The 72,089-nt window shown below is 39.6% G+C and overlaps 1 protein-coding gene across 1 annotated transcript; it reads right to left on the reverse strand.

Annotated features, from left to right (window-relative positions):
• Positions 1 to 13,116: 13,116 nt before the first annotated feature.
• LOC131254718 (pre-mRNA-processing-splicing factor 8A) lies at positions 13,117 to 47,731 on the reverse strand. Its single transcript, XM_058255429.1, has 26 exons — positions 47,089 to 47,731; positions 44,031 to 44,154; positions 43,785 to 43,877; positions 43,253 to 43,643; positions 42,294 to 42,783; positions 41,409 to 42,199; positions 41,064 to 41,149; positions 40,785 to 40,967; positions 40,305 to 40,619; positions 39,905 to 40,209; positions 39,317 to 39,771; positions 39,110 to 39,236; positions 26,317 to 26,558; positions 26,089 to 26,212; positions 25,755 to 25,944; positions 25,353 to 25,460; positions 24,460 to 24,713; positions 23,008 to 23,624; positions 22,815 to 22,921; positions 22,454 to 22,708; positions 21,851 to 22,324; positions 21,616 to 21,777; positions 21,329 to 21,526; positions 20,960 to 21,238; positions 13,949 to 14,191; positions 13,117 to 13,624 (listed from the first exon to the last, which is right to left on the reverse strand). Exons 1-26 carry the CDS (start codon positions 47,337 to 47,339, stop codon positions 13,433 to 13,435), a joined length of 7,056 nt encoding a protein of 2,351 aa, XP_058111412.1. The 5' UTR covers positions 47,340 to 47,731; the 3' UTR covers positions 13,117 to 13,432.
• Positions 47,732 to 72,089: the final 24,358 nt, after the last annotated feature.

Genomic DNA, 72,089 nt, shown 5'->3' on the forward strand with positions numbered 1-72,089 from the left:
GGCCCACAGTAATGTTTATTTTCCAAGCAACCTAGGGCCCAACGTAATGTTTATTTCCCAACCAACTGTTCATATGGTCATGTGGACCCGGGTAGGGCCCACTACAATTTTTATTTATCACCCAATCTATTCATAAGGTCACGTGGGCCTGGATAGGGCCCACTGTGCTATTCATTTGACATCCAAACTATTCATGAGGTGATATGGGCCTGGATAGGGCCCACTGAAATATTTATTTTCCATACAACCTGTTGAGGGGTTGTGTGGGCCAAGGGCCCACTGAAATGCCTAGGTGCACCCAACCCTTTCACAGGGCCATGCAGCCAGGGAGGGGCCCACCGAAATATTTATTTCCATACAACCTGTTGAGCGGTTCACGTGGGCAGCGAGCCCACTGCAATATTTACTTCACGTCCAACCTGTTGAAGAGGTCATTGGACCTTGGGGCAGATGTGGGGCCCACCGAAATGTGGTTCACAAATCCAGCCCATCCATTATGTGGGTCCCATCTAAATGACGGTACAGACCAAGTTTCAGCAATATCCAAAGCTCAGGTAGGCCCCAACAACGATTTTATATGTTTTAGGCAGGTCTTCACATGGTTTTAGATGGTATGGCCCGCCTGAGGTCCGTTTATGGCTGATTTTTGGAGTGGACGTGTGGGCTGAGGGGACCCATCAAATGGACGGTGTTGATGGTTGAAAGCACCAAGGTGGGGCCCACAGCTGGGGCCGTGAGCCCCAGCACTTCCGTCCGTCAGCGGCCACCACGGTAGTGGCAGCAGCAGCGTCAGCGCTGCTGCCTCCCTTTGTCCTTTTTTTTTTTTTTGAAAAAAAATAATTTTTTTGTGGATTTTCTATTGTAGGGCCCACATCAGTCCGATCTGACCCAGCCATAGGATTCTACGACTCATGATCGACGAAATGAGACCAATATGCAATGTGTTGTTGGCGAATGGAAGGGTCAAAGTGGGTTTCAATGGTGATACGTCTATTCCTTACGGTATGGCCCGCTTGAGAACTGGATTGGTTCCAAAATTTAGCTCAACGTCTAAAATAATCCAAGGAAGAGGATAGACGGATTGGATCAAATATCTGAATCAAGGTGGGGCCTATGTGAATGGTCCACCCTAAAAGTAGCTTTTTCCCTTCCCTTTTTTTTTTTTTTTGCTAGTACACATCCACGTCAGTGCACACGCCTCACTTGCCAACGTCCAGCGTCCCCTGGACGCTGGACGACACACTTAAACACATTGCTATGGTGGGTCCCACGTAGATGTGGCCCACCATCATATATGCATCTAATATATATTATATTATATATATGATACATATTATATTATATATATATATTATATAAAATATAACATATATGTATATACATATATATATCTTTAAAAAAAATGCATTGGGCCATCCAAACAATGGATGGTGTGGATCATCACCTGTAATGGAGTGGGCCACACCGTCTGATGTAGATGGACGGGGTAGATGTAACACATATTGGTGGGATCCACACCATTATAAAGAAAGAGAGAAAGAGAGAGATAGAGAGAGACATACGGTGAGATAGAGGAACCCCGCCACTATGGGCCCTCTTGATTAAATCACATACATCCAAATGGGTCCCACCAACAAGTGGGCCCTAAAATTTAAAATAATGACCATCACCCACCTTATCTTCCTTCTCCTTGCTCCCTTGGACTCCTTAGCTCCTTACCTTCACTTTTAATGGAGGTTGATGAAAGATGAATGGTTGAGATTGGAGATGAGAGGGTATAGATGGAAGATGGAAGGTGGGCCACACTTGAGAGGGAGAGGAAGCTTGGACGTTTGAGGCTTGGGGTTGCTTGGAGAGATATGAGAAATGAGAGAGAGAGAGGGGTGATAAGGATGGGTGAGGTGTGATGGGGGATGGTTTGGGTTGAAAAATTGTAAAGGTGTATGGTTGTTGTTGAAATTTGGAAAAGAGGAGTGGTGAGGTGGAAAGAATGGTGGACTTTTGGAAAAAGAGGGAATGGGTGTAGTACTTGATGTATGGGATGCATTTAATGATTGATTGATGGGACTAATTGTAGAGATTCCCTCGAAATCCGCAACGCGCGGTGTTTCTTCGGAATAAACGCTGATCGGCATCTTCTTACCTGGGTATCGGTTCGGTGCGCAAGTCACGGCGTTGGAACCGCGGCGACGACGCGATCGCCAAGACATAAATTTCAGCTCGAGCCGACGTCGGTGTGCGGGACCTGGCTTAGGATCGTTCGCAAACACCGAATACGGTGCGAAGGTTGCCGAAATTTGACCGGAAGGACCGCGGAAGCTAATGAAATGGTACGGATTAGGACACGGGTTTTACAGCCTTAGTCACAGAACATGAAGGGAAGCAATTCTCAGTTTACTATGTCAGTACGGCCCTAGTTGCAGCCGAAACCAGATATCTGAGCCTAGAGAAACTACTATTGGCCTTGTTCATCTCCTTCAAATGCTTAGGACCGATTAATCGCTTTGTCAAGTACTCCAAAAACTTAAAGCATCCGGGAGATTGACCAAGTGAGCAATCGAGTTAAGCGAGTTCGACATCAAGTATCACCCTCGAACCGCTATAAAAGGGCAGGCAGTGGCAGACTATATTGCCGAGCTAACTCCCACGATCGAGTAAGACACCAACCTACCCAGGTTGGAGCTCGTCCTGAGTTTACATCTGACTAAATATCCACTGAAGCATCCGACTCCCAGGCTCTTCCCAACCCACCCACATGGACGTTGTACGTCGATGGCTCATCCAACTCTATGGCAATCGAGGCCGGGGTGGTCCTAGAAACCTCAGATTGTGCATGTCTACAGTATACCTTAAGATTTGCATTTCATGCCTCGAACAACGTAGCATAATACGAAGCCTTAATCATCGGACTAAGATTGACAGCCACCATGAGAGCTCATCACCTCAAGGTCTTCAACGACTCCTAATTGATTGTCAACCAAATAGCAGACGCATACCAGGTAAAGAAGGAACGCATGAAAGCCTACCTTTGGAAGGCCAATGAATTGATCGAAAAGTTCGACAAATGCGGCGTTACTTTAGTCCCTCTGATAGAGAACTCCAAAGTAGACATGCTGGCAAAACTGGCTATCGCGGATGAAGATGATAATCCGCGATCTACCCTGATCGAATTCCTCTGCAAGCCAAGCATAGATGAGGCAGACCTTCCCACGATCCTCCCAGTTAGATCAGAACCTACCTAGATAGATCCGATCATCAACTACCTCAGGGATGCCAAGCTACCTGAAGATCAGATGGAGGCACATAGACTACGGGTCAAAGCAGCTTGGTACACAATGGTGAATGACGTCCTTTACAAGAAAGTGTTATATCTCCCCTATCTCAGGTGTCTCCGACTAGACGAAGTAGAGTACGTCATAAGGGAGACACATGAAGGCACCTGCGGGAACCATTCAGGGGGGTGAGCCCTATCCCACAAGGTCATCCAATAAGGATCCTACTGACCAACGATCCAAGCCGTTGCTTAGCAGTTCACTCGGAAATGCGACAAGCGTCAACGATTCGTGAATATACCTCGGAAACCGCCCAAAGAGCTCACCCTGATGACCGGGCCATGGCCATTTGTCTAGTGGGAGATTGACATCATTGGCCCTCTCCTAACTAGAAAAGGTCAGACCAAGTTCGTCGTGGTTCTAGTCGATTACTTCACGAAGTGGGCCGAAGCCAAACCTCTTGCAACGATAAACGAGCAAAAAATCATGGGCTTTGTTTGGAAGAACATTATATGTTAGTTCAGGATCCCCTCAATGATCATCTCCGACAATGGTAAGGAGTTCGACAACAAGCAATTCCAGGGGATGTGCTAGAACCTCGGGATCCGCAATGTCTACTCCTCACCACGGCACCCGCAGGAAAATGGTGAAGTCGAAGCCGTCAATAAGATCATCAAGAACCACCTTCGTACGAAGCTCGATAAGGCCAAAGGAGCATGGGCTGAAGAACTCCCGAAGGTCCTTTGGGCCTAGCAAACTACCGTTCGGTCAGCTACTAGGGAGACCCCCTTCTCTCGGGCTTACGGGGCAGAGGCGGTCACTCCAGTAGAAAATGGGCTACCAACTACCCAGACATAGTCATTCGACGAGGAGATCAACACCAAGCTAATGGCATTGAGTACTCTCGACCTTCTTGAAGAAAGAAGAGAACAAGCTTGGATCTGGATCGCGATCCGCTAGCAGCAAGTGACGAGATTCTACAATGGCAGGGTGAAGATCAGACAGTTTCGAGTAGGTGACTTAGTCCTTCGAAGGACTTTCCAAAACACCAAAGAGCCATGGTCAGGGACCCTAGGACTGAACTAGGAAGGACCTTACATCATAGTAAGTATAAGCCAACCTGGCTCATACTGATTGGAAGACATGGGTGGTCAACTCCTGCCCCACCCCTAGAATGCCAAATATCTCAAGATCTATTGTCCTTAGCTTTTACTATACATTGGTTAACTTCAAGAGAAATAATAAAGAGATGTTGCAGTAAAACTCAATCTACTATATCTACTGGGTCGACCAAGGACCGACCCATGCTTGACCTATGTCCGACCTATGTCCAAATTACATCTAATTTATAAGATCCGAACTATGGTCAAGCTAACCTCAAGGTTTGAGGTTTATCCTATCTACCTATTGAATCCAATACGACAGTTGAGTACAACCTACTTAACTTGGAAAAAATTCACAAATAAACACACCGTTTCAAAAAGAAAGAGCGAATTTCATTGATATGGGCCCCAAAAAAAGGGCATGTTTACATCAGTCTATGTTTAAAACCGAAATCGGTGCACAACCAAAATCCTAACAAAGTTGAGCCTGATTACGGCTCTCGCAAGAGTATAGACTGCTCTAATCAATTGTCGGGACCCCAAATCTTAACATGAACAAACCCTAAAGTTAGGCTTTTAGGGGAAAACACTGATTCCTAGATCAAATGAAAGAATCTATGTAAGATACATGAAATTCATCACTAAGGAGCTTAAATTGGAAGGTGGTATGCAAATCTTACCTCCGATTGTGAGTGAAATTGGATTCGGTGGAGAAAGCGGTACTCCAAGGATTTTTCATCAAAAGGAATTTGGTGATAGTAATACCAAGAACCCCCTTCTCTCTCTCTCACTCTCATTCTCTTCCTCTTTCTCTCTTCCTCTCTTTCTTTCTCTTGTTTTCTATGAAAAATTTGGTTGTGGGGCAAGGGATGCCCCCAAAATCCTTATTTATAACACTAGATTTGGTGTAAATGACCCTAAGTGCTGGATTTTTACTATACTAGCCCTAGGGGAGTATGCTCCTATAGTTTAGGGGCCACTACAGGTCGTAGGAGTTGACACCCACCATAGGATAGTTGGCTCTAGTGATGATCTGTGCGTAGACACAATCGGCCTGCCATTTGGACGTATCAATCGACAGGTATAATCAGAAGTCAGTTCGACGGTCATCGACCATCGATCGGGCTCGCGACTATACAAATATGTGTAAAATACTACTTTAAGTTGTTGCCTTAAATTTGTTCATAATTTAACGGTCCGAAAGCCACAACTTGGGCAAAGACCAAATGCAGATAAGTAACTTAAGTTCTTGATTAATTTTAAGAATATTCGCATAACTCATGTACTGACCTTGCAAGTCCAAGTTGAGCAATTCGAGGCACAATCTCGACTCGACGTCTCGCGATGGACATCAAGCGCACTAAGACGAATGTCTTTATATGGTTTCGGGTTTGGTGGCCCACTAACGAGTGATTTAGAGCTTGTTTAGATAATCAGAGAATTTCTGGAATAAATTGGGTAAGGAGATTTCTTATGCATAATGATTAAGGTTTAGATTAGCTAAATTCATATTGTGGCATATTCCCATATAGCAGAAATGATGATTCAGTTATAATCACTCTAAGTCGTTGGTTCTTAAATTAAAAGGATAAGTGGGTCAGTTTGGTTTGTTAATTAAGATCCGACCCCTACTTGTCTCAGTTTTTTGTAGTCTTTATTTAGATGTGGTTGTCTTGATTAGTGAGTGATAAGTCGGCTAGATTTGAGCCCTATGTGAACAAATCATGAGGCTAAACTTGATGTTTAAGTGATCAGACGGATTCATTGGCTTCCTACAGTTGATTAATCGGATTTGTACGGTTTTTTTACTCGTACTACCCACGTATAGGCTCACTCGAGTATCAAGGGTCAGTAAGTGATAATGTAGGCTAATTATATCGAATTTTTTCAAAGATTTTTTGAAATTCAAAATAGCAAAAATCTAGGATGTTACACCAATGATTCATATTTAACATGCATGTGCAATCCACCAAATGAGTGGGCCAGCCTGATTTTTACACAAACACGTGCTTCACATTGGCGCATGTAAGCCAAGAGTAATCAATCAAGTGATGTTTACCCTTCAGTTGTCTATGACAGGTACCTATGTCTAAAAGGTATCCTGACCATCTATCTTTATGGGAAGATTAAATCAGGAACTGTCGCGATCTTCTTAGAACCGGACATAAAAGCTTGGGAGTTGAGTTCGAGCATTAAAATCTTATGTTCTATCTATACTGTAAGTAGTTCTTTTAATTATAATTTCACTATCTTTTATTTGTTGAGGAACTATAGAGATTTGTCCTCGGTCTTGATTATGTACAGATGTGGCCGGTTCTTTTGTAATCGAGACCATTGGTCAGGTGGGCCCCATCATGGATGGACCCTATCCTATGGATCTTCCAGATTGTAAGATTCTCGCCGTCTATCTTTGGGCCCCAGGCAAATGAAGGGCATGGTCCATCCACAGTGGGTCCGGAACAGTCTGGATCAGTTAACTGTGGGCCCCAACCACATACAAGTAATTTAATAGGGTTTTGCTAACGTCCCCACCTTCATTGGATGTTAGCAACATCCCAAAAACTATAAGATGACACGTGTAAGTACCAATCGTCAATCTAAACCGTCCATTCATTCATACAACAAAGGAATAAGCTATTACGCAAAAATCACGTCAATTGGACTATCAATAGCATGAAAAATGGACAGTCAATATAGAGCGGATAACAAAATAAGCCCAGTCATCATCTTGAAACATCCATGTGATAGATCTTACATTATATTGCTTATGATTCCAAAGAATCATTTATGTCTGATGATTCCAACCATGTAATATATGGCTTATAAAAAAAGGACGGTTGTAAGAAATTGGCCCCATTGAAAGGGTTCACATCATCCAATCGGGATAATTCTAGCACCATGGCGGGAACGGATTGGCTACTCCCCCTGCCCCCAGCTCCGTGGCTGGTGGTCGGTTCTCTGTGGGCCCCACCATGATGTATGTGTTTCATCCATTCCATTCATCCATTTTTAAAGATTATTTTATTGCTCGATCTCAAAATGAGAGGGATATAAATCTCAGGTGGACCACACCACATGAAAACAATAGTGATTGGATATCCACCATTAAAATCCTCCAAAGGCCCACTATTCTGTTTATTTGACATCCAATCTGTTGATTAGGTAATACAGGCCCAGATGAAGAGAAAAACAAAGATAAGCTTGATCCAAAACTTTTATGGCCCCCAAAATGTTTTTAATGGTCAAGCCTCATTCAACATTGTTTCCTGTAATGCGGTCCACTTGAGATTTGGATATTACTCATTTTTAGAATCGTAAAGTAAAATGATCTCTAAAAATAGATGGAAGGAATGGATGAAACACATACATCATGGTGGGGCCCCATAATAGGAGGAGTAGCCAATCCGTTTCCCACCATGGCTTTCTCCTAATGGTATTATTGAATGGACGGTTCGGATTGATGATTAGACACGTCATTGCTAACGCACCCCCTAAAGGTGGGGACACTAACAACCCCTTTAATATAAACTATTCAAAGTATGGTCCCGGGTATAGATGCATCACGAACCAAATTACAGTTATTTGCTTAACTGACTATTGGACTGATGGTCATTTATTGGACGGTTAAAATGAAAAATATCCAGCCGTCCTATCTCAACAGCCCACTGTAGATAGGCCACATGGTGAAAACCTCACTCATCAGAGATTACACTGTCCATAAAGGGTGAGTTAGAACGAATGGTCCAGAAAACTAACGTTTTTATGGATGGTGAGGATCTCCAATTGGTGAGACTTCTTCCTTGTGGACCATACACAACATGTATAGAAAGATGAACGGTCTGGATCATGACATTAAGGGTCATAAAGGGGGCGAAATCATAGGTGGGCGACCATAACATTCATCTTGCAACTGTAGCCGTCCAAATATCATCTGATAAGTTCGTGTGCAGGGAATTATGGGATCTGGGATCTCATTTTACGTGCAATCATGCTGCATTTCAAAAAGAGGGCCCCTATCCTCTGCAATGTTCAACCCGTTATGTACGGTGATCGTGACCATTTCAGCTTGTGTATTCCTCCATGAAGAGCTTTACGTTGGAAGGTACGGTTTTTTAAGTATCCTTTGAGCCTTTGGTAGGGCTGCTAATGGGCCACTGGCCCACTTCTGGCCGTAGCCCGAACTAAGACAGGCCTGGCCCATCTCATTCATGGTTTCAACCCATCTCATCTATCATGCATGATGGGCTACAGTACCTATCAAACAACATAGATCTTGCACAAAAGTGGGTGGCTGTGCTTGGGCTCAGGCCGTTTGTTTTTTTTCCAATGATCTGATTGGGCTCTGGGCCCACTACAACCTTATTAATAGATGCTTAAGCCCTAATGTGGGTTCATGTGAGTGGCTTACACGTGCGAATATGGCATACGTGTGTGAGATTTTTAACCACTCATCGAGAGGACCCCACCATCGAGATTACATGGTCCAGAATCAAGGCTAATTTGGTCATCAGGTAGGCCATATTGTATTACAAAAGTAATGGACGGTATGCCTGACTGGATGAGCCAAAGCGGCTCTATTTTTTGGCCAGCGCATTGACATGGTAGGGTCCACCGGATGAGTGGCTCAGATCCTGGCTAAACCTTCTATGTTGGTATGTGTGGCTATAAAAATAGAAGATGCGTGTGCATGTTGACACAATACTCTTTACTACATGCCGGCTTCATCCACCCGTTGGTTTTCAATGGATTGAGGAACGATACTAACAAAATGACTGTTTTGTCCCCCTGTTTGGTGGGTAATATTGCTGCTGTGGGTGGGCTGTATGCCGTTCTTCGGGAAAAGGCCCATGATCTATACGCTTGGACGGAGGTAAGCCCAAGAGATGGTTCCGTACAGATAAAAACCTCATCAGATGAATCAATGGACGGTTGTAAAATCGACATCAAGGAGCCCCTTTTGGGTGATAAATTGCAAGCATTTGATCGAAACGATACTACCCACTGAGTGGACCCGATTGTAATTTTGTTTTGATTTAATGGTTTTAAAATTTGTTTGTAGTGGGGCTCACTGCACCAATGTCATAGATGATGAGATGATTGAAAGCTGTCCAATTCAAGCCCGCATGAAGGCCTGATCATGATCTTAGTGGGTCAGACCCGGGCCTGATCACGAGGTCAGGTTATTAAGGGACTGGTCTGATCTAACCAGACCGCAGTAAGGGCGTAAAGGGATGGTCTGGCCACTCCAACATACATAAAAGTTGTAGATGAGTAAGGGTGGCAATAGGCTAGGTTGGGATCTGCCAGTGCTGTAAGTAGAGCTGTGCATTGAGTCGAGTCGAACCAAGTTAGGGCTGACTCAGACTTGATCCGGTTTTGAAATAGGCCTGACCCAAACTCGACTCGACTCGATACCGAGTCCAGCATGCCTGACTCGATCCAAGTCCGGTCTGGCTTGGACTGATCCGGATCAAGTCTAATCCAATCAGAAGTATCAAGTCAGGTCAAGTCGGCATTGAGTCGGATTGAGAGATGAGGGAGGGAGAGACCGAGAGAGTGGAAAGGAGAGAGAGGGGGAGGAGGGTGGTGGGTGGTTGTCGGGCTTGGAAGATGAGGAGGATGAGGGAAGGAGAGAGATTTTGGGATTCAGTTGGAGTAGGGTGCGGTGGGTAAGGTTAGAGAGTCGGGTTTCGAATCGAGTCGGGTCTAACCGGATCAAGTTTCAGGTCGAGTTAATAGGTAACCCAAACCTGGGCGAAGCCTACTCGGTTCAGACCAACTCACCCATTCGGTTAGGGTCGAGTCGGACGAGTCGAGTTAGCCGGATCAAGCTGTCCGGTGCCCACCTCTAGTTGTAAGCTCTTTCAGTGTCCCCACTCTAGCTAAAAAGGGCTTGGCTGAAACCAAGTTCAGGGTTTGTTTTAAGATTTTGAAAAGGATATGGAAAATATAACTATTGGAAATTTAATTTTTTAGATTTATGGTCCTATTTAGATGATGAAAAATGACAAAGGATCTGCATTTAGATAATTTTAGGTTCTTCAATTATTTAGAGGAAGTTTCGTTAAAATGCCATTGTCGAACTCTCGCATGGCCAATAATTGCACCGCGTGGCCGATCTAGGACTTCAATTTAAAAAGAAAATACCTCAGAGAACATTTGTGACCCTTTTAGAAGCCATGAGAAAATCGAAACGGGGAGAAGCCAGCCGAAGAAAGAAACATTTCCTCACGGTGGCATTATATAGCAAGGACTCCATAATCGAGTAGGATAAGGCCACTACGTAAGGTCTTTCACAAGTAATGAGATCTTATCGTACGGCCAACGCCTCTCTAAATTATAAAAACAATACTCGACAATGAGCTCAAGGCCTCGTGCCAATACACTCATGCACAAACTTCCAACTCTATGATGCTTATCTTTTATGTCATCCATGATCTCCACTTTTGTCCAAGACCATGATACGGCAAGTTAGAACTTTTAGTTTGAAATCGGATTGCCTATTGTGTTACTCAATACACTTTTATCCTACTAAGTAAACTCTTTTGGATCCACTGTGAATGTATGTGGTTTATCCACACCGTATATACACTTTTCTGGCTAATCTTAGGGGTTGATCCCAAAATTGAAGTAAATCCAAAGCTCGAAGTGGACCATTCGGCAGTAAATAGTGTAGAATAATTATTTCCACCGTTGAAACCTTCCTAGGGCCCACAATAATGTTTATTTGTCATCCAACCTGTTCATAAGATCACAAAGACATGGACGAAGAGAAACTACAAACGTCATCTTGATCCAAAACTTCTGTAAGCCAAAAAGAACTTTTCAATGGTAGAGGTTCAATCACACTGTTTCCTATGGTGTGGTCTACTTGAGCTTTGGATATGCTTCTGTTTTGAGATCAAGCTTTAAAATTATCTGTTAACATGTATGAACAGATTGGATAAAATAAATAAATAATGGTGGACCCCACGGAGTTTACTCTGTACGCTTGGTTATGAGTTACTCAGTACGCAATCCGCTTCCTTTTAATTTCTTAGCTTAGTTTTATTACTATCCAGCACAGTGGTATAGTAAGCCACTGGATTAATATAAATATCCACAACTCCGTCTTTGGATCTATAGATTATTGAGTTCTTACTTAATAACTCTCTGGTCACATCCTACCGACCTTACACCACAATCATCTGGTATCTTCCACGATCGTTTAGGTCTGGATCACCGTCAAGATCACAGTCATTTTGCCAGCATAGACTGCCATAGGTAATCTCTTTTGCTTATTTTTCTTTTTCTTTTCTTTTTTCTTCTTCTTCTTCTTTTGCGATTACAGTGCATTAACATGACTAATAAAGTCCATTAACATGACTAATAAAGTCGGCTATCAAGTCTTTATTTTTAATTTGTTTGTTTTTTATTTCTTTTACTGAGAAACATTATTTAAGTTATCACCGTTGAAAGAAAAGTCATTGTCTTCAAGACAAAAATAATTCATCCAAGAAGGACTAACACTTCCCCTTCATCAATCGCCCAATCGCTTTTAACAATCAGTGGTTGAAAAGTTAGGCCAATCTTCACAAATATAGTCCTAATTCAATGTCAGGGATTACAAGCACTCAGTTTGATTCTAGTAAAAAACGACTCTGGCACACTCCGTGTCTAATCTAATCACATACCTTGAACCAAAATTGAGTTGTCCATTATACACGTGGCCATGCGTCCGTCCGGATTGAACAGCAACGGATAACACACAAGCACTTACACATTGCAAACTTGGAATGTAACTAATTCAAATTAAGGGTCGCCATTTAGATGCATCATGAAACAAAATTTATGGTTATTTATTTAATTCAAATCATCGGATTAGTGCACATTTGTTTTTAAATGAAGGCCATCCAACGGTCCTACATCAACAACAAATTGGTGGACAAAAACCAGAGAATAAGATTGTTAAACCAATCTGGTTTTGGCACTTTGATTGGTTAATTCAAATTAATGTACGGTGCCTGCGCATTCCAACTGCCTGTCCTACTTAGTTGGAGTATCAAATCACTCCCCATTTCAATCCCTGCAGTGAATTAAAAAAGAGGCAGTAAATGCTTACCTCTTTACCTTTATTAAAAAAAAATAAAAAAACAGAGAGATGGGAGCTCAGCGCGTACCACAAAAAGCTTATGGGACCCACTTGATGTCTGTGTGACTTCGTCCATTGATTGTACTAGATCGTGCTAGAACGTGAACCGAAGAATTAGACAGACCGGAAACTAAGTTGGCCACACCACAGGAAAAAGCGTGAACGAGCACCCACTAGTGAAACCTTGTTCTGGATGAGTCTGCTATTTGTGTGTTTTGTATCTCATGATGGGACTCGCCTTGCGAACGGGTAGCTCATGTAAACTTCACGATGGGCCTCTTTGAGGAAGGTTTCAATGGGTTATGGATCTTCCTTACTTTCGGGCCGATGTGTGATAACTTCCAATCATGTGCATGCGACATCCCGTCTGTCCAATTGGGTCTGACCATTGTGAGGATTGCCGCATGCAAAAATCATCCACACGCACCCATTGGATATATATAACAGGTATTCTTAAATAGCCCATGAGACATACTTGGGGTTGGGGGGTGCACACTGGCTTCACAAGGTCCCTACCAGCTTGTATAACAACCCACCGGCCCTTAATCAACATGGTTCATTGGATTTCTTACACGTCAATCTGTCAAAACACAGCAGCTCAAATAAAACATACAAACAAAGAGAGTTTTTTGCTTTGGCCATTCCTAAAAGCATTTACTTCAGACCATTTAGCTCTGCTGCATCACATAAAAAAGCACTAGTATCCACATGTACAGTATCAGTATCATTTCCGAGTTAAGCAGCTTACATCACCTAAAATACAAAATCCCATCACACATTATATTAACATGTACAAGAAACATCCCACAATACCAACCATTTTTAAGTTTTGTGGGGATGCAACACCTACTGATATTCTAGAATGTGTTAAATAAAAATGCAACTCCCCAGTGAAAAACAGTGTTGCACAACACAACTCTTGTTCACTATGTAAATGTATCCTCACGATCTCCTCCTTCGGCAGTCTCACCCTCCAAGTTACTGAATTCCAGAAAATGTGTTGGCCTGTGGTCCTCATGATAGTAGTCTCGAGGTGTACCCAGCTTTATTCCATACTTCATACTCACCGTATGTTTCACTCCCATGAAGTTGTAATTCCACGGACCATTATCTGGAATCTGAGAAAACCAACAGACAACTTGTAAAATCAGCAACTGTTTGGAGACATCACCTATTCATTATTTGTTGATTCTGCACTTGTGCTCGAAGCATCATGGGCCCCAAATTTGCCCGCTGGTCAGACGAGACAGGAATACATCCCATCCACTCCTTAACTAATAAATCCCCAAACAGTTCATAAGAACATGACTAAGAAAAGCCAAACAGCATAAAGATATGGACCAGTTCGGCTAGAAAGGGGTTCATTTGGAGAGGAGGCAGAATAAGTGCACAAAAGACAAGGAAAGAAGATAGAGCTGTCGAAAAGAACCAGCATATATTACCATGTAGAATCCAAGGAAGCGGTCACTGAGAAGCATTTGAACCTTCTCGTAATGGGTTGGCAGGTACCCATGTGGATTACTTCCTGTGTCTTTATTGACACGCCCCCATTCATAACCCGTTGGGGTAAGCTTATAGGCAGTTAACGAGCAAGAACCTGGAGTGAAACTGCATGTTAGGATAATGCACTTCTCACCATCCCACTGCTTGTTATTCTCAAGAATTCGAGCATGGCACGTGAGATCCTGAAAAATAAACATATGAAACAAGTGAGCCCCAATCAATGGCTGATCAAAGATTCAAGTCCAAAAAACAAGAAAAAAAATTAATACATAAATAAATAAATAAAAACAGATTTGACAGATTTGACAGCTTGGTTGGCCATCAGAAATGAGGAATCATATGATCCTTCAACACGATGATACAAACAGTGTAGGGCCCATCTCAGGGATGCAGATGGTTGGCCTGATGGGCCCTACACTGGATAGGGTACTCCCCAAAAGGGCCGAAGACTTGTCCCATACAAAAATATATACAATGCTCAGCCCCAGAGATGTACAGTACTGTTCAGGTTTTGTCAGTTTGTACAAGTAGTACCCAAGGTTAAGTTAACCAGAATCCTGGCAGACTGAGTGGAGATACCTCGTTTCAACACTTGAGGTCTTGGTATCAATCCCTAGCGGGGGTGGCTAACATGGAGTGTGTGTACTGACATGGGTGTGTACTAACAAGCTAACCCAAAAAAAAAAAAAAAAAAAACAGAATCTGCATGCTCCAAGCAGCACAAGCTACCCAGACAGAAAATCCTAAAGCTTTCAATAGCCGACAAACAAAGAACTGGTTAAGAACAAAAATACAGCAACCATCCCCATTCAACCAATAAAATACCAAATATTTTATAATCTACCATCTCTTGGGGAACTTTTGGAGCATGGGCCATGCATGACAAGTCTCATCGTATCAATATTTTGGATAACTGAACCATGGGCCCCACTTGAACAAACCGAAAACCCAAATGTAACGTGCAATCTTTAGGCCCAAGTTCCTTTTTTTTATTAATGATGTGTACGCTGAACATTATATGATACTCGTACAAAAAAAAAAAAAAAAGCCCTGAATCAGCTGAGTTTTAAACGAACATGACTCAAGTCTCTTGTGACTCATATCATTCTTATTCCATTACAAGAGCTCCATGCAACTGAGTCAAACTTGTCAAATCATGACTGGACAAACTTACCAATTCAAAAGATTCTCAAAAGTCAACTAATCTAGGGTGTTTTATGCCTTATATTTAAAAGTGAAGGTACTTTTTTATGTTCACATATTTCTTTCATGAGTGTATTTTTCAAGTCTCGACTCGTTAAGGTTTTATTAAGGATTAAAGATCAAGAAAGCTCCAAATATTCAGTTTTCCTTTCCACTTTCCAGCGTTTGGGTTGCAATTTTGAAAGGAAAACCTCTTTTCCCGGGCCATTTAAAATGGGGCTTTTTGCTAATACACACCCCAGGTTTTGTGGGAGCGCTCAAATAGCATCACTTTTTTACATGTCCGTGCACTAACTCCATTTTTCCTAGAAGAAATTGCCGTTAAGCACCTTTTTCAAATTTCTAATCAATGGTGTACTCATTAACTTCTAACAAACTCTTCTACCTATGCACCTTTTTTTTCTATTAACTTTTTTTAATTTCTTATGCATCTCAGGAAAGAGAACGGATTAGGTGTGGTCCCGGCCTCACCAAAGGCAGTGCAACCCTTATTGTGGGGCCCTCTTTGATGCATGTATTCTATATCAATGCCGTCCATCCATTTTTCCATATCATTTTGGGCCATGAGCCTAAAAAAAGAGGCACATCCAAGTTTCAGGTGGACCATGCCATAGGAAACAATGGTAATTGACCATTAACAACTTTATAATGGGCTACGAAAGTTTTGGAAGAAGCTGATATTTGTTTTTCGCTTCATCCAAGTTCATGTGACCTTATAAACAGGTTGGATGGCAAATAAACATTATGGAAACATTACAGTGGGCCATAAGAAGTTTTTAATGGTAGGATGTTCAATCACCACTGTTTCATATAGTATGGTCGACATAAGATTTGGATCTGCTTCATTTTTAAGCATGTAGCATAAAATGATTTGGCAAAACAGACGGATGGCGTGGATATAAAACAACTACATCAAAGTGGGCCCTATGATAAGAGACGAATCGCATTGGGTGAAGTTGGGGCCACACCTAATCTGGTCGCCTCAGAAAACGGGTTCTTCTTTCATCAAAAAATTATAGATAGATGGGTCTTTTGCAAAGAAACATATATAAGGAAAGAAAAGAGAGCGAAAAACGAGGGAGTTATGACCATTTTTTGTGAGTTGTTCGGTGCTGGAAACTAGAGCGAACACTAACGACATCATAGACTTTAGGCACACTTTTGAATAGTCAAATGGTGTCCAAATGAGATGATTCGAAATCCATCTGAAAGTTTATCAATTTATCTTTCCAACGATCACAAGATCACCCCGATCTAACCTATAACGAGAGAGTTATGACTGTTTTCATGGGATCGTGTGCAGCTGGAAACGAGAGCGAACGTGACAACTTTGGGCTCATTTTTAAACGGGCAAATAGTGTCCAAATGAGATGATTCAAAAGCCATTCAAATGCTTGTTGAATTATCTTTCCAACAAGCACAAGATCACCTTGATCTGACCTCTAACTGGGGGAGTTATGACCGTTCTCATGCCAAGCTAGAAGTGAGAGCAAACGTGACTGAACTCCATAATTCACTTTGGGCCTACTTTTGGACAGTCAAATGGTGTCCAAATAAGATGATTCCAAAGACAATTGAAAGTTCATTGAATTACATTCCAAACGAGCACAAGATCACTCCGGTTAGAACTGTAACGAAGGAGTCATGATTGTTTTCGCCCGAACGCTCGATGCTAGAAACGAGAGCGAGCTCGCGCGACTAACGTTGTGATGGAATTTGGGCCCACTTTTGGACTGTCAAATGGTGTCCAAATGAGATGATTCCAAAGCCATTAGAAAGTTCATCGAATTATCTTTCCAACAAGAACAAGATCACCCCGATCAAAGATGTAACGAGGAAGTTATGACCTTTCAAAGTGGAGTCAAAATCCAATATTCTCCCGTGATCATGCGAGCTCACTCTAACATCACGATGGACTTTGCGCCAACTTTTGGATAGTCAAATGGTGTCCAAATGAGATTATTCCACAGCTATTTGAAGGTTCATCGAATTATCCTTTTAACGAGCACTGGATCACCCCAATTGGAGCTGTAACGAGGGAGTTACGATCGTTTTTGCGTGGACGCGCGATGTTGGAAACGAGAGCAAGCTCGCGCAAGAGTACTGGATTTTGACCTAACTTAGAAAGGTCATAACTCCCCCAATACAGCTCCGATCAAGGTGATTTTGTGCTCGTTGGAAAGATAATTTGGTGAACTTTTAAATGGCTTCTGGCCAGAAATTCTCCATTGCTTCAGGATCGCTTGGTCATTCCCTCATTCAACAGGTAGCCTCCTAAAGGCATGGCATGGAGTAAGATTGGGAAAAAACAAAACCATTCTTTGGAGAATGTCTATTCTATCTGTTTGGTGGTCTGTCTAGGAAGAAAGGAACAATAGATGCTTCAGCAATATCTCAAATTCCGTGGAGTCCATAGCTTATAGGGCGAGGCAATTAATTGTTAAGTGAGCAGCCGCTGAAAAAAGTTAAAGGGTTATAATTTGCATTTCAATGGAGTGTAGCTGTATCACCATGCCAGCGGTCCAGCTCCCTCTCATATCTGTAACTCTTTTTGTTCATTGAAGTTTCTGTTATCTTTCAAAAAAAAAAACCTTTTAAATGGCTTTAGAATTATCTCATTTGGACACCATTTAAGTTTTTAACAGTCCAAGAGTGGACCCAAAGTCTATCATAACATTAGAGGGAGCTCGCGCGAACGCACGAGTACTGGATTTTGACCCAACTTTGAAAGGCCACCCTCATTACAGCTCCGACCGAGATGATCATGTGCTCAATGGAAAGATAATTCAATAAAGTTTTAAATGGCTTTGGAATCATCTCATTTAGACACCATTTGATTGTCCAAAAGTGGGCCCTAATTCCATCATGATGTTAGAGAGCTCACACGAATGCGTGAGAATATTGGATTTTGACCCCACTTTGAAAGGTCATAACTCCCTCGTTACATCTCCGATCAGGGTGATCTTATGTTCGTTAAAAAGATAATTTGATAAACTTTCAAATGGCTTTGGAATCATCTCATTTGGACACCATTTGACCGTCCAAAAGTGGGCCCAAAGTCCATCATGATGTTAGAGTAAGCTCGCACAAGTAATGAATTTTAACCTAACTTTGAAAGGTCATAAATCCCTCGTTACAGCTTCGATCAAGGTGATCTTGTACTCATTAGAAAGATAATTCGATGAACTTTTAAATGGATTTGGAAACATCTCATTTGGACACTATTTGACTGTCCAAAAGTGGGCCCAAATTCCATCATGAGACTAGTCGCGCAAGCTCGCTCTCGTTTCTAGCATCGAGCGATCGCGTGGAAGCGATCACAACTCCCTCGTTACAACTCTGATGGGAGTGATCTTGTGCTTGTTGAAAAGGTAATTTGATGTTCCAAATGGCCTTGGAATAATCTCATTTTGACACCATTTGACTGTCCACAAGTGGGCCCAAACTCCAAAGTGAATCATGGTGCTCAATCATGTTCGCTCTCGTTTCAAAAATCATGCGATCGCACGAAAACGGTCACGACTCCCTCATTGGAGATCGGATTGGGGTGATATTGTACTTGTTGGAAAGATAATTCAACGAACTTTTGAATTGCTTTTGAGTCATCTCATTTGGACACCATGTGATCATTCAAAAGTGGGCCCAAAGTTGTCATGTCCGCTCTCATTCCCAATTGTACGCGATCCAATGAAAATGGTCAAAACTCCCTCGTTACAGGTCGAATCAAGATGATCTAATACACGTTAAAAAGATAGCTCAATAAACTTTTAGATGAATTTGGAATCATCTCATTTGGACGCCATTTGACTATTCAAAAGGGAGCCTAAAATTTATAATGCCATCAGGTCATGTTCGCTCTCATTTCTAGCATCAAGCGAACCACAGAAACGGTCATAACTCCCTTTTTTTGTTATCTCTTTTCTTTCATTATATCTATTTCTTGGCAAAAGACCCAATTATGTTGAATTTTTAAAGAAAGTAGAACCCATTTTCTGAGGGGAGTGGATTAGTTGCAACCCCAACTTCACCCAAGACGATGCGCCTCTTATCATGGGGCCCACTTTGATATAGTTGTTATATATTCACACCATCTATCTGTTTTGCCAGATCATTTTAGGCTACGTGCTTAAAAATGAAGCAAATCCAAATCTTATCTGGACCATACATAGGAAATGGTGGTGATTGAACATCCCACCATTAAAAACTTCTTATGGCCCACCATAATGTTTCCCTAATGTTTATTTGACATCCAACCTGTTTATACGGTCGCATGAACCTAGATGAAGGGGAAAAACAAATATCATCTTTATTCAAAACTTTTATAGCCCATTATAAGTTGTTAGCGGTCAATCTCCACTGTTTCCTACGGCATGGTCCACCTGAGACTTGGATCTGCTTCTTTTTTGGGCTCATGCCCTAAAATGATATGAAAAAATGGATATAAAATACAAGCATCAAAGTGGGCCCCTTGGTAAGGGTCGAACCGTCTTAGGCGAGGTCGGGGCCACACCTAATCCATTACCTTTTCTAAGATGCATAAGAAATTGAAAAAAGTCAATATAAAAATAAATAAAGGTGCATAGGTTAGAAAAGTTTGTCAGAAACTAATGACAAGAGAAGATACTATTGCACAGACATTTGAAAAAGGTGCTGAAGGGCAATTTCATCTAGGAAAAATGGAGTCAATGCATCGACATATAAAAAAGTAATGTTTTAAAAAGCGTTATTATTTAAGCACTCCCACGAAACCTGGGATGTATATTAGCAAAAAGCCCTTTAAAATATAACAAAAGGGGGGAACCTCTTTTCCTACCAATTGACTTTTTGAAAATAATAATAATAATAAAGATCTTATCACTTTTCAAGGAAAGCAACTCGATTTCCTTCTCTTTTTAGGTTTGTCAAGGATTTGTCAAATAGAGAAAATGTCACATCAAAGGAATTCATTTTGCTTTCCTAAGTTTTCTAATGTTTACATCCAATCCAAAAACGCCCTCAAGGACTGTTTCGATTAGTGGAAAACAGGATTCAACTGTGTAAAGGAAATCTCACTCTTTCAACCATTTGCGAAAGCAAAATTAGTTGTGGAAATTGGTTTTCCTTTCCCTGGTTTTCCTTTCCATGTTTTTTAGAGACAGATTTCACTCTTTGACCATTGAACTTTCCACATTTCCATTGAAATCATGTATATGCTAAACAAACAGGGTATTCAGGATTCTTTTCCATAGATTTCTATTTCACCTTTTGGATTCCACCAATCTAAACAGGCCCAAAGAGAAAAAGGGAAGGGAAAGGGAAAAAAAAAAAACAACTTTGTGCGTCTTACTGATAAACTTCCCTCTTTTCAAAAAAATTTAATCATATACTTGTATATAGGTGTGATCCTGTTTATCAACTATGAGATAATAAAAATAAATAATAAATAACTGTTTGGTTGTCAAATGTTTGGCTGAGACAACTTCTGTAGTTCTCCAACCTCATCCACAGCCTTCAACCAGTACGCTGAAAGTTGGGGACACATCCAACAAGAGGTGCCAAAAATTGGAAGGTGACAATTTTTCAATCAGGGAGACAAATGGCACTACATTAGGTCCCAACAGATGAATGTTCTGTGTCACCAATCTGTGGGGCCTGGGTGTACACCCTCTGAAGAGGGTGGATCGAGGATGGTCATATCCTCACCTCAAGGATCATGTAATTGCTCATAAGTCATAAGAGAACCCTCTGATGAGTTGCAAGAAACAAACCTGAGGCGATAGCTGAGGAAGCTCATTTGGTTGTGTATGCATCCATCCCAATGGCTCTAGATCATTCAAAAAGTCATGCTCAGGAAGAGCAGATGGGAGATGGACTTGCTGATGAGTCCCCCACTGAGGTGCCATGGCTATACAGCGGATTTCCTTCACTTGAGGGTTATCTGGGGGGCTTATTCCATACAAATATCCTGCAATTTGAGTCCGAAGATCTGCTATGCAAATAAACTTCTTCAAAATGTTCTTGGGCATGATGTATGTGTAGCCTGTCTCCTGTAATCAGGAATTACTCACATAAGCTCAGTTTCCAGAACCTTGAAAGTTAAAAGGTGCATACAATGGAAAATAGCCATAATTATTTACCTTAATGTCCTCAGTGTTCACATAAATATGATTGACTCTAAGATATAGATTCGTCGCTGAGATTGCTCTCACACGCCAATCAGTTTTAGAACCAAATGCTGCTTGCTCATAGGGGCTTGTTGTGGTGACAATGAGTTCATCGCCGTGCACATTTGTTGTCCTTGTTGTGACTGCTGTGAGTTGGCTTGCTTCTTTTGCCTGCACACGAAGATTTGCTAAAGATTATTAGCCAAGTGAAACTGGCAAAGAAGCTTCTCAGCTTGATAGACTTTTAATAAACACATCACCTGCTTCTCAATCTCCGCAATCTGTTGCCTCTGTTGTGAAGGTGGAGTTATCTCAGCCCCCAGTATTATATCACGAATTTCAGACTGTGTCAGTGCTGAGGTGTTTACGTTATTCTTCTTGGCATAATCTGAGAGTATAAGATCTCTCAGAGCAACCTCAACCTGCATTGAAGGAGATATTAGCAACTCTCATAACAATGACATTTGCAAAATAACTAGTCAAAAGTAAAAGTACCTTCATCCATTGATCATCAGTGAGAGAAGGCCAGATGTGATGTGGTTCAGTGATGATACTCTTGTCAGGTTTCAATAACATTTTTGCCTTCTCATTGTTGACATGGAGTGCACGTAAGATCAATATGAGACGAGAGAATGCAGTGTATGATGAAATACTCTTCAACCAATCATCATAAATGTTGAAAAGAACCATCTGTGGCTCTGTAGCCTTCAGAATCAAATCACCAAACTTCTCGATTTTCAAGCATGCCTGGAATGGCAGCTGCAGCTCACTCCCCTTGATAACAATGTTTGGAAAATCAAGTAAATGGACTTCTAAAGGATCCAGCATTCCCTTGCGTGTCACAATGATTTGCTTTGGTTGCTCTTCAACGGGCAGTGACCGCACCAGAGCAGCTACTTCTTCAGCTGTTTTCCACTTAGCAAGCTGACCAAGACGCTTTTGCCCAGCCCAAACACTCGTGTGGATGACCTACAAGAATTCAGGATAATGCACTTGAGCAAAAGATGATGGTGAAGCCCTGAATGCATTTGAGCAGAAGATGGCGAAGTCCGAAAGCTAAGATTGCCTAAATATTGACAGCAATGACATCGAACGAACCTTCAGAAACAGTTGTCCAGTTCTTGGATTGAAAATGAAGATGGCACCATTTATGGGTTTGGTAGTAAGATTTCCTTCAAATGTCTTGTGGATTGTAACACGATATACATTTGTGTCATCGACAAACCATATGATCTGATTGCTGAAAATCTCACCATAGTTCTGAGATGACAGATATGGTTCTGTAGGTTCAGATGAATACAGTTGCAAACCCTTTCTTATTCGCTCTCTCAGGACGTACAAAGCCGGATTTGACTGCACATGCACATGAGACCATTAGTTGATTCACTTCAGAATATTTTTGTTGCTAAAATTGAGCCCTTGGAAATGAATAAAACACCTACCATTAAACATAGCATACCTTCATGATCTTATTCATTGCTTGAGCCAGTAAGGGTTTTGACCCAGGAAACCAATTTCCAAAGGCAGAATGCAAGTTATATGCCAGATCGATGCCAATCATCACCCCTATAGAAGAAGCAAGATTCTTATTCAAGCCTAAAAAAAAGGCAAATATTCCAATACGTATCTAAGTCAAACAAAACAAGACATACCAGTTGGAGATGGATAGATGGACATGTTGTCTGTAGTGTAATCCATAAATTTGGCCCGGGTATATCGTTCAATATCATGAGAATCATAGTCTCCCCAGCGGAGCTGCACATCAATCCAGTATTTATTGCTTGCTTTCTGATCGAATACATCCTTTGACTCGGCCACTAAACTGGGTTTGGACATGGGCCATCTATGTGCAGCAAAAAGAAGAATGTCAGCGCAAGAGCTGTTCATCTTGTAACTCTTCCTTGGATGTATTGTTTCTTTCTGCACAGTTTCAATTTCCAAGGCATCCAACTCCTGATCCAAAACCTGGCAGAGGTCCATGACAACGCTCTCATGGACTTTTTGCCAAAGATGAGCACGGAATATCTGAATCAAAGATATCTTCAAGGTAGGAATTTTCCCATGCATGAATATCCCTGTCAAATCTAATTGAACTTGGAAGCCTACGTAAACATTGGCACGGTTTATTGTAGGAGACCACCAAAGCGTAAATCTACGATTAGGGATTTGATTTAGTCCAGATCGTTGTGCATTTGTCAGCTTCTTATACTTCATAGACTCCTCAAAACCAGACGCCTTCTCCCAGAAAAGACCTTCCCAAGTTGGAAAGCTGATATAAAAGGCAGGAGTTAGTGATAATGTCTGATAAGATTCCTTCAATTATTTAGAAAACTGTAAGCCAACCTGAGGTATTCAAAACTGAAGCCAGTTCATGATTCAAGATTGTGCAATTGAAGATTTTTTATTAAAAAAATAATAATAAATAAATACATAAATTGTACAGACCGTTCAATCAATTAAAGATTTTGATTTGGATCAAAAAGCATTTAGTATAGACCTTTGAAAAAAATAAAAAAGCATTTAGTATGTTATACTTCGAATTGCATCTAATGAATCATACACATGACCTTGCTCACGATTGCACATCCTCAGCAAAGCAAAGCTCACTGCACCCATAAAGCTCAACTTCTCCACAAATGGCTTCTGCTAACTCAATCTACCTCTAGCATACTTGGACGGACTATGATGCTTACATCAAGCTGAAGGTTCTGAGACAGCAGATTATGAACATGAAGTGGATAGTGCCGTCCAAGTAGTCTACAAGTAGGTGGCCAAGTTGTGAAGATGCCCCTTCTAGAGGGGACATGCCAGGTTTGTTTCCAGCTCTCAGCTGTTAATGACAAAAGGAGAAAGGGAATGTGGAAGGGATTCTGGTGCAGGTAAATACACACTGCCAGTGGGATAGCTTAGGGAAGTCTATTTCAAAATGTACACGATTATGAAAGCCTGGGGTGTTAGAGACAGCATGACACAATACACTTAGTACAAAGCAAGAGCAGCACCATAGAAGGTTCAGCAACAAGATCCAGCTATACTGGTTTCATTCCTGCCAGAATCGTTATCCAACCCACCAAAAAACAATGCTTTTCAAGTAAGTAACTTACTAGGTTCCTTTAAATAATGTATGTTCAAGAATTCCCTCAACTCCTCCAAGTGCCTGGATGACATCAGTCCGGTAATTATTCAAGTTCCATAGCTTGCCATCATGACGTTGGTGAGTCCACCAAAAAGGGTTCTGTTTGAGGACTTGATATTGCTTGAAGTCAGTCCGCACTCTCCAACCTTTGTCGTAAGCCAAAGTGTGCCTGTCTTTCTGAAAGAGGGTATTGATCCGAGGTATCCCCCTATCCCACGAATCCTGCAAAGTGCAATATAACCAAGGAAATTGTCGTTATTGGAATTAGATAAATCATAAAGCAACAAAAGTAACTCATACTTTCATGTGGAACCCCATTTTTTGGTTTGTACGCATGCAACCAATAGTTCAATTGCCCAGATCATTTGATCTGATGGCCTCCAGTGGATAGACCTCCAAAATGACCCCTCAACACAAAAATTGTGACCCTATTGTGGGCTGAAAGTAAACAGTCAAGAAAAGAAATACAGCAATGGTCCATATTCAGCTCAGATGAAGACCAGAAAATGAGAGTATAGGATCTTCAATCAGGTTATTATCTTAACTGTGATTCGTCAATAAAATCTGGTTATTTTTAGTACATGGGCGATTGATTTTGGAGGGCGATCACATGAGTAGTCTAGGTAATGAAACCCTGGGCCCTGCTTGTACAAAAAGTAAATTGAGGATATATGCATATCGTGAGGGCAAGTGCTTCACATAATTACTCACTAAACCAAGCATAAACATGAGAAGAAACGGGGTTGATACTAGATGCAGATTTAGATGCAAGTGCAACAGCTGCAGATTTTCTATCAATAATGAAGAAACTCCTCTAGCTGAGAAAATGAAATTATGATGATGACAAGTAGAGAAACTCACCTCAAGATCCTCAAGAGTCAAGCGCCTGTTTTGTGATTGTGCTTCCTGCCTCTTCAACGCATATTCGGCCCAAACGCGTTGTGAATCTATGAATTCACTTTCCCAAGGCTGAAGGAAAACAGGACCAGATGGTTACAGTACAGAAGCTATACCCAGATGACAAAATAACAGGCATGGTATTCTGTAACAGTAATTGTGGTTATAACAGCCACCACCGTTACCATAACGACCATTACAGTCTTTTTTTGAACCAAAAAAAAAAAAACCTTGTATCAGCCCCATAACGGACCGTTACGGCTGTTACGGGAGCCGTAACAGCCATTACAGGTCACTTTATCTGTAACGGCCATTACGAAACACCTTGATGACAAACACCCAATAGTTAAGTGGATCAGTTTTAACCTGTATGTAGCGATAAAGATTTGGAATAAGCTGGTCCTCCTCATGACTCATACCACTCCGAAAATGCGTTACTCCAACATCTGTCTGTTGGCTGTAACGGAGGTCGCTCTGTGGAATCAATATGTGACCCATTGATAACATGCCAAGACCTCCAATTTCCTTCGGCGTGTAAAAAATGACAGGAGGGAACCTGGGGAGAGAAACACAAATCATATAATACATAAAAGACTGAATGCCTGATAAGAAACTACAAAAAGACTGAACGACATCAATTGAAATATACTCAATACATCTATCTGTGTGTGCCTTTGTACTGGTTAGCAACCAAACTTACCTACTAGGCATCTTGGAATTTAAACCAATCTTAATACGAGTTTGAATTTTATTTTCACATTTAACAAGCAGATCCAACAGCTCCTGAGTATGAACAGTTGCTTCACGAAAATATGTCATGAGACCTGTAGAAATGAATATTTTTCAGCGAGTTGTGCCATTGGTATAAACAATCTCATCAAAATATAAAACCTTTCAAATAGAGAAACAAACTAATAAAAGTAACTACCTATAAGAGCAGTATTCCATTTGTTGACAATCTTAGTAAATGTTGTGGATCCTGATGACATAAGAATCTGCCTCACACGATTCTCAAACACCTTCATGTGCTCATCATCAACACGTAAAAAGGCAATTGCTGTTCGCTCTTTCGTCTGCTCATTTTGCAAATTCCAAACTCCATCCTTTGTGTTGCTAAATGCCTCCTGAGTCATTCTTATCTTTGGCAATATCCTCACTTCAAACCCGCACCTGGATGCCAATGTCATATTTTGTTACCACAAAGAAGAAGACGTCAAACAAAGATGAGTGTGGAGTCCAAACAGCAAAATGTTATTCAAGTCCAGCCACCGAATAGGAGACAGGCAAATTCTGGCAGCCAGAACAGCTCAAACAGAACTGGTTTAGATTAGTCCCACAAAAAAAAAAAAAAAAAATCAAAAGACTCGAGAAAGAACAAGAACAAGAACAAGAACAAGAACAAATAACAATAACAATAACAATAATAATAATAATAATAAGATGATGATGATGAGAAATGCTCCGTGCTTTTGGAGAACTATAAGTTATATAGTGCTCCTAGTTGCATCTGTTCGCTTGGCCAATCCAATCAAGTGATCAGAGCTGTCCATTAAGCTCAAAACACATTGTATGGCTTACAATGCAAAAAATCACACCACAGATTATCCAAAATATCTTGATTTGTCCTTATTTTATATAGCCGTCCTTTCTCCAAGATATGGATGGGATAGTTACAACTGCCTAACAAAAGTGATTCTTTAGATTCATAAGCGATCCATGATGATCACTAACAAATAGATGGATCAAATTGTTGCAGGCCTATTTGTATGTAAATGATCTTGGCCATCCATATTTCAAGTCATTGATCAAGTGGCTAATATTTTTCAGATTACTGTGATGTTTCCATGGTGGACCAAGAATTGTCAGTTGGACCTAATCAACAGTATAGATCAATCGATTGGACTACCTCCCAAGGCAAGCACTGGTGCATTGCTCAATAATAATGATAATAGAAATAATAATAGGAAAAAAAAAACTGGAATAAATGTAGAAAGATAATATTAGAAGCCTTTTCTGAAGCCTTTTATTCACAGAGAAGTGTGTGTGGCTCCTCTCTGTCTCTGTCATGAGGACCACAATATAGATAATCCACAGCATGAAAGTGCTCCCAGCAGACTGGACAGATGGAAAAACAGATTGGTGTACAAGCAAAGGGCAAGACTCTCCAGTCAGATGGTACCATCCAATTGGAGCAGGAGGGCCACAAAGATTAACCATAGCCGAGAATGCACCAAATGGACAATCCTGTCAAATCAGTTCTCTGTATGAAAGGATAACATCATCCAATTGGAGCTACTTTTGAGCTACTACCAATGGAGAGGGCCCAGCTAGATGGGAGGTCATGCTGACAGCATGTTGGTGGCCCCACTCACGCATTCCAACTTTCCAAGTCATGCAATAAAAAAACCAAAACTGTGTTGGGTGGATAGCCAAACTATTCACAGAGTAACTAGAATGGTCCAGTATTTTAACCAAACGTCCAAAAGATGTTTGGCAGCTAACCTAGCAATCAAACCAGGTGGTTTCAACTGAACCAAATGGACCCACCAATCCACTGCAGTTTTCATAATGCTGTTCTGCATGTGTTACCAGTTGCATGGGACAAAAACATATCAAAGCTAATGCATGTTCACAAAACATTGGGAAACCAAGGGCCTGTTTGGATTCATTAATTGAGAAGAAGAAAATTGATTTCCTCAGAAATAACTACTCCAGGAAAATTGGTGGAAGTGAAAATTTATTTAGGTGTTTGTTTCTCACAGATTTTTCTACAGAAATTGTTTCACTTTGCCACTTTTGTCGTTTGGCAGCCGACCTCATCTCCATAGAATATTACGACCAGCTATACATTTTTTTTCTTGAAAAGTAACTTGATATACATACTAATAACATCCACAACAAATGGCACATCTCTTACTGTCACACATGCATGGAGTAGGTTAGTATAGACTAACAGTGAACCCCACATAGTTCATCATCATCATTGAAGCCGTATCCCAACTACCAGGGTCAGGTACGTGGTTAGTATAGACTAAGGTGAGCTCCACATAGTTCATCATCATCATCTAAGCCTTCTCCCACTAATTGGGGTCAGCTACCTGTTCCACCATTCCAGTCTATCAAGGGCCGTAACTGTAGAGCCCACATGGTTAAGATCATCTAACAATGGGCTCCACATGGAAATGCACATAATTGGGATCAACTAACGATGGGCCTAGCATAGTTAAGATCATCTAATGTTGGGCACAACATGGAAATACACGGTGATGATCAATTAATGATGGGGGGCCCACAAGGTTGAGATCATCTAACAATGGGCCAACATGGAAATTCACATGGGTATGATCGACTAAAAATAGGCACCGCATAATTATGATCATCTAATGAGGGCCCAATGTGGAAATAAACATGTTTATGATTGATCAACTAATGATGGGCCACATATGGTTAGGATCACCAACGAGCTCCATGCAGATATACAAGTGCTTAAGATTGACTAATGATAAGCCCTACTTGATTAAGATCATCTCACGTGTTGAGTGTCAAATATTGCATATTTTTCCCTGTTTATATCTTAGTTTTATGAACATGATAATGTTTAATGTTATATTTTATATATGTTTGTGTTGCAAGGTGAATCTGAGAGCTTGGATTGAAAAGAATGCTAAAAGCATGGATTTAGTGCTCAAGAATCACCAAGGCAAAGGATGAATCTTAGGAGACCAAGAATAAAGAATTCACTTGCCAAAGATCCAAAGAAACCAAGTACCAAAGATGAAGAAAGCACTCAAAAGATTTCAAGAACCGCAGCAAAAAACAGACAGGTTCGGTCCAACCGAACCCAAGTTCGATCCGATGGAAGTCGCACAAAACAGTCCAGCAGCCAATGATGAAATTTAGAGCTAATTCGGTCCAACCGTCAAGTAATTCAGTCCGACCAAGACCCAATTCGGTGCGACCGAAGTTGCACAAAAAGCTCCAACGAGGAACGATGAATTTTGGAGATAATTCGGTAGGACCGACAACATAAGTTCAGTTCGACCGAAATCGAGCAATTGCTGAAACAGAATCCTGTCTCGACTCGACTTCGACTTCGACTTCGATCCGATGCGTAACACGGAGTCAACACGAAGTGTGTAACTTGAAGCAGTTTGCGGAAATTCTAAGGCAATGCGCAAGATGGAGGATTCACAACTATAAATAGGAGTCTCTAAGACGTTTCTAGGTATCTTCTAGGGTTTAAGGAGTAGAGCAAAAGGGTGGAGAGCCGCCGCCAAGAGTTTTTCTTCTACTTTCTTAGTTATTTTTATGCTTTCTTTAAGAGATTTTGGTTCAATCATGTCTATGATTAACTATACCTCTTAACTAGGGCTAAGAGGTGAAGCTTGTAGCGTGATCAGGATGTTTACTTTGCCTTGATTCATGTTTATATTGAACTTCATTGATTTCTAGTTTGATTTTAAGGAATATTTTCAGTTTATAATGGTTTATTATGACTGAAATTACAGTAGAGCCTGCGATAGCTTTGAATATCTTCTTTTCCATTTGAGATTGTGGGATTGGTAGATCCTGTTGTTCACCATCGTCCCATGGGCATGGTAGGGTGATGGAATCTCTTCCAATCGTCATAATTCTCCTCCATTGAGGCTGGATCAATGAGAAGTTCAGAGAATTGATCATCTCTTCTTCCAACTAAATAAGATAGGGCTCTGATTCCAATTGTACTTCTTGAATAAAGTAAGGTAGCATCTTAATAGCTACAAGTGGATCCTTAGCACCCTAGTTCTCACCTTTCAATTAATAAGTTTCAATTACCTCATTCAAAATTACTCTCTATTATTTCAGATTTAGATTTAGATCTTCTTCTAGTTCTGATTCTAGTCAAATTCAAAAACATACAAGATTAGTCCCTGTGGATTCGACCTCGGTCTCATCGAGATTATTGCTACATTGCGACCCTACACTTGGGGTTGTGAACAAGTTTTTGGCGCCATTGCCGGAGACTACGGCTACGCTTTTCTTAAATTAATTGGTTTTAGAATTAGGTTAAGATTAGGATTAACTTTTTGTTTTTAGGTTAAAAATTTTCTGAATTATTTCTAGAAACTAACATCGTTTTCTATTTTATAGTATCCTAACCTAAACTCTTATCTGGTAACTTCGTTCCAAATCTTTCTCTTTCCTTTTCTAGATTTCTTATTAGCTTTAGTTTTCTCTCTCTTAGGTTTAGTTTTTAGTTGCTTGTGGGCTGAGAGTGTTTCATGCCCAGGTGGGTCCGTGATAATACTCTACGTCTTTCGAGTAAAGGAGGATTAGTCGAAAGGTTGCTTATCCATCACAGGATTAGACACCATTTGGGGTCCTCATAGTCAATAGAAGTGATGGCAGCAAATCAACCTCAACCTTTGGTTGAGGAAGCCCAGGATGAGAATGAGGTGCATCAGGCACCCCCGCCTCGTACTCTACAAGATTATTTACAACCGGTGGGGGTGAGCGCACCTTCCTGCATGATTTTTTCCAGAGAATGCAGGACATATGATATCAAGCCAGGAGTGATCCAACTCCTTCCAAAGTTCCATGGACTTGAATCTAAAAGTCCATATCTACACTTGAAAGAGTTTGACGAGATAATAGCCACTTTATATTTTCCTACTGTGTCCGAGGACACAATCAAGCTGAAACTCTTTCCTTTCTCCTTAAAAGAAAAGGCTAAGACGTGGTTGCACTCACTACATCCACGATCCATTGGCAAATGAAATGACATGACAAGGGAGTTCATAACGAAATTCTTCTCATACCATAAGACGAACACCACAAGGAAGTCGATCATGCACTTCACCCAAAAGGAAGATGAGACATTCTTCCAATGTTGGGAGCGGTTCAAGGATCTTGTCAGTTCATGCCCACAACACGATTTTGAAACGTGGCGCATAACAAATTTATTTTATGATGGACTGACAACTTCCATGCGCTAACTGATCGAGATGATGTGTAATGGCGAATTCATGAACAAAGATGTCAATGACGTGCGGAATTATTTTGACAAACTCGTAGAAAATGCACAATGGGACATCTCCCCAAAACTTCACACCACTCCTAAGCCTACTCAATCAAAGGAGGGGTGGAATGTATGTTTTGAAAGAGGAAGACGATATAAATGCTAAAGTGGCCAATATCACAAGGAAACTCGAGGCCATGGAACTTAAGAAGGATGTCCAAGGAAGTTGTCTGCAGTATTTGTGCTTGCAACGCTCACACAACTGAAAATTGTCCAACAATACCTGCTTTTCAAGAAGTATTGAATGAGCAGTCAAATGCCTTGAACAACTACCAAAGGCCTTTCAAAGGAACCACATCAAATACATACAACTCCGGCTGGAGAAACCATCCCAATTTCAGTTGGAGGAATGGACAAACTGTTACTCCTCAAGGAATCCTTAACCAATTTTTGGATCAAAGGAAACCTCAAGAGGATCCGGTCCTAAAACATATTCAAGACCAAGAGCTACTCAACCAGAATACGGCACAATCATTCCAGGATATTAAATCAGCAATAGGAATGCTTCCATCGTCCGTTCAAAGAATAGAGTCACACTTAGCAATTGGGAAGAAAGGGATGCTTCCAGCTCAAGCTCTCCCCAATCCAAAACCGTAATATAAAATTAGTGACCGAAGCTCTTCAAATCAGATGGAGCGAGCTAAGTCTATCAACACTCTTAGAAGTGGAAAGACAATTGACAAGACTATTCCGGTAATGGCTAAAAAGCCTAAGGACTCGGAAGTAGATGAGAATGATAGACCTAGCACTGCGCCACATGGGTTAGAACCGGAACCTCAGAGAAAGCCGATTGCGTCATTTCCTCAACGGTTGATTGCACCAAAACCTCTATCTAATTCACAGGATATTCTAGAGGCGTTAAAACAAGTGAAGGTAAACATTCCTCTACTGGATGTTGTTAAACAAATTCTTTCATATGCCAAATTTCTGAAAGATTTATGCACGACCAAAAGACGACAAAACATTTAAAAGAAAATCTTTTTAACAGAAAAAGTGAGTGTCATCCACAAGCAAGATGTGCCACAAAAACACAAAGATCCCAGTAGCCCAACCATCACTTGTGTAATTGGGAACTGCCAGATTGAGCACGCATTTCTTGACTTAGGGGCGAGTGTTAATCTGATTCCTTACTCGGTTTACAAACAACGGGGTCTAGGTGAATTAAAAACCACCAGGACCACATTACAACTTGCTAATCGATCAGTTTGTGTACCGAGAGGGATAATTGAGGATGTGTTGGTCCAGATTGACAAATTCTACTATCAAATGGATTTTATCGTCTTGGATACTCAACCCATCATGGACATGAGCACTCAAATTCTCATCATTCTTGGTCACTTATTCCTTGCTACATCAAATGCAATCATTAACTGTAGAAATAGATTTATGAATTTGTCTTTCGAAAATATAACATTGAATCTCAATATCTTTTTCAATATGAGCAAACAGGCAGAGGATGAGGACGATAACCACGACATTAATCTGATCAATTCTTTCGTAAAAGATAAAGCACTCTTAACTCTATACTCTGACCCTCTAGAGACGTGCTTGGCCCACTCTCCTGATTTGGATGATGACACGATTAGGGAAATGGATGTCATGCTTGATGCTACGCCGGTACTTGAAGTAAACCAGTGGAGGCCACAATTTGAAAAATTGCCCCAAACCGATGTAGTGCCTGCACCGTCTAACCTCAAAGCACCAAAGCTTGACCTAAAACCCTTGCCCGCTGATCTCAAATATGTATACTTAGGTCAAGATGAGACATACCCGGTGGTGATTTCTTCCCACCTTGAGAAAGAACATGAGAGTATGCTTATCTTTACTCTCATTGAGCAAAAGGAGCCCTTGGATGGTCGATCGCGGATCTCAAAGGAATTGATTCTGTGATTTATACTCACCACATTCATCTTGAGGATAATGCGAAGACCTCTTAACAACCACAATGTCGATTAAATCCAAATATGAAGGAAGTGGTTAAAGGAGAGGTTCTTAAATTATTGGATGCGGGTATCATCTACCCCATATCCGACAGTCAATGGGTGAGTCCAACTCAGGTGGTTCCTAATAAGTCCGGAATCACCATCGTAGCCAATGCCGAAAATGAACTCGTGCCAACTAGAGTCACTACTGGTCGGAGAATGTGCATTGACTACAGGAAATTGAACACCATCACGAGGAAGGACCACTTCCCTTTGCACTTCATTGATCAAACCTTGAAAAGGCTATCTAGTCACTCTTATTATTACTTCCTTGATGGGTATTTGGGCTACAATCAGATAGAGATAGCCCTTGAAGATCAGGAAGAGACAACGTTCACATGTCCCTATGGTACCTTTGCTTACCGAAGGACGTCATTCGGACTATGTGTGTAATGCCCCAGCCACTTTTTAGCGATGCATGTTAAGTATTTTCTCTGACATGGTGGGGCAATATTTAGAGATCTTCATGGACGACTTCTCTGTCTTTAGTCCATCCTTCAGGGAGTGTTTGGAAAATCTGAAAAATGTGTTAAAGCGATGTGAGGAAAAGAATTTGATACTAAATTGAGAGAAGTGTCATTTCATGGTTCCTAAGGGAATAGTTCTTGGACATAATCTCGTCCAAGAGAATTGAGGTAGACAAGGCTAAAATTGACCTTATCTCCAACCTACATCCTCCCAAGAGCATACGAGATGTGCGATCCTTCTTAGGACACGCCGGATTTTACGGACGATTCATAAAGGACTTTAGTCACCTCTCTCATCCTTTATGCAATCTACTTCAAAAGGATACACCATTCGAGTGGAGTGAAGAATGTCAGAGAGCTTTTTCCAAGCTCAAGGGCATGTTGACTACCGCTCCTCTCATGCAGCCACCCGAGTGGAGCATTCCTTTTGAGATCATGTTCGACGCATCTGACTATACTATTGGGGCGGCGTTAGGTCAGAGAAAAGAGAAAAAGCCCTATGTTATTCACTATGCAAGTAGAACTCTAAATCCTGCCCAAGTGAATTACTTTACTACGGAGAAGAAACTCTTGGTCGTAGTATTCGCCTTGGACAAATTTAAGTCCTATTTGATTGGATCCAAGATCATCATCTACACTGATCATGCGACACTAATGTACCTTCTTTCTAAGAATAATGTTAAGCCCCGCTTGATAAGATGGATCCTCCTACACCAGGAATTTGATTTGAAAATACGAGACAAAAAGGGAGTAGAGAACGTAGTGGTTGATCATTTTTCAAGACTTGATCTCCCTGTTTCCCTTGAGACGACACCTATAAACGACATGTTTCATGACAAACAATTGTTTAAACTCTCCCAACTACCTTAGTATGCTGACATTGCAAATTATCTTGCTACAGGTTTCACACTGACACATTGGACTGCGCAAGATAAGAAAAAGTTCTTCGCCAAGGTACGTAAGTTCTTCTAAGACGATACATACTTGTTTAAGTATTGCCCAAACCTAATTCTAAGGAGATGTGTGCCAAACAATGAACACCAAAGTGTCATCTCCTTTTATCACTCTCGGGCCTGTGGCGGTTACTTTTCTGCTAAAAAGACCACAGCCAAAATTTTGTAGTGGTTTTTACTGGCCCACTATGTTCAGCGATACTCATAAGGTTTGCAATGCTTGTGAGCGTTGTCAGAAATTGGGAGCATCGTCCTGTCGAAATATGATGCCTCTAAACCCCATTCTGACCATTGAAGCATTTGATTGTTGAGGCATTGATTTCATGGGGCCATTCCCCCAATCCTTTGGGAAATTATACATTCTGCTAGCAGTTGACTATATCACTAAATGGGTCAAAGCGATCCCGTGCCGAAACAATGAACATCATACGGTCATTCGATTATTAAAAGAAAACATCATTTCCCGGTTCGGAACGCCTCGGGCCACCATTAGTGATGGAAGTTCACACTTCTGTAATAGGCCATTTGAGAACTTAATGAAGAAATATGGCATCTCTCATAAGGTAAGCACTACATACCACCCGCAGACAAGTGGGCAAGTTGAGATTTCCAACAGGGAAATTAAACACGTTCTGAAGAAAACGGTTAACCCTGACCGTAATGATTGGTCAAATCCGCTTGACCGACGATTTATAGGCTTACCGTACGGCCTTTAAGACCCTCATTAGAATGTCTCCCTTTAGACTCGTCTATAGGAAAGCTTGCCACTTACCTGTGGAATTGGAACATAGAGCCTAATGGGTTATCAAAAATATGAACTTTGACCTGGGCAACGTTGGCTTGCTACACAAACTTCAGTTGAATGAACTTAAAGAAATCCGGAATGACGCATACGAGAATTCAAGAATTTACAAGGATAAGATGATGGTGTTCCATGACCGGAACATCCTTCAGAAATCATTCATAACTAGTCAAAAGTTCCTTTTGTACAATTATCGATTACATCTATTTCCGGGTAAGCTTCGATCTCGTTGGACCGGCCCTTTCACTGTCACTAATGTATATCCTCTTAGGGCTGTCGAGATTCAGAATCCAATGAATGGCAATGTTTTCAAAGTGAATGGACATCGTTTGAAGCCATTTGTTGAGAAGTTTAATTCGGAGGATATGTCCATGCCTCTGATTGACCCTGTGTACCAGGATTGACCTCCTAGTCCGATGAAGGTGCAGTTAGATTTACTGCTTTCATAGGACTAGGATAGTTTGCTTTCAATTGTTTAGTCTTTGTGTTAACCCATCTTCACATTGAAATCCTTGGCAAAGCCTCAAAATTCCTTCTTCATGTACTACATTTCCATCACTTCTCCTTTATTGTTGTTACCTCATTTGCATAGCATGCTTATATCTTTTACATTGAGGACAATATAGATTTTAGGTTGGGGGTGTGGATTAGGTAAACTAATCAGTATTTGCTTAGTTTTGAAAAAAAAAAATTTGTGGAAATTTTGAAGTTTTCGAGTTAAAACCTGTTCGGAAAATGATAATTTGCGTATTTAAGAATGCTTTGAGTATGATGATAAGATGGAAATTAAATTTTGAATTGTTGGAATTTTGATCAACTAAGTAATATATCACTTAAAGTTCTTACACTCAATTGATTAAGAGGAAGTTTGAATATTATGTTAATCTAAATCACAAGACACGTTCAATTTGCTTTCTTGGGATATGCCAAAATTTCTGATTGATAGCATATGAATCATTGATAGATGTTGAGAATTGAGTCTGGAGAATTCTATCCACCTTAAAAAAAAATGAAAAATGAAAAATCTGAAAATGAATGAAAATGAAAATACTGAATGAAAAATCTGAAAAAGAATGAAAATGAAAATACTGGATGAATACAAGTGACCGTCGATATAATATCAAAAACTGGAAAAAGAAGGAAAAAGGGATAAGTTCGGAATCAGTACTTGAGTTTTGAATTAATCTGGATATAGTAAACATGGCTAACACGATGAAATAATAGTATTCTTATGGGAAGTAAATTGATTTGCATTGAGCACATTGAAAGACTTGATATATGAACTTATGCTCTGATGTAATTGATAAAGAACCTATTTGATTGATTGCTTAAGTGATTCAGCTCTAGTAGGTTTTCAAGATCACACTTTCTCGTCGTAAATATACTCATTCATACTTGATTGTACAAAAGATTGTTTTCTGAAAAATGCTTGAACATTGAAAATTGAATATTATTTCACGGATGTTTTGCTCGAGACTAGCAAAATGTTGTTTGGGGAGTGTGTTGAGTGTCAAATATTGAATACTTTCCCCTGTTTATATCTTGGTTTTATGAACATGATAATGTTTAATGTCATATTTTATACATGTTTGTGCTGCAAGGTGAATATGAGAACTTGGATTGAAAAGAATGCTAAAAGCATGGATTTAGTGCTCAAGAATCACCAAGGCGAGGGATGGATTTTAGGAGACCAAGAATAAAGAATTCACTTGCCAAAGATCCAAAGAAACAAAGTACCAAAGATGAAGAAATGACTCGAAAGATTTCAAGAAAAGCGGCAGAAAACAGACAGGTTTGGTCCGACCGAACCCAAGTTCGGTCCGACCGAAATAGCACAAAACAATCCAGCAGCCAACGATGAAATTCAGAGCTAATTCGGTCCGACCGATAGGTAATTTGGTCCGACCGAAGGGAGGATTCAGTGCGACTGAAAGTGCACAAAAAGCTCCATCGAGAAACGATGAATTTTAGAGATAATTCAGTCCGACTGATAAACAATTCGGTCAGACCGACAACTTAAGTTCGGTCCAACCGAACCCAGCTCAGTCCAACCGAAATCGGGCAACTGCTGAAACAGAATCCTATCTCGACTCGACTTCGACTTTGGTCCGACCAAAGGTGACTTTGGTCTGACCGATTCGTAACGCGGAGTGCGTAACTTGAGGCGGTTTGCAGAAATTCCAAGGCAGTGCGCAAGATGGGGGGTTTACAACTATAAATAGGAGTGCATAGGACGTTTCTAAATATCTTCTAGGGTTTAAGGAGTGGAGCAAAAGGGTAAAGAGTTGCCGCCAAGAGTTTTTTCTTCTTCTTCCTTAGTTGTTTTTATGCTTTCTTTAAGAGATTTTGGTTCAATCATGCTTATGATTAACTAAACCTCTTAGCTAGGGCTAAGAGGTGAAGCTTGTAGCGTGATCAGGATGTTTACTTTGCTTTGATTCATGTTTATATTGAACTTCATTGATTTCTAGTTTGATTTTAAGGAATATTTTCAGTTTTCCATGGTTTATTGTTACTGAAATTACAGTAAAGCCTAACTTCATTGATTTCTAGTTTGATTTTAAGGAATATTTTCAGTTTTCCATGGTTTATTATGACTGAAATTACAGTAAAGCCTGCGATAGCTTTGAATATCTTCTTTTCCGTTTGAGATTATAGGATTGGTAGATCCTGTTGTTCATCATCGTCCCCTGAGCATGGTAGGGTGATGGAATCCATTCCAATATTCATAATTCTCTCCATTGAGGCTGGATCAATGAGAAGTTCAGAGAATTGATCATCTCTTCTTCCAACTAGATAAGATAGGACTATGATTCCAATTTTACTTCTTGAATCAAGTAAGGTAGCATCTTGATAGCTACAAGTGGATCCTTGGCACCCTAGTTCCTACCTTTCAATTGATAAGTTTCAATTACCTCATTCAAAATTACTCTATTATTTCAGATTTAGATTTAGATCTTCTTCTAATTTTGATTCTAGTTAAATTCAAAAACGTACAAGATTAGTCCCTGTGGATTCGACCTCAGTCTCACCGAGATTATCACTACATCACGACCCTAAACTTGGGGTTGTGAACATCATAGTAGGCTCCATGTAGAAATATTGGTGGTTAGGATTGACTAACGATGGGCCCACATGGTTAAAATCATCTAAATGGGAAATGAGACAAAGTAGGGTGGAGACAGGGAAGGAGAAGAAGGCTCAAGTTAGGTTTTAAAATGGAAATTGAAATGGACCATTTTCCTGAAAATTCGAAGGGGGGGGAGGGGGGGATGGGAATTGAATTTCCATGAAAATTTTGAAACCAGAAAAACAAACATTTGAAATTTTATTTCCACAGAAAATCAACTTCCACTTTTCAATTTCAACAAATCCAAACAGACCATAAACAAACAGCAACAGAAACCATTTCAGATATGCAACGAATTCAGTCAACAGCAGTGAGAAAACTATACATACATGCTGAACAGCAGGTTGGGATTATCCTTGCTGTAAACAGAAACAAAGCTGTTTTCCCACTCTAATGTCGTGATACTTCGAGGAAGTCGGTTCTTCATATCCCAGAAAACACTTCTCCCAAGGTTGACTGCAAAGCAATAGAAACATATATTAAGCTGATGAAAAACAATGAACTTGTAAATTTTTTGAAGAGAGAGTGAAGACTACCATCATGTTTCATGAGCCTCATTCTCGCATCTCTCGGCCAACACTTCTTATTATTATAGCCCACCATATTTTCATTGTTCGGGTCAGGATGTTCTGTAAGATAGCGCTGAATAAGGTCGCGTGCCTCTTCATGAGTGAACCGGAACAATATGTGTACCCTGTCAATGTAACGAGAGTATAATCGTATAGGATGCCGTGTTTCTACTTTAGTGTCCCAATATGTAATAAATTCATTAGGCATCTGAGGTGGACCAGCAATTTCACTGGCTCGAGTCAACCCAAGCAGCAAGAGATCCAGCACTAGGCCATAATATTGTACAACAAATGATGCAAACTGAAGCCCACGAATTAGACCATATGAGTTTGTGTGACTCATGTCCTTGTATGACAGAACGACATTGTTTTTAGCAGTGACATAATCAGCAATGTTGTGGTCAAGAACCAGACGCAGAAGCCTGCAGAAGCATAAAATATAAGACTCAAGTTCTGCAATAATTGAAAGCTTGTCATGGACTATTTCAAAACTGAAACCTGAAGCTAAATTTGCTTTTTATTTTTCTAGGGAAAGATAAGCCAAATTGCATTTACCTATTAAGCATTGTCAAGTCAATCTTTTCAAAGAATTTCTCAAACTTTGTCTGGAGCATAACAACACATTGCCCATCACTAGTATCCCAGATGCCCTGTAAATTGTTTATACCTTGACACCATTTATAGACCAAAAGTGGAGGTGGCTCCGAATCTGCAGGCTTAATCCAATTGGGGAAGAGATGGCGTTTGTCACCTTCATACCATAGATACTGATCCAAGTACGCATCCGTGATCTTCTCCAGAGGTTCAATTTCGTATACAGGAATCAGATAGCTATACAAATCCATGAACTCAATACCCACCTGCCACAGAATAACTTATCAGTTCATATTAGTCAGCCTAACAAGAAAAAGTGTTCAAAGCTCTCATGTTATTCTTACTGACAAGTTTAACTTACTTCTTTGAATGCACGCTGTGTAAGCAAGTGACGCTTTATTCGTGATAAAGCCTCATGGGGATTGTCATATGCTTGTTCAATGAGACCTAATTCTTCCCTCTGGAGCTGGTTTAATCTCACTGCCACACTGTAAGACTCCTTCAGCCTCTCAAGTGCAAGGATGAGAAGTTTAGTATCATGTTTGTAGGACAAGGGTGGAAACGGAATAGGGGAAAACTTCCTGGACTCCAGCCAGTGCACAGTAGTTGTGTAGATAGCCACAGCCTCCTCAGGAGTGACATATGGACCATCTTTCAAATAATTGTGTTGTCGCTCCTACAAGAAATAGATGAGGTATATAAGGACTGACGGGCAATGGATAGGCAGTGTAAAAATAAGATATCTTTAAAAGAAATGGCTTGCTTGGGTTGGCACCAACGGGCAATATTTTGAACAAAATGCAGAGCAAAACTGATCACAGAACAAATAGACAATTGTTACCTGCTCCGCTTTCAACCACAAACGTGTCAATCTTCCAAGATTCTTTCGACAAACTGTCTTGTCAACTGTTGCACCTCTCCTTATACGTTCACGATTATAATGAGCAACATTTGTCCACCAATCTGCCTTCGACTTAACATAACGAAGAATCATGTTCTCAATCGGGACTGGCAGGCCAGGCACCTGTAAATTCCTAAATGTGAGATGACTGAGGAAAATAAAATTTAGCAGGTATAGGTGAATTACAGCAGATTAAAGCTACATATCTCAAAGCTGTACCTTCCAAGGAATGTTTGCTTTCCAACAACGCCATGCTTCACTAAGATGCTGCAAAATAGTCCTAGCTTTGTTCTGCTTAATGCCCTCTGCAATTCAACGATAAACACTTAGCATGCCATGTCTTCTTTTCAGTTGAAGGTTCAGAGTCATGCACAAGTCAAGAGTTCAAGGTGAAATTATTTATCCAGAAACCTTTAATGGCAGAATGAGCATGCGCAAGTGGAGAATAAATAGAGAAACAAGGAACTCATGTAACACAACATTTGCTAAGTAGCCTAGAAGCAGAAATCATATGATTATTTGGCATGCGTAAGCAGTTAAAGGGATGTTAGCTTATGAAGTAACCTGGCATTGCATCAAGAACATCATGCATGACGGCAGCTCTAAGTTCCAAGTCAAAATGGCTTTCAACACGTTGCTTGGTAACAGTCTTGGCAACTCCTTTTGAATGGCGCCCTTCAAATTGCCGGGCAAGTAAATTCCCCAACCACCTTTCCAGCAAAGGCACAATGCCCCTAAGGAAAAATAGCCAAACCCTCCACATTGGTGCCCAGAAACCACATCCAGGTCCCTTTCCAACAGGACCCGTATTGAAGCGGTAATAAATCAAGTGCTTCAAGTCTTTACACATCCTGATCTGCCGCATAAGTCGGTATTTGTAACGATACATACCAGTCAACTGGCCAACATGCGAAAATGTATACTGTAAACCATCTGCCAATTGAAATGCATCTACATTTCCCAAACGGAACTGAATGTTGGCATCAACAACAAGTTTTGTCAGTCGCAGAATTTCACGGCACAGATGGAAGGCATTTCCAAACCGTGACTTTTTCCTCTCCTTTGTTGTCAGAGTCTTTACAGGCTTCAAATTAAAATTGTAGTCCAGGTGAAGATAGTTCAAATTCTTTCTGTGTATAAGTAGATTCAGCATGTTGTAGCCTTGCTTACAGACTTGAAGTCCTGCTTCAGCCCAATCTAGTTCTGTAGTCTGAAAAAACTTCGTTGCTTGGAGAGAACGGAACAAGTGCTTCTTTTTTTGTGCCTTGGGAGGTCTATGATGCAGCTCATTCAGTACAAAACACTTCAATAATTTCTGGTAGCTGACACGTACTTTAACGGGGTATGAGGGAGGGCTGCAAGTGTAATGTAAAGTGTTAGAGAAAAAATCAAAGCATGATTTGAGGCAGTACACCTAGCAGCAGAAAGATAGCAACAAATGAAGCTTACCAGTGCTCCTTATACCATTCTGATACAAGCGGTATATCTTCAGCCCGTCGCATCCGACCAGATCTCATGTTGAATGGCCGTGGCGCAAACAATAGTGAAATACCTGCAGCTGTAGTATCGGTATAAAGTTGAGTGCTGTGCAGTAACGGATCCACCCCAACTGGGAGTTCAAAATCATCATCATCTTCCTCTTCATAAAGTTTCTTCTCCCGGCGGTCAACCTTGTTAATGGAGGTTATGGGGTGTATCAAAGGATCGTAATAAAATGCAGGTAAATCAGGATCCTCGGTTTTTATGTACATTATCATGGGAGTGTGGTATACACAAAGCTTAACTTTCCTCGGCCTATTGTTATAAAGATGAGGAAATGCAATCCGATACTCCGTCCTGAGTGGAGAACGTATGATGAGTTTATTGATGTCGTTGAACTCATTCCAGTCCTCATCTCCTTTCTCCATATCACGATATAAAGGCTCAAACTTGGGACCACCTGCAACAAGAAAACATGATGAAGTAAAGAAATGACTCATTTTCCAACAAGCTACTTAAGTGCGTAACAGTTCACAATCAGAACCAATTGTTGGCTATCCTTCTTCCACCTGACGACAACAATTATGGTACTGCCTGCTAGAATTTTATTTTTATTTTATTTTATTTTATTTATTTATTTTGAATGGTGCTACTCCCTGCTAGAGTTATTCATGCCTAAATAAGTGATATGGATATCTAAAACGCATTGCATCCAAATATAATCAATCAACCTAGATGGTCCAAAGCCTGATTCCCTGTTGATGGCTCAACTCAAAGGGAGGATTTGTTAGGTGCCTACTTTGTCAACATGAAGCATAGCCTTCAAAACCTACAATGTGCTATATCCAGAATTATCTGAACCGATAATGTCCTTAAAGAAGCCAAGTGATGGTTTACCATAATACAAACAAATAAAGGGCAAGAATTACCTGGTATGCACATGTTCAATGCCTTGGCGGTGAAGAATGATTCCATATCAAACAAATAGAAATAGTTACGGTCAATCAAATCAGAAAGTAGCTGCCCTGCAAGCCGATGAAGTGTTGCCATAATTGGAAGCGACAAATGCCATCTCCTATAACTAGGACCATTGATGAGCTTTGTTTTTACCAAAGGTTTATGATCGTAGAACCAAGTATATACAGCAGAGTCTTCTTCTTCATCCAATTCTAGTTGTATTGGCTCCAAAGGATCCACATCTAATAAGTTGTCTGCATAATCCAAGGGAGGCTCCTCATCATCAAAAGGTGGGAAACGCATTCTTTTAAAGTGCCTCCGATCCCTTTTCTCCCTTCGCATCATAATCCACATCGTACCCCACTGTAAATATTCATTTACCAACAAACAAAAGAATTAGTAAGATTCAAAAATGACTGTTCTGATTATAGTTTATGTTTCTTTAGAAAAAAACTAAATTGGTTTGATTGAAAATTTTAACTGATTTAATGAAAAGTGGCATGCCTGTGCTAAATATATCGGCTCAACCACCCATGGAATTTCATTGACGAATGTGATTGCTCCAGTGATGTGATATAAAATCTTCACATCTCGGACCTGTAATCACAAGATTCTGTAAGCTAATTGAAGCAACAAAAAGCCAAGCAACCTTTAAAAACAAAAACCAACACAACCAGTTGCAGGTACAACAAATAAGCAAAACTGAGAAATAACAGCTAAGTTCTTCAGAGATGCGGTGAATATTCTTACCTGCTCCCAAGGCATTGGCATGTTCTCAAGAAGCTTGTAAACTGCATGTGGAATGAATTTGAGGGCTCCAAGATACACACGCTTGTCATGTCGGTATTTCTTTGATGACATGTCTCCATGGTCTCTGTCAAAAGAAAATGATCGAATCAGAACTAAGAAGCGACCACCTGTACTTTCAAGATTGCACCAAAATGAGGGAACATCCACCCAAAAAAAAAAAATCAGATCATCTGGTTTGCCAGGATACAATAACATGGCTGTCGAGAAGCATTGCAATAACTGAAACCAAACACAAGACATTCTAAAAGGTATCAAAGAATATAAATGACATCATCAGGATGCTAAGAAAGTTGAATGAAAATGCATACAAAATCCAAATTTTCATGTGAAATGTGTCAAACAACCATTTGCTCTAAAAGCTCGAGCCTTTAGAGGATGGTGTATCAATGTATATTGAGGGACTTTAACACTCCCCCACATGTGCCCCGCATGAGCAAGGTGTAAACTCCACATGGGAACATATTAGGCACACCATAAACGGCCCCCGTGGGAGAATATATTAGGGAGACATATTTGCTGCTCCCGGCATTCGACCACAAAACTTTCCGCTCTAATACCATGTTAAACGATCACTTGCTCTAAAAGCTCGAGCCTTTAGAGGACAGTGTATCAATGTATATTGAGGGACTTTAACAAAATGAACTTCTAACTTTAAAACAAAATGCAAGTGAAGTGATAATTGCTGAACCAAATTCCAATCTTCCATTCTTACTTTGGCGAGACCATTATAGCCATCGACTGGAAACGAAGCAAATCTAGGGGCAGGGTCATAAAGAATAAACAGTAGAGGACAACATTACACAGATGTATGAATGAGATGGCTTCTCATTTGAGACTCATGGAAAGGAAATAACTCTAGAGATCCAAAATTCCATAAGACATGCCTGATAAAATGGACCAGGTGGCCCTAGGCCCCTAAACATGGCCTGAGGACAATGCCCGGGCTTGAAATCCAAGCCTGGTACCTGACAGGGCTGGACCCAGCAAACAACAGAGTGTCAGGATTGTTGCCAATCATTTGCAAGAGTTATCCATTCATTGGGATTTATGGGATATACCATCTTTGGTAGCACCCAGCATGTGACTGGTCAGGTTTTGCTATATGTATTTTCTGAGAGATGATAAATAAGATATAAGCAACAACAATGTAGGTATTTTCAGAAAAAAAAGGTGATCTACTTGAATTTCAAGCAGAGAAAATTGACATGCTAAAATCTTGCACCTCTCCACACATGAGGTGCAAATGTATGAAATCTGGACTGTCCATCCATCAGACGTGATAAGTCCTACTGCATATCACAATTTTTGGATAATCTTTAACCACAGATTGGAAGATTTTCACCCATTGGCTGGACCATTTTTGATCATTCATCTCTAAACATCAAAACTCCAAATGGTAACCATTCATCTCTAACCTCTTTTTCAACAAGGCCAGACCAAGGAAACGCCCAAGGGAGCCTAACCCATCACCACCCCTAATGTCTAAAGAATTATCTATACATTTTGAGGAGCATTCAAATTCGGATATCCCAACAATAAATACAACTAACAATTCATATATACAAATGTGTCAAAAATAAAAGAATGGGAACGTTATCTTTTGGAGATATTGGGAGGAAGAGAGGAGATCTAAGAATTTTAATACTCAAAAATCAAAACAACAAAATCAAGATTCTTTTTCATGAGTCAAGGAAATTGATGCAGGACAATTAACCACTTGCTCTAAAAGCTCGAACTGATAGAGCATGGCGAATTAATCCCTTTATCTCATAGCCCAGGCCCCAAATCCATAGGTTAGATTCTCAGCTAAACCCTCCTCGTGGGCCCCAAATCCATGGGTTCCACCCCCTTATGGGCCCCAAGTCCATAGGTTCTGCCTCACACGGGCCCCAAAATCCATGGGTTCCGCAGGCCGCCCACACCGAGTGTGCCACCACATCCCACAAGCCAGCCCACTCGAGCCCAATGTGAAAATGCCCCCGCATTAAGAATTGAATGCTGCCTTTTTCCAACATGATTCTACACTCAAGAAAAGTACAAATGAACATAAATTATTAAAGAAATGTTGTATGTTTTAGAAGTTAATTTACTTGAAAGACAAAAAATAAAAGAATGGGACAAGAATCTTTTGATACTATCATGATAACTACACTGTATAAAGGTAGGTTCTCAACTAATATCATGATGTGTATTGCTTTTCTTGAAGCATGAAGATGGGAAATGGATCATCTATGAGTTCTTTATTTTTCTACCTTATACTTTTCAGATTCTTTTCCATTTTTTTACAATTTGACCCCTAGTATGATCTACAATAGGGTAATAAATTTGATTTCAATGTTTCTTTCAGACATCAAGCCGTAATAATGAACACAGAAGAACAAATCTTGAACCATACTACACTATGTAAAGGTCTTTGGAAAAAACAGCTAACCAAATTTAAAAGCAATCAGAATGATATAACCTAATGCAATTAAGATATTCATCTAAGTAAATCCAAAACCAAAAGGAGGAATACTAACATAATCCAAGATTTTATGCAATTGGATTATATGGGTTTTTCTTCTTTTTTTTCTTTTTTTCTTCTTTTTTTTCTTTTTGAAAGGCACGGAGATGGATTGTCAAGCAGCAATTGAGCGGAAAAATGAGCAACAACCCAAGATACAACTGGAAAGACATGCAGTGGTTCCAATCGACACAATTTGCGTGCTGAAGCCGACCAACAAGGTGGGCCACTGAACGAGTTTGCCAAAACTCCATAGAACTTCCGCATGGAAAAGCACATTATAATAGAATTTCTCAAGCAAAAAATAAATAAATAGAGATATGAAAGAGATCGAAGTCCAAAAGGCACTAAACCAACAGACAATCACTAAACGAGTTTGCCAAGACTCCACAGAACTTACGCATTGAAAAGCACATCATAATAGAATTTCTCAAGCAAAAAATAAATAAATAGATAGATATGAAAGAGATCGAAGTCCAAAATGCACTATCTCACCTGATGATCTTCCTGACGTGTTCGGGCGGCATGTCCTCCTTCTGAGTCTCAACAAACCCAAACTTCCTCTTGTCGCCATACCGCTTGGAATTGAGTTGCATCCACTTGCGGGCCTTCTCTTCGAGTTGTGCTTCCGCCTCCGCTGCAGAAAGCGGGATGCTGTAAGACGGCTGCATCGCAGGGGGAGGAGGAACCGAAGATCCTCCAGTGCCGGGAGGCACCATGCCGCCGCTGCCACTGTTGTTCCACATCTCCTATTTCTGCAATTGGAACAGAATATGAAGAGCTAGAAAACCCTAGAATCCTTTCGAAGAGTCCTATGGAGGTTGGAGTCTAGGGTTTTGGAGAGACTAGATTAGGGTTTTGAGAGAAGAAGAGAGGGAGAATGAAATGGTTTACTCTTAGGGTTTTGAGAGAAGAAGAGAGGGAGAAGGAGATGGTAAGAAGGGTTTCTATAGCTGGCCTGTTACTCTCATTGTCGGGACACTCTCGGAGCCGAGAGAGACTGGAAGAGTCGCAAAGAAAGGGTTTTTTTTCACTTATATCGCTCTACTAGAGAAAGGCGGCAACGGTCCTAGCGGCGGTCACATCTGCGATTTGTGCCAATGAGCTCTCCCGAAGCGACGGTCGTAATAAAAGGAATTTGATCGTCTGGCTACAGATTGAGCAATGGGGCGGACCCTGGCTTGAAATCAAGTCATGCGTCATATCGCTCAGCTCGACCCGTTAGGTTGGGGCTTGTTTGGCAATTTCTGCACCTACATCTGAAATGGGCAATTTTAAGTGATTTTGCCTGATTCAAATTGTTTTGCATATCCAAAACATTAGAAAGTATTTAGACCATAAGTTACTTAAAAAGATAAGATAGGGTTCATTTGGATGCCTGTAATTTTTTTAGTTGTAAACACATTACACCTGAAAAGAATTTTAAGTGTTATCAGTTTACATGCAACTTCATTTGGCTTTCAAGTAGTAATTTGTTTACATCTAAATAGATCGTGTGTTTAGTTAACTTGTAGAGTGTTTACAATAAATAAAGAATGTATTCATACTATAGAGCTTGGGTGGCAAATCTTTCAAAATCTACAAATCACGTAAGAATTATTTGATTTTTTTTTTAAGACTCTAAGATAGCATTAAAGCATACACATACTAAATGGATTAGATGTCTTCCACATCATTGTGGGCCCCAAATGCAATTTATAAGTTTTTAATGGTGGACGTCCCATCTTTCCCTTGTGTGGTCCATTTAATAATGGACTAACTATTTTTTTAAGCCATATGAGAGCATTGAGGGAAGTACATGATGAATATATTAGATGTATCATGCTCATTATGTGTAATGACCTTGATAAATTTTAACCAGTTCATCCATGCATGCACGTATCAAACCAAACCACACACACCATACACCATTCACATGATGCACACATGTGACACGCATACAAAAAAATAAGAAATAAATGAATATATATACCAATAAATAAATAAAAATGTGGGAAGTCCAACAACCCACGTTGTTTTAATTATTTTATTTATTTATTGAGATTATGTTGGAGAAATATAGATAATGTTAGAATTCCACACACTCCACTCATCTGAACCATTCAAATCTCATTGTACTCACCTTCATCAACTAGCCAATGTATCCCATATCAATCAAGACCGTCCAAAGAGTTCAATCCCTGACTTACTTCTCAGTAGATGGTCTAACCAATCAAAACTATCCAATGGTGAAACGTATCATTTGGACTATTGAATTGGAATATGTCGTGTGGGCGGCCCATCTAGAAATCTAAACTATTCATTATCCGAACCATCTAAGCATACATCCAATGAACGATATTCTACCTACATATCTCGCTTATGTACAAATTACTTTAGCTATAGAGTGCAATCTAGTGACGACACAATTAAGTCATATGATAACTCTGCGCAATAGTATGATGACCCAACACATGGATATGATGACTTAATACAACCATATGATGATACAAGATATGAATTCGATGACCCAACACCCCGTGTGAGGATCTAGCATCATCGACAAACTCGACCACATTATCAGACACCAAAGTTGCCGAGGATGTAGTCGAAGGTACCACCATTATATTCGCATAACTAGTTAGAGTATTATTTGATTATGGAGCGTTGCATTCATTTATTTCATATTGCCTCATATGTTCATTGGGATTATCTCTTGTTTCATTTGATAAACAGTTAGTAGTTGCGACCCCTCTTGGTAAATCAATAAACCTAAGTCAGATATGTAAATCCTGTCCAATTATGCTTGAGAATGTAGAGTTGTCAGCTGATCTTATAGCTATGCAGATTAGAAAATACGATATAATCTTAAGAATGGATTGGTTGTCCTTATATCGAGCCAAAATATATTTCTTCAAGAATATGGTAACTCTAAACGTTGTTGGGTGACCACTGCTACAGTTATTTGGGATGCAAAGGAGGGAAGCATCGGTTAGCCTATCAGCTCTTTCGGAAGCGAACCTGTAGGAAGAGGAATAGAACAAATCACAGTCATTAACGAATTTTTATAAATATTTCAGGATTACCGCCACAAAGGGAAATGGATTTTGGTATCGATCTTGTACCAGGGACCACACTAATCTATGAAGCGTCATATCACATGCCTCCAGTTGAATTGAAAGAACTAAAGGAACAAATTCAACAACTCTTAAATCAAGGTTTTATTAGGCCAAGTACTTTATCGTGACGAGTACCAGTTTTATTCATAAGGAAAAATTATAGTTTTATGAGGATATACATCAACTACTGACAACTTAATAAGATGACCATTAAGAACAAGTACCCAAGGGTACGCGATATTTCTTGAAAATAGACTTACGGTATGGATATCACTAGTTAAGGGTTAAAGATGAGGACATACCCAAGACCGCTTTTAGGACAAGTTATGGTCACTATGAATTTCTTGTGATACCCTTTAGTTTGACAAATGCCCCGATAGTATTTATAAATCTTATTAATAGGATCTTCAAACCATATTTGGATCAATTTGTGATAGTAATTATAAATGGCATCCTAATATATTCAAAGACCTGAGAGAATCATTCTGAACACCCAAGGATCGCTTTACAAACAATAAAAGAAAATCAGTTGTATGCTTAGTCGATGAGGTGTGATTTTTATAAAGAGAAAGTGAAATTCTTAGGTCACCTGGTGAAAAGGAGAGCTTAAGTAGTCCTAGAGGGAGGGTGAATAGGACTATACCAAATAATCAAATAAAGTGATAAATAATAAACAAATTAAAGATCTCAATTGTACTAGTATTGAAACGTTGATTCAAACTGATTCGCAGGACAACCTTCACCCAAACAAGTTTAGGTAAGATAACCTTATTTCATGAACTTGATAAGAATTAAAATTCCAAACTGAGCAAGAGTAAATAAAATAAATATTACTATCATTCACCACTTGTACTGAAATAAAATTACAAAATTCACCATAAAAATAATAAAAGCATTCACCACAAAACACTAATAATTATAGTGGTTCGATGTGTTAACAATTATTCTCAAACAACCACACCTACTCCACTCTTAATATTACTAACCACATAATCTTAGCTTTCACTATGAATAAGATTTTCACAGGGTCACCTTAAAACCTGATACAATTGTTATTTTACTGCGCTATCACAAACAAAGAAACCCCAAACTGAGATTTTCTAACTTATCTCAGAAAAATCAACACTGAGATTTTTTGGCAATTTTAGAAAAAACAGATACGAAATGTAAATGTATACTTATCTTTACCGTAGAAGAAGTTGCAGATGAAGAACTGCTTTTCTTGAATGTCAAATGTTCAATGTTTAGTCCGATAAAAAAAGTCTAGGGTTCTATTGATTCTAATTAGATTTAAACCAATTCTATTTGTATTAATTTCTTTAAATCTCAAAAAGAAGAGTATTTGTAAGGCCCATGTCCTAGACCGTACCATTCCATAGGCTTCCGCAGTCCTCCCGGTTGAATTTCGGCGACCCGTTATCTGTTGCTGGCATTTTACGCGCGATCCTGAGTCGTGTCCTGTATATCAGAATCGGCGCGACCCGAGACTTGTACCAGTGCGACCTCGCTGTCGCCGTGGTTCTGATGTCGCGTCTTACACGCCGATGCATACCCTGGCCAGGAGATGTGGGCCCGCTTTCAGTTTGAGGAAAACGCCGCTCGTTGCAAATCCCGAGAGAACCCATCACATCAATCCCATCAATCCCATCAATCAAAGTACACATCACACTCCATCACTCACCCATCCCCAAGTACAACCACCCCTCCCCTAAAGTCAACTTTCTCTTACACAAGTACACATCACTCACGCACACCCATCACACCCATCTCTCTCACCCTCTCTCTCTTACACTTCTCTCTCATCTCTCTTTCTCATTCTCCAAGCAAGCATCCCACGTCTAAGCAAGCTTCCATGGGAGAGCTTTTGTGGCCCACTTTCCTACCTCCCATCTCCACCATCCAAAGATCATCCTGACCGTTGAAGTTGTGCCTATTGGAGCTCTATCATACATAAGGCGGAAGAAGGAAGAAGGGATCTAAGGTAGGTGATTTTATTATTTGATTTGTGATTTAAGGACCCACATGTGGGACCCATCTTGATGTATGTGTTATGATCATAGGAGGGGCCCATAGTGGCGGGGTCCGTCTACTACACCGATCCCTCTCTCTCTCTCTCTCTCTCTCTCTCTCTCTCTCTTTGATGGGTGATGATGTTGATGAGGTGTGTGGCCATCATGTTGAGTTTGATCCACACCATCCGATTGCGGGACCCACCATTGTTACCCATCCATTTGGATAGGCCCAGATGAAAAAATATATATATACAAATATCAAGTTGATCCAAAGCTTTGGTGGGCCACCGGGTGGACCCACCTTGATGTGCGTGTGTTGGACGCCCATGACGTGTGTCCCACATCCATACGTCCATCCATTTTGCCCAGGCCACGGGCCCACATGATCCTGACCAACCAGGTTTCAGGTGTCCAGCAGCAATGTTGCTGGACTATATGAAATGGAGAACACAAATGTCTGCTTGATCCCAAAATGGGTGGGCTGTTGACGTGGCACCACCCTGATGTTTGTGTTTCTTCACACCGTCCATCTGTTGGACGTGTGGGGTCCACCTCGAGGTATGTATATCCACCGTCCATCAGGGATGGTGGGATCCACCATGATTTATACGTTATATCTTCACCGTCCAGAGGTTTTCTGGACAGTGGGATTCCACCTTGATCGTAAGTGTTTTATTATGCTGCCCACCCTGCTCGTGTGTAGCATCCATGCAGCGTGGGACCCACATGATGAGGAGTGGACCGGCTGGTATACCACCACACCAGTTATATTGCTGCTGTAGTGCGTCAGCGGCTGGGTGGTTTGATCCACCCCGTCCAGCCCTTGGACAGTGGGACCCACCATGGTGCATGTGTTGTATCCATACCGCCCAACCATCTTGTGATATCATTTTATGGTACGGGAGAAAAAAAATGAGTCAGATCTAAAGTTCAAGTGGACCCCACCATTGAAATTTGTGGGGGACAGTGGCATCCACCGTTCATCCACTGCAGATGTCGGATGCTCGTAATAGCAGCAGTGCCGCTGACCGTGGATGAAAAAAAAAAAAACAAAAAAAAACATAAATGTCAGCTTAATCTAAAAGCTGGTGGGTCCCACACGTGTGGACCCACCTTGAAGTATGGTTTCATCCCCACCGTGATGTGTGATCCCTTGGCCGTCTGTTTGACGGGCCACACCATGATGTATGTGTTTCATCCATGCTACGTAAACAGCAGTGTGGCCCACTGCATGTGGGACCACACGTGATGTATGTGTCTCGTGTCCACACCGTCCAGTCCACTGGACGGTGGTTGTTAGACTCCCTAGCAATATAATAATATTATATTATATTATAAAGAGGGTGGACATTGATATATTAATAATTTAATATATATGCATGTTATATTCAACTGAGGTGGGCCACACGTGTGGACCCATCTCTGATGGAGGTATACATATAATATATAATATGTATTATAATTACGTCATATCAATATATATGATATGTATTATATATATCAACTGCATGGCTGAGGTGGGCCACACGGTGGACCCATCTCTGATGGAGGTATTTCACCTCTGCTATCCACCGTCCACTGCTGGACGGTGGGATAGGTGATGTATGTGTCTTAGATCCTGGCCGTCCGTCCATCGGGACGAGGCCCATATGGCACGTGTGAATTATCCACATCATCCATCTGAGACAGATTCAAATATTAGGTGGAGCACACCACTGTCCATTACTTGGACGTGGGGTCCACATGGTATGCGTGTTTCATTCACACCATCCATCACATGGACCCATCTGGACGTGTGTGGTTTATTCACACCGTCCAAGAATGTGGCAGATTCAAATCTTTAATGGGCCATACTCGTGGGGCCCACTTGATGTATATGAGGCTTGTTAGTGCAGCCCATTGATGCAGCCCATTTAATTTATATAAGGCCCATATAGTGCGGCCCATTTGATGTATATAAGATCCATGTATTGCAGCCCATTATGATGTATGTGAGGCCCATATGACGAGGCCTGATGTGACGAAATCATGGCCCATGTGCCGAGATCCACGTGATGTATATGTTTGATCCGAATGGCCCAATTTGATTTATATAAGGCTCATATGATGAAGCCCATTGTGATGTATTTCCAGCCCATTTGGTAAGGCCTATAGTGATGTATATGTAGGCCTTGTATAAGGCTCGTGGATGCGGCCCACCTGTTGTGTATTAGGCCCTTGTGTGAGGCCATGGGCCTACGATACGTTTGGCTTTATGTGGGCCACTCCTTGGGAGCAATAATGGTTGAATGTCTACCTTGATGGGCAATATTGGTTGAATGTCCACATTATGACCTTCCCTTAGGCCTTGTTAGGCCCATTCCGATTGCCGATTCCAAACGACGTAAGCGATTTTCCATTCTGATTATCGATCGATTCCGATTATCGTGACCGATTGCCAATTCCAATTGATGTGACCGATTTGCCGATTCAGATTATCGATTGATTGCAATTGTCGTGACCGATTACCGACTCTGATTACCGTGACCGATTTGCCGATTCAGATTATCGATTGATTGCAATTGTCGTGACCGATTACCGACTTTGATTGCCGTGACCGATTTACCGATTCTGACTATCGATTGATTCCGATTATTGTGACCGATTACAGACTCCGATTGTCGTGACCGATTTGCCGATTCTGATTATCGATCGATTTCGATTGTCGTGACCGATTACCGACTCCGATTTGCCGTGACCGATTTGCTGATTCTGATTATCGATTGATCCCGATTATCGTGGCCGATTACCGATTCCGATTGACGTGACCGATTTGTCGATTCTGATCATCGATCGATTTTGATTGTCGTGACCGATTACCGACTCCGATTGCCGTGACCGATTTGCCGATTCTAATTATTGATCGATCCCGATTGTCGTGACCGATTTGCTGATTCTGATTATCAATCGATCCGATTGTCGTGACCGATTTGTCGATACTGATTACCAATCGATTCGATTGTCGTGACCGATTTGCCGATTCTGATTATCGATCGATCCGATTATCATGACCGATTTTTCAACTCTGATTATCGATCGTTCCCGATTGTCGTGACCGATTTACCGATTCTGATTATTGATCGATCCCAATTGTCGTGACCGATTTGCCGATTCTGATTATCGATCGATTCGATTGTCCTGACCGAATTGCCGATTCTGATTATTGATCGATCTGATTGTCATGACCGATTTGCCAACTCTGATTATCAATCGATCCCGATTGTCGTGACCGATTTACCGATTCTGATTATTGATCGATCCGATTGTCGTGACCGATTTGCCGATTCTGATTAGCGATCGAGGTTAAATATCGTGACCGAATTACCGATTCTGATTATTGATCGATACCGATTGACAAAGCTGAGTATCGAAGCCGATTCTGATTGTCGAGGTTGATTGTATAGGCCGACCCCGATTGTTGAGGCCGATTCCGAGTGTCAATTCCAATTGTTGAGACTTATATGATGTATATGCGAACCATAGTTGAGGTCTACTGTGATGTATTCATGGCCCATGGGCAAGGCCCATTGTTGTGTATTCGTGGCCTATGGGCAAGGCCATTGTGATATGTATTAGGCCCATGATGTATGACGTGTTTGATGTATTCATGACCTATGTGTAGGGCCCACATGTCATGTATTTGAAGCCCATGAGCAGGGCCCACCTATTGTGTATATGTGGCCCTTGAGTACGGCCCATGGTGTTGTATATTAGGTCCTTGTATGAGGCCATGAGTCTTCTATATATTAGGCTTTATGCGGGTCATTCCTCGAGGGCAATGCTGGTTAAATGTCCATATTGTCGAGATTGATTGTTGATGCCGATTACGAGTATGTGACAGCATAGCATCATGATACATGCTCATACGCATCATTTGCATGTTTGTTATGAGATGAGGTTGATCATTACATATGTCATTGAGCATGTTGTTATGAGACTCCCTGATAGGCGGAGGTAATCTCACATGAGCATACGGTATGCGCAGGATTGATGCATGACTGGATTGTATGACTCTTGCATCTTGCATTATGATTACTATACGCCCTAGCAACATCAGGGTCGTAGCCTCCACAGGTTTATCGTGGATGGCCAGATGGGATACCGGAAATCTGTTCTACATGTGGTGCTATAGATATCCCTGGGTAAAAGTCTCTAAACCCTCTTGGTTCCAGAGGTTGCTCCAACGTCTAGACCGAGTGGATGCACGAGCGCATGAGGGCCGTATACCATTAGGCCGCGTCTCCCACTGTGTCGTGGTCGGTTGGAAGGGGGTACGGCCTTACCTGCCCGAGAGGAGGGGGCAATGCTAGGCTGAGTCTGACCAGCTCGAGGAATAGGTCCGCTATCGACGAGCTGAGCCCGATATTGGCAGGCGGATAGTGAGGTCTCTTTCACTCACCTTGTTGCGCGCGATGGGGCGGCAACTTGGTTTGGAGTGTAATAGACCCCGGTGATTTCCCAGAGAGTAACCGTACTAATATGTGGGCTTATTGAGCAAGAATTACATATTCATTCATTCACTATCCAATCGGGTGGTGGTGCGTAACTATTTGTTACATGTACCTTCCCATGGCGAGGATTTCGGTTGGGCGCGCGACTAACCTGAGATCAGGAGTTTACCACATTGAGTCTGACTATCCAAATTTAGGTATGGGACTGGTTTGGATAGAAGTCCCTGGTGGTGGACCCCATAGCCTGCGATACTACGTACTATCATCCCGACTTCACACTCCAGCATGGTCATTTCATTCGCACCGCATACCACATTACATCTGCAGTACTTAGCATTTTAGGTTGCTATGTTTCTGTATTATACGGCCTAAATACGACTGATGGTATTCGTGGATTCATCAGGATTTGTATATTGCATTGCATCAACGGCATCTGATATTTGACTTGTTGTCTCCACATTGCATAGTTGATCTACATTACTTCATCAGTATATGATATTGTTTTTATTATATTTCTGCGTCGCATAGCCTGGATAAAGCTAATGGTATTTATGGGCCTATCAATATGTTTTCGTATTACTCTGATTTCGTATGATTTATGATCTTGCTAGTGTTTCTGATATTGTATGATTATGTGTTTATCAGTATTTTCGCTTACTCTAATTACTCTGATATTGCTTACTTGACACTTACCTTATGCACACATTTCGTCACCCACTAAGCTTTCTATAAGCTTATGCACGATAGATGCGTGCAGGTGATGTTAGGTTGCAGCAGCATTGAGCCTGGAGCGTGCAGCGGTCTTCTGGAGCTTTGATTTATTTTATATATGTATTTCCTTTTCTGTATTGTACTCAAACGATTATATTAGTGGATATGTGATGATGATGTTGCCTTTGTGATTTGGGTAATCTTCTGGTTATGCTCATTACGAGATAAATGTACATTGGAAAATCCTCCTTGTAGGATCCCAGGATCGAAATCTGGCGTATATACGCTGGGAGCCGAGAATGGGGTACTACGGAGGCTGTCAGCACCGGATTTGGCGATCGAAAATTTTGTGAGCTCGGTTTCCAAGTTTGGGGCGTGACAGTATTCCCTCTCTTTTTAGAATCAGATTGATAGAATTAGAGATTAAGGAATTAAACAAAAAAGCTATAAAATGATTTATAAATATCGATCAATAGCTTGATAATAATTGATGCTTCTTTTTCTCTTGCAGAAGGATTTTGATAAACTTGAATGCATTTTTGGATTGAGAAAGAACCTCAATTTATAGGCAAAGAAATTGTTGCTTTGACTCATCTAAGACAATTTCGACTAGTCTAAGCACTGGATTCTGTTCCAACAGATTTTTAGATTTGAGCAAGATAAGATTTAACAGATCTTCGACTGGTCGAAGGCTCTGTTCGACTGGTCGAATGTAGTCTTTGACTGGTTGAACAAGATCTTCGGCTGGTCGAAGGAGATAAAATCTTAACCAAATTAGTTATTGGACTTCGAACCGAGAAACGCTCGACTGGTCGAAGAGTGACCTTCGACTGGTCAAGAAGACCACTCGATTGGTCGAAGGAGTAACAGAATTTTCTGTTTCACTCGGGTTGTACTAGGACTGGTCAAGAAATCTTAGGCTGGTCAAGCTAAAACTAAGGCTGGTCAAAACTCAACCAAATACAAGCATAAAAACTCAATTTTAAATATATTTTGAAAACACATAAACTTAAGGTCTTTCTAGGGTTTATAACACCTATATAGACTGAACTTCATTGTCTTAAAGTAGATTAGAGACTTGAACTTCTTTAAGGAACTGGATCTTCTACTAGAACATTAATTAGTAGATCTTGACTTCATGTTGTCTACTTTATGTTGTCTTTCGAGCTTGATCTTCTACTAGAACTTGAACTTGTTTTGAACCTTGATCTTAAATCATACCTGAAGATCACTTGATAAGATGTTTTGACTAAATGAAATTTGACAAACAAGGTGTGAAGTGTGCTTTGAACATTATAGCACTTATATGTGGTTTCTGAGAAATGAGTGTTCATGGATCCATTAAAGGTCGAGACAGTAATAAAATGAGAGCAGCCCAAGAATATGACCGACGTGCATAGTTTCCTCAGTTTAACTTAATATTATAGGAGATTTATCGAAGGATTTTCTAAAATCACTAGACCGTTAACTTAGTTGACAAGAAAAGGCACGTATTTTAAATGCAATGAAAATTATGAATTAGTTTTTCTGAATTGAAATATCGATTAACTTCAGCTCCAGTTCTGACCTTACTAGTCAAAGAAAAAAGATTTGTAGTGTATAGTGATGCGTTATACAATGGGTTAGGATGCATTCTTATGCAATGCAGTAAAGTAATAGCATATGTATCAAGGCAGTTAAAAACTCATGAATAGAACTATCCTACGCATGATCTGGAACTAGCAGCAATAATATTTGCCCTAAAAATTTGGAGACATTATCTATACGGTGAACAGTTTGAATTATATTTTGATTACAATAGTCTAAAATATATTTTTGACCAAAAAGAATTAAATATGTGGCAAAGGAGAAGAATTAAATTCTTAAAAGATTATGATTTTAAACTTTGTTATCATCCGGGCAAGGTAAATCTTATGGCTGATGCATTAAGTAGGAAGAAACATAAACTTATGACATCTCTAATTATTCAAGAGTGGAAGATGCTTGATAAAATAAAATATTTTAATCTTCAACTTATAGTAGATGGTCCACGGGCTTATCTTAACAACATAGTAGTACAATCCACTCTGGCGAATCAAGTGATAAAAGTGTAAAAGAATGACGCATGGCTACAGGCAAGAATAGTGGAAGTGATAGGAAATGTTAACTCAGAATGGTGAGTAAGCCCCAATGATGGAATCAAACTTCAAGGAAGATTATATGTTATGCACATTCCTTAATTGAAAAAGAAAATTTTAAATAAAATACACCACTCAAAGTTCATAGTTCACCCAGGAGGGACGAAAATATACCGTGATGTTTGATGACAATATTAGTGGAACGACATAAAGAGAGAAATTACCAACTTAATCATTACCTTATATTATTATTATACATATAAATATATAATATATTATAATATCTTTAAACGTATTGAAGGCGGGTGCCCACAACTAAATGCGGCGCCCATAACATTGCCCGATGCAGTGAGTTGTTGGCAGTGGATGCCAGTGCGTATATAAGGCATTCAAGATGCACTGACACACATGGGCATATATTAAAGACAGAGAGAAAGGAAATGGGAAAGAAATAGAGAGTGAGAGAGAAGAAATAGAGAGTGAGAGAGAAAAAATAGAGAGTACAAAGAAAGATACAAAAATACAGAGAGGGTCTGAGGATTGAAGTTCACCCGTAGATACTACCCAAAGTGGCTTAAAGGTTTCCAATGTGCCAACATTCTGCCCAACACAAGAGACGAAAATGCCATCAAAGAAGTAAAAAAAAACTAAGAATTCATCCATCTCTATTCAATTTACATTCCATTCCACACACTTCAATTACATTAAGCATATCCACATTTCATTCTTCATTATTCTCCATCTTCCATTTTTCATTTTATTTGCTTGCCCAGGATATTAAATCCTTGATGCAAGGCGAGTTAGCATTTTTATTTTATTTACTACATTTTACTTTATTTGCCTACCTGAGGCCACTTGGATCTGTGATGTAAGGCTAGATAACTTTTCTTTATCACTGCCTACCCGGCTCTCACAGCTTATGCGAAGCATGATGAAATATAAAATACTGAAATTCCATTAAATTCCCCAAAATTACAAATCTTGTGAAATAGAGACCGTACATTATGTGGGCAGAAAATGGTGCTTGAACCCTTCCTTTTCCATCATCAAGGCCCTTACTTGGAATCTACGGTCGCAAACTAATCGCAAGAGTCACTTGAGTTAGAAAATCGTGATATTTCCTAACTCCTAAGCGATTCCATGGTTCCAAGCCGGCTGTAGATTTTATGCTTTATTTGGCTTGTGGCGACTCTCAAATCAAATGCATTTTTATACCCGAATCATGTAAATGTTATATTGTAATCTAGTACCCAGAGTTGTCAAATTTTGTTGTACCAAATCATTTAGAATATGTATCATGTTTTGATGAGATGATTAGATCAACTTTGTGCATTTTAAAGTTGTTCAAGTCTTCGTAGAACTTCTCTATGTATTCAAGTTGAAGAAGCGTTGTTGAAGTTCAAGATTTCAAGCTCAAGTATAAGTACAAGTTCAAGGCTCAAGTTCAAGTCTAATTTTCAAGTTCAATATTTAAAGACCCAAGAATTCAAGTCTTTACTCAAGCTCAAGTTAAAGATTTGAAGACAAGTTTCAAGTATTTCAAGTGAGTGAATTTGCAGAGCGAACGATGTTTCAATTGTTCAAACTCACAAACAAGGTATGGATGACCCTATATTGACCATAGGTTAGGTCATATTCATTGCATATGCTATATGAGTCATTTCATAAGTTTATAAGTCATTTCCTCGACTAGTCCTAATCTTTGTTCGACTAGTCCAAGCTTGAGCTCGACCAGTCCTAGAGTTTTTTAACCAGTCTAATATTTATTGCAAATTCTCTAAATTTTTTATTGGACCCTCGACCAGTCGTGGAGACTGCTCGACTAGTCGAGTGAACAGTGTTTGACTAGTTGTACAGGCTCGACTCAAAGTTCAACAAGGTTTTTTAGTCCCACTCGACCAGTCAAGCAAGTCACTTGACCAGTCGAGCAAGCTATTCGACCAGTCGAGTAACGACCTTATCTTATCGCGTTAGAAATTTTGAAATTTAGTTAGTCCTTCTACCAGTCGAACCGACCCTTAGACCAGTAGAGTGAACAGTATTTTCACCTATAAATAGATAACGAATCTTGAAGTTTTTCATTTATTCCAAGTTATATCAAACCATCACTCTAAGAGATAAGTTCCTGCACTTCTTAAGCTATATTGTGTTCATTTAAAATTCTCTTAAATAACTTTTTGCATTTGATTTTGTGATCTCCATTCAACTCTATTTCTTTAAATAAGGGAATTGTGATTTTACCCTCTTTAAGATCAAAATCAAATCAAGCTACCCTAGGCTAAATTAATCTAAAAATTATTTAGATTTAAAACCTTTAATTTGTGACTGGATATTGAATATCTTCGTCTACATCGGATTGGTTCTATCAGGCTTCTTCAGAAGGAGAATTTTCAGATAAGTACTATTTATATTTTATGTATCTTTTGTGGTTTGTGAGGTTATGTCAGAAAAATCTCATTTTTGGTTTTGTCTGAGGTAATCCAGAAAATCTCAGTGTGGGGTTTTTGTAATTGTGTAAGCCCATCTAAAGACACAGTTGTGAAAGTTTTAAGGTAAACCTTGGAAAACCTTTTTCATATTGAAAGCCAATATCCCGTAGGTGTGGATATTGGGAGTGGAGTAGTTGCGTGGCTATTTTTCAAACAGTTGGTGTACACACAAACGAACCACTATAATTCCTGAAGTTGTGGTGGATGATTAGATTTGTTTATGTGTGTGAATGTTGTAATTTACTTTATGCACTTGTGGTGAATGGTGTAATTTACTTTATGCATTTGTGATAAATGTTGTAATAACTTAGTTTATTTCATTTGCCTGTTTATTGGTTTGAGTTTTTTATACTTACAAACATTCTAGTAAGGTTGTCCTACCAAAAGCCTTTGGTTTTTGGTGTTAGGTTGTCCTTAAAACTAAGTTTGTATCAACCTCTCAAGACTAATACATTTGAGATTGCTGTTTACTTGTGCTATGTTATTACTTGATTGTGCTATTTATCTTTGTATTCTGCATTTATTTTTTAATTTGGCATAGTCCTATTCACCCCCCTCCCCCTTTAGGACGTTAAGCTCGGCCTTTTCAAGTGGTATGAAAGCCTAATAGATCCTTTTTATTATTTGGATTCATTTCCTGAGCTAACTGATCTGAGCTTATAAGATGTCAAATGCACTGATGGAACTAAATCTATTAAAGTTACACTTTATTTTTCATGGACCACACTTCAGAAAAATGAGAGTAGTGCCAATGCAAAGGCTTTAAATGCAATCACTTGCGCACTATCACCAGATGAATTCAAAAGAATTATATATTGTGATACTACAAAGCAAGCCTGGGACATTTTAGAAATGACACACGAGGGTACAACTATTGTCAAGAAATCTAAACTTCAAATCCTCACCCCTCGGTTTGAGGAGATACATATGGAAGAAACTGAAACTTTCATGGACTTTTATACTAAGTTAAATGACATAGTCAACTCTATGCGGGTTCTTGGTGATAATATCCCAAAAAGTAAAGTCCGTGCAAAGATATTGTGCTCATTGCCTGATAGATTCAATTCTAAGGTCATTGCCATTTAGGAACTTCGTGATACGGATAATATGAGGGTTGAAGAGCTTGTTGGTTCTTTACAAACCTATGAGTTAAATTTTAAGACTCCTAAAGGTAAGTCCATAGCCCTTAAGTCTTCTAAAAATATTTCTCATGATAAAGCTAGTAATTCTGATTATGAAAATTCTGAAGATGATATGACACTATTAGCCAAGATGTTTTATAAAATTTTCAAAAGCAAAAAGAGGGTAGATTTTCAAAAACCTTCTAAAAAGAAAAGGACTAGATTTAAAAATTGAAAATCTATTAAAGACAGTCAATGTTTCAACTGCCATGAATACGGGCATCTGACAAACAAATGTCTAAAAAGGGACAAACCTAAGAAGAAAGGTATGTTGGCCATATGGGATGAGTCATCTTTCTCTGAAGCTTCTTTTGAGTTTGATGATTCTGAACCCGAGTTTGCTAATGAGATCAAGGCCTTAATGACTCTAGCCAGAGTCACTTCCTCAGACAGTTGTAATTCAACTTATGATGAAAATCTGAGAAGCGATCCTGAAAATAATGATGATTTACAAGATGCCTATAATGCCCTATATAGGGAAAGTTGCAAGATAGCTATAAAATTAAAACTTCAAAAAGAAAAGTTTTTAAAGTTAAAAGAAGATTTTAATAACTTAGTTTTAAAAAAATCACATTTTTCTGATTATTTTAAAAAAGCTAAGTGTGATTTTAGATTTCAAAACATCCCAAGTTGAAAACCTTAAATCAGAAAATAAAAAACTAAAACTAGAAGTCTTCTCTCTTGAGTTTGAAGGATACTTGGAGGTATGCCCAGGGTGATCCTAAACTAGAAAGACTGCTAACCGGATCAAGGAAATGTGGCGATAAATTTGGTCTGGGCTACGATAAGAATACACCTCCTAAAAGTAAGTCCACTCCACCTACGTTTGTTAAAAGGGAGTCCTCTAACTCAAAAGGGAAAAGTCTAAATCAAAATAGTTTAAAAAATCCTAAAACTTTTCAGACTATGAAACCCAAAAGCAACCATATCAATTATAAAAATCAGAATCATAACCCCTTAGCTGAGAAAATTGTAGATTTACTCAAGGAGCTTCTAAAATCTAACTCAAATGGTAGAATATGTAACAACTTCAAGCGTAGAAAAACCAACTATGCTCCAAAACCCAAAACAGTAATGAAATGAGTCTTGCCCACACCGCTTTCAAGGCTTCGAGTCAATCAAAGTGGTACTTAGACAGTGGTTGTTCTAGACACGTGACAAATGATAAAGATTTATTCACCAATCTAAAAGATATGACTGATGGCTCAGTCACATTCAGTGATGGTAGCAACTACAAAATTATTAGCCAAGGTATTGTTCAACTCTTTAATCTTCCTCTATTTGAGAATGTTTTATTTGTAGAGGGCCTTAAGCATAATCTCTTAAGCATTTCTCAAATTTGTGATAATAAGCATAGCGTCAAATTCACCAATCAAGGGTATGAGATTTCTAATGAGAATGGTTCTGTGCTATTAACTGGTTGCAGAACATCTGAGAACTGCTATATAGTTAGTGATTCAAGGTCGTCTAAGTTATCATGTTACATGGTCCAAACCAATGAGACTGAACTATGGCATAAACGCCTAGGACATGTATAGTACCGTAATCTTTATAGACTAAGCAAAGGTGAAGTAATAAGAGGTCTACCCAAGTTAAAGAAAATTGATAAAATTTGTGGCGAATGTTAGATTGGAAAACAAACTAGGAGTGCTCACAAGAAAGTGAGCTCCAGTGCCACATCCAAACCCCTTGAACTCCTCCACATGGATCTCGTTGGACCTACTAGAACAGAGAGTCGAGGCAGTAAGAAATATATTATAGTAATAGTAGATGACTTTACCAGGTATACATGGGTAGTTTTCATGAGAGAGAAATCTGAAACTCTCGATGAAATGAAAATGACACTTAAGCGTATCCAAACTGAGAAGGAATCACATGTCTCTAAAATCCGTAGTGATCATGATTATGAAATTGACAATAGTAGTTTTGAGAAGTTCTGTAGCGATCATGGTATATCGCATGAATTTTCTGCTCCTAAGATACCTCAACAGAATGGGGTTATTGAAAGAAAAAATCGTGTGCTTCAAGAAATGACTAATGTAATGTTAAACAGCATGAAACTTCCTAAAAATCTTTGGGCTGAAGCAGTAAACACAGCTTGTTATATTATTAACTGTGTTTATACAAAAAAATCAAATAATAAAACTGCATATGAACTGTGGTTCGATAAGAAGCCAACAGTCAAATACTTTCTACGTGACAGGGAAAATATGGAAAAATTCGACACTAAAAGTGACGAGGGTATTTTCCTATGATATGCGCTAAATAATCGAGCATATCATGTTCTCAACAAGAGGACCGGTGTAATTCAGGAGTCCATTAATGTGGTTATAGATGAACACCTAAGTACACCTGTCTCAAGTTTAGAAGATGATGAAGTCTCTTTATTTGATAAAGCAGGCTCTTCATCTAGTCAAAATGACACTGAACTGTGGTCAGTTAAAGACCATCCAACTGATCAAATTCTTAGGAACTCTTTCACCGGTGTATGCACTCGCAGACAATTAGAAAACATTTGTAATTATGTGTGCTTCACATCCCAGATTGAACCGGCCAACGTAAAAGAAGCGCTTGCTGATGAAAACTAGATAGTAGCTATGTAAGATGAACTTAATCAATTCATAAGGAATGATGTATGGTACTTAGTTCCTAGACCTAATGATGAACATATTATTGGAACTAAATGGATCTTTAAAAATAAGTCCGATGAATTAGGTAATATTATAAAAAAAAACAACGCTAGACTGGTTATACAAGGGTACACTCAGATAGAAGGCATCGATTATGATGAAACCTTTGCCCCAGTCTTGAATCTATCAGACTGTTCATATCCATTGCTTGTTACGAAAATTTCAAAATCTATCAAATAGATGTCAAGAGTGCTTTCTTGAACTATGATCTTCATGAGGAAGTATACGTAGAACAGCCTACTGGTTTTGAAGACTCTAAACATACTAATCATGTTTATCACCTGAAAAAGACAGTTTATGGATTAAAACAAGCTCCCGGGGCATGGTACGAGAAATTGACTAAGTTTCTACTAAGTCATAACTTTGTAATGAGAAGTGTTGATAAGACACTATTTGTAAAGAAACACAATGATCACATACTGATAGTACAGATATATGTTGACGACATTATCTATGGAACTACTTGTTCTAACATGTCTGTTGGTTTGCAGATTTGATGACGTCCAAGTTTGAAATAAGTATGGTTGGAGAACTGAATTATTTTTTAGGTTTGCAAGTAAAACAGCTTGAAGACGGGATCTTTATTTCTCAAACAAAGTATGCTCTAAACTTAGTGAAAAAGTTTGGATTTGAGAGCGGTAAAAATTTTGATACTCTTATGAGTACGACACTTAAGTTCTCTAAAGATTCAACAGGTAAACGTATAGATCTTAAGTTGTATCACAGTATGATAGGTAGTTTATTATATTTAATTGCGAGTTGACCTGATATTGCATTTAGCGTAGGAATCTGTGCTAGATATCAATTTGACCCTAAAAAATCTCACCTGATTACTGTTAAACGTATTTTGAGATATGTCGCAAGTACGACCAATCTTGGTCTTTGGTATCCCCATGATACTAATGTTCAGTTAGCCCTAAAAAATCTTGGTCTTTGGTATCCCCATGATATTGCATTTAGCGTAGGAAACTGTGCTAGATATCAATCTGACCCTAAAAAATCTCACCTAATTGCTGTTAAACGTATTTTGAGATATGTCGCAAGTATGACTAATCTTGGTCTTTGGTATCCCCATGATACTAATGTTCAATTAGCCGGTTATACGGATGCTGATTGAGTTGGTAATATTGATGACCGCAAGTCTACTAGCGGTGGATGTTTTTATGTTGGGAATTGTCTTCTTGCGTGGCAAAGTAAGAAATAGAGTTCCGTATCGCTTTCCACAGCTGAGGCTAAGTATATTGTAGCTGGTAATGCATGCACTCAGCTTATGTGGATGAAGAGGATGTTAAATGATTACGGATTTGCGCAAGATTCTATGGTTCTATATTGCGATAATTCTAGTGCAATCAACATTTCCAAAAATCCAATCAAGCATTCACGAACTAAGTATATTGACATTAGATATCATTATATTCGTGAATTAGTGGAAGATAAGATTATTTCATTGGATTATATTCAAACAGAAAATCAACTTGTAGACATTTTCATAAAACCACTTGACAGAAACAGGTTTGCTAAATTGAAATTAGATATTAGTATGTGTAATGTGATCTGAGTTAATTATGTTTGCTTATAATATATTGCATGTGTTTATTTTTAATTTTTTTAAAATAAAAAATTGTTGAAAAAAGGAAATTTTTGATGTTGCATGACCAGTCGAGTAGATCGGGTTTAGGGGTTTTAAATGCGCAAAAAGTACTTTTTCTTCATTTCTCTCATCTTCTCCAATAAACCCTTCCACGACTGGTCGAACCCACCTTTAATTGCTACTTGGTTAGTGCATCTTTTCCATTTTCCTTTTGGATTTAGGATGTTTGCACTTCTATTTCCTTAATTTTAAAGTTTATTTCAAGTTTTCTTGTGGTTTCTTTGGTTTTCTAGCATAAAATCTGATTTGGGAGAAACCCTCCATTCCTTTCTTGTATTCCTTTTGTGCATTGTATAATGGAGAGTAGATACAAGAAGAGATCCTCTCATGGTCCCTCTTGTTCCCGTTCTGCACCGATTACGGTGTGTACTCTTCGACCACCCGAAGAGGACTCCAAATATGTGCAGGATATTCGTCTCCGCAATGTAATTTTTGAGCAGACTGTTAACTCCAATTATTTGAGTCCTTTCAATATAGTTCCCCTCCTTGAAACTATAGGATAGGCTAACCTTTTAAATTGGGGCGGTCCTGCATACTGGTCCATTGCACAGGCCATGTTTGCTTGTATAAGTGACTTCTCTGTTGAAAATTTAACTTTTACTGTGACAACTAGAGAAAGTCCGATTAATGTAGACCATCACATGATATCTAGTTTGATGGATATTCCTGTGAATAATGAAGGAATACCTATTTCTGAAAAGGGCAAGCTATATATCCATAGGGGGGGGGGGGGGGGGGGGGTTGAATAGGACTATGTCAAATTTAGACTATAACAGCGGAAAAATGATAACCAAATAAAATAAATCAATTCACAATACTTAAAATGAAAAGCAGCCCTAATAATCAAGTATTGAGAGATTGAAACAAATGCAGTTCTAAGGACAACCTTACACCATAAAAACCAAGGGTTTATGGCAGGACAACTTTATTTCTAGAACGTTCTTTGTATCAAAAAATCAAACTAAAGAGGAATAAATAAATAGCAAAGAATTGAAAATTTACAAGAATTTAAATCTAAATTATTACAACATTCCCCACTGTGCTTGAAATGTAAATATTACAACATTCACATCCGCACATACATTCCACAACTTGAAAGATAAAAGATAGAAAATTAAGCAAACATTCAAACTACAATACATAAGGAGTTATAGTGGTTTGCCTATGTGTTCACCAACTGTTAAACAACAGTCACACAGAATGCTACTCCACTCCTAATATCCTCACACAGGGGATATTAGCGTTCACTATCAAAATATGTTTCATAGGTTCACCTAAAACCTTTATAGTTGTGTCTTTTTAACTTGGGCTTACACAATCCAAAAACCCACACCTTCTGAGTTTTCTGGCTCTTCTCATATAACCAAACACAATGAGATTTTTCTACCTTAATCTCAAAAAAACTAAAAACAGAATGTAAATTACAATAATGTAAAATACCTGGATTTCTCCTTTGTAGCAGCCCAGAAGAACCAAGTCGGAGTAGAGGTTCGAATGTCAAAGTTCAATGTTCAATACTCACTTTATAATGGTTCTAGGTTCTAATAGATTTTAAATTAAACCAAAATGGGCTAGATTTAATTGATTTTGATTCCAGAAAAAGGAAAATAACACTTCCTCTTTTCAGATCAGATTGAAATACAAGAAACAAAATCAATTTAAAAAGCTAAAGAAAGAGAATATTAAATATGCACACTTAGCTTAAAATGGAGCACAAACTTATCTCTCAGAAGGCCGGATTACAGTTACTTTAGATGTCCTCAATATTCAGAGATTCATACTCTATTTATAGGTGAGCAAATCGCATCTTCGACTGGTCCAGAGATTGCTATGACTGGTCTTAGAACCAACGGATATTTGAAAATTTGAACGCGATAAGATAAGACAGTTTCACGATTGGTCGTAGGTAGTCTATGACTGGTCGAAGGACACCTTCGACTGGTCTTAGGTTGATCACGACTAGTCGAAGCCAAGCAAAATACATCGCTATAGTTTGAGTCGTAGGTTCACGACTGGTTGAAGGAACAGTTGACACTGTTCATACGACTGGTCGAACAGACCCCAGGACTGGTTAAAGCTTAACAAAAAATTCTAAATTTTTGCAACAAACTTACGACTAGTCCAGGAAAATCTTAGACAGGTCGAAGCAGTGCTAGGACTAGTCGAGAAAAATCCAGGACTAGTCTTAGAGCAGACCGAATTCTCAAATATAAAATATTTGCATTATGTATCCGAAATGACCTACTCTAAAGGTCAACCTTAGGTCAAACATACCTTAATAGTGAAGTAAGGACATTGAACCCTTAAGATATGTAACATTTAAAGAAAGTAAAGCTTGAAATCTTGATGTAGCTTTTCCTTAAAAGCTTCAATTACGCAATCTTGAATCTTGACTTGTAACTTGTAAATTCAGTTGAACATTCTCGAGTCTTGACTTGTAAACATGTCTTGTCTTTCGAAGTCGATCTTACGAGACAATGTCGTGGCTTGACATATCTTGAGTTGAGCATTGTACTTCACTAATGTAGTCAACATCCATACACTGAGACTCGCTTCGTCCATACATGCTTCATCTATACTGTGTCTCGAACATTTCCATTTATGTAATTTCACAAAGTATAAGCAGTGTTTTTGGCACCACAAATTTGACAACATAAAGGGGCTTTCAACCATAGCACTTACAATTTCTATGTTAGTTGCGAGACCATCTGAATCTGAAAAACGTATGCTAACTAGAGTGTTATGCAACATGAATGTGGAATGAAACTCTGGTATTGCGCTTAATTCCAAAAAATATGTTACCCAGATATAGGATTCTTCATCGTTTTTTCATTTCTAATGTGTATCCTCGGTTTGGTAACAAAACTGAGTTAACTTCTTTCATGGCTCACATTCTTTACTCAGGTGTTTCTTGTGTTCCAATATGTCTTCCTTCTCTTATTTGCTATATCATTATTCAGTTTCATCTCCATCCTGGCCATAATGATATTCCCTTTGTATATTTAATGACCACGCTAGCTATTCATAGTCTTGTGGTTATACCTGTTGGAGAAGCTCCTATTTCTTATCTACCCTTCAACAATTCCAACATTAATAAGATGAATCTGAGGTTGGTTCCTGGCCAAGTTGATAGGGATGATGTAGGAGCTACCGAAGAAGCTGGAAAGGAAGATGCTTTACCTCTTGATGATGTAAACATGGATAATTTATTTAATGAGTTAGAATCTGATTCTGATGCTGATCCTAACTTTCAGCCTTCTGATTTTGATGAGCGGTTAAGAACCTTGGAGGAAAAGGTAGAAGGTTTGCATGTATCATAAGAGACTTAATTCAAATATATGTGTAAATACCTTAGGCACATTAACAAGGGATTATATCAGATTGATCCTTCTATCCATGCTCCTTCTTCTGGTTCTGATTAGACTCTTTTTGTTTTGGGCATGTATTAACTTTTAACTTTTATTTGCGCTTGAATAGTATTTGAGCATGTGAACATGACTTTATGTTTCCTAAATATATTTTGCTTAACATGTTTATGTTTTTTACTCTCTTATTTCGTATACTTCTCATATATCTTTGATTATATCATCTGATTGTATTTCTTTCCTTTGTCATATTATGATAAAAAGGGGGAGAAAATGTGAAATGATTTTAATGCTTTATGATGATTGGGGATGTGTGTTGTAGATATGGTGTATTGGACATGTATTTGATTTATACAGGTTCTACATATCACCTCGACTGGATTGATGGGGAGAGTATTTATTGCTCATTTAGTGCATGATTCTTTATTGTGCATGATTCTTTTTTTTGAGGTAACTGGTGCATGATTCTTTATTTGGTTTTATCACAAATTTGACAAAGGGAGAGATTGTAAATGCTATATTGTAAATCTAGCTCCTAGAGTTGTCAAATTTTGTTTCACCAAATCATTTAGAATCTGTATCATGTTTTGATGAGATGATTAGATCAACTTTGTGCATTTTAAAGTTGTCCAAGTCTTTGTCGAACTTCTCGATGTATTCAAGTTGAAGAAGCATTGTCGAAGTTCAATATTTCAAACTTAAGTACAAGTACAAGTTCAAGGCTCAAGTTTAAGTCTAATCTTTAAGTTCAGTACTTTAAAGACTCAAGAATTCAAGTATTTACTCAAGCTCAAGTTCAAGATTTGAAGACATGCTTCAAGTATTTCAAGTGTGTGAATTTGCAGAGCGAACGATGTTTCAATTGTTCAAACTCACAAACAAGGTATAAATGACCCTAGATTGACCATATGTTAGGTCATATTCATTGCATATGCTATGTGGGTCATTTCATAAGTTTATAGGTCATTTCCTCGACTAGTCCTAGTATTTGTTCGACTAGTTCAAGCTCTGGCTCTACTAGTCCTAGATTTTTTGACTAGTCTAAGATTTGTTGCAAATTTTTAAAATTTTTTATTGGACCCTCGACTAGTCGTGGAGACTGCTCGACTAGTCGTGCAGGCTCAACTCAAAGTCTAGTAAGGTTTTTTAGTCCCACTTGACCAGTCGAGTAACGACCTTATCTTATCGCGTCAGAAATTTTGAAATTTGATTGGTCATTCGACCAGTCGAAATGACCCTTAGACTAGTCGAATGAACAATATTTTCACCTATAAATAGAGGATGAATCTTAGAGTTTTTCATTCATTCCAAGCCATATCAAACCATCACTCTGAGAAATAAGTTTCTGCACTTCTTAAGCTATATTGTGTTCATTTAAAATTCTTTTAAATAACTTTTTGCATTTGATTTTATGATCTCCATTCAACTCTATTTCTTTAAAGAAGGGAATTGTGATTTTACCCTCTTTGAGATCAAAATCAAATCAAGCTAGCCCAGGCTGAATTAATCTAAAAATCATTTAGATTTAAAACCTTTCATTTGTGAGACTGGACATTGAATATCTTTGTCTACACCGAATTGGTTCTACCAGGCTTCTTCAGAAGGAGAATTTCCAGATAAGTACCATTTATATTTGATGTATCTTTTGTGGTTTGTGAGGTTATGCCAGAAAAATCTCATTTTTAGTTTTGT

This window comes from Magnolia sinica, chromosome 9 (genome assembly GCF_029962835.1).
Source record: "Magnolia sinica isolate HGM2019 chromosome 9, MsV1, whole genome shotgun sequence".
NCBI classification, from domain to species: domain Eukaryota; kingdom Viridiplantae; phylum Streptophyta; class Magnoliopsida; order Magnoliales; family Magnoliaceae; genus Magnolia; species Magnolia sinica.

What these genes read in the sequence shown, in the direction of transcription:
- LOC131254718 (XM_058255429.1), bottom strand. Translation starts at nt 47,339, where the DNA reads ATGTGGAACAACAGTGGCAGCGGCGGCATGGTGCCTCCCGGCACTGGA. An exon ending in TGTGGTTGAAAGCGGAGCAG is followed by an intron (nt 40,620 to 40,784) that starts GTAACAATTGTC and finishes TATTTCTTGTAG; the next exon opens with GAGCGACAACACAATTATTT. An exon ending in TTGCGGAGATTGAGAAGCAG is followed by an intron (nt 21,527 to 21,615) that starts GTGATGTGTTTA and finishes CTTCGTGTGCAG; the next exon opens with GCAAAAGAAGCAAGCCAACT.